Source organism: Phoxinus phoxinus (genome assembly GCF_949152265.1).
Source record: "Phoxinus phoxinus genome assembly, chromosome: 1".
Taxonomy (NCBI): domain Eukaryota; kingdom Metazoa; phylum Chordata; class Actinopteri; order Cypriniformes; family Leuciscidae; genus Phoxinus; species Phoxinus phoxinus.
This window is the reverse complement of record NC_136876.1, coordinates 22,555,253-22,627,341: the sequence shown is the minus strand read 5'-3', so window position 1 is coordinate 22,627,341 and position 72,089 is coordinate 22,555,253. Positions and strand designations below refer to the sequence as shown.

The 72,089-nt window shown below is 39.8% G+C and overlaps 1 protein-coding gene across 1 annotated transcript; it reads left to right on the top strand.

Moving 5' to 3' along the window:
- The first annotated feature begins 16,614 nt into the window (after positions 1-16,614).
- On the top strand, positions 16,615-43,323 carry LOC306994102 (neurexophilin-1). Its single transcript, XM_079604423.1, has 2 exons — positions 16,615-17,008; positions 40,443-43,323. Exons 1-2 carry the CDS (start codon positions 16,955-16,957, stop codon positions 41,238-41,240), a joined length of 852 nt encoding a protein of 283 aa, XP_079460549.1. The 5' UTR covers positions 16,615-16,954; the 3' UTR covers positions 41,241-43,323.
- The last annotated feature ends 28,766 nt before the right edge of the window (positions 43,324-72,089 follow it).

Below are 72,089 nucleotides of genomic sequence, written 5' to 3'. Positions count from 1 at the left end.
AACTTCCACATGCTCACATTCTATAGATCAGCACGACCACCCACATGCTTCAATACTTAAATATAGAAACCCTCAGGTTATTTTTTTTTCTAAGAGTGTATGGAAGCAGCATTTTAAAGGTGCCGGTGATTCTCTGCTGAAATTTTTTTTGTAATGCTGGTTGAAAGTATCATATCCTGATAGCAATCACTCTGTTAATGGTCTAAATGTATTTTTATAAATACATGTCATCTGTTGAAGGCGTAGGACCCATATAATGTTCAACCGTTGCGTTCGGTCCGAACGGTCCTACTGTATAGCATGTGTTCCCTGTCGGTCAATGTTAGTTTGCATACCACTGCGCAGGCTGTTCACGCAGACATAATAAGTCATCAGTGCGTTCACGTGCAGACAGAGCGAGAATGGCAGGCAAGCAGCAACAACAAACAGACATCAACTATTCTACATCGTAGAACTTCTAACAAGTTTTGCTACCTAAACAAAACCGAAAACTTGAATTTGTTTATGTTTGGTATTGTACTGTTACTAACTGTACTAAAGTTTTCTCACCGGTGAATGACACATGATGTAGGCCTATTGCATAAGCGTGTTCAGGAGAATTTGCAGGGTGGGACGTACACTTTTAGTGCTATCAGGCTAAAGTTAGCATTTTTCCAGGTGTCCTACTGCACCTTTAAGTAAAGATGTTCCAAAAGACACCTGCTAAAATACTTAATTTTAGCCAAATTATTAAAAAAAGGGCAAACCCAGAATATTGTATTTTTCTATTGTATTTTATTCTATTGAATTTTCTATCACAACTTCAGACTCGTTTACTACTTCTTTCCCACAGTCTCTCTTTAACCACTGTTTCATTGTCCTCAGTGTATTTTACATTAAGTTCAAACAGTTTGAGCTGTCAAAACTGTATCACATCCACATAAATAAATAGCTCCACTGGAACCAAAACAAAGTAATTACACCGATCCTAAGAGCCTAACCTCCTCTTCCTGAACATGAGGACCCCCTAAGGACCCCAATGCCATGGGAGTTAGGTGTTCCACTCAGTGCCTAGAGAAGAAGACCAAAGTGCAAAGCTGGTTTTGTTTTTGGTTTGACATCTTCCCTTTCTCTTCACGTCTGCATGTGGAAGGTTAACCGTTTTGACATCTAGAGCGCAGCCAGTCATCAGTCAATTCAGTTTTCATAAAAATTTGATCTGGTTGTGGATCACTAAACCCCTGAGTTGTCAGCAGACGGGCCTGAAGGGGTCTTTGTCCATGATTTCAGCCCTAACCGAGTCAGAGTCTTACCATGTCCCCCTAAACTCTACATCAACCCTTCTCCCTTACAGCATGTGGCGCTGGAGCATGCTGGGCTTACTGAGGTGCTCAAGATGTGCTTTGCATGTTATGGAAACGTTGTGTAGCCCCTGGGAGAACGTTTGGGGTGCTGTAAGTGCTAGTAAAATACTGCAAAATATGGCCTGAGATTGCAGGTTGTCCCCAATGTGGTACCTCTGACCTGGGTCCCTGAAAAAAAAACGTTATTTTCATTTTACAGTAGAATGTGCGCAACTGTGTGTGTTTGTACGTGCATCATGCTCATCTGGAAGAAATGAAAAGTCATTTTGAATGTTTTGACAGCTTGAATGAATTAGAGTGTCTGTTAATCATAACCACACTTGGTTATAATATTCACTTGATACTTCTTGAATAAACAAGCATACGCACACATATACACATATGTATAACAGGCCATGTAAGATCTCAAATGATGCATGGTGGATATATTTAGTCACAGCTATAGCTACATCAAGATAAGAATACAAATAATTAGGGTGTACATCTACACGATTCTATTTTACCATTGCAAAGTTTGGGGTCCGTAAGATTTTGTTATGATGGTTTTGAAAATTACTTACACTCATCAGGGCTGTATTTATCTGATAAAAAAAATACAGTAAAAACAACAACATTGTGAAATATTAAATAAAATAACTGGTTTCTATTTTAATATGTATTAAACTGTCATTCAAGTGATGGTAAATCTGAATTTTCAGCATCATTAATCCAGTCTTCAGTGTCACATAATCCTACAGAAATGATTATAATATGCTGATTTGGTGCTCAAGAAAAATGTATTATTATTATTATTATTATTATCAATGTTGTGCTGTTTAATATATATATATATATATTTGTAAATATAAAAGTCTTTACTGTCACTTTTGATCAACTTAATGCATTCTTGTAATGAAAATGTAATTGTGAAACAATGGAAGGAAGAAAAAAACAGATATTCCAGCACGGAATGTAATAAGAAAACATAAAACTCCCACAACAGTCTACAGGTGAGAGCAGACAAAGAGGACAGGCCAAGCAAAGGTGCTCCTGACATTAGTGAGATGAGGAAGCCTAGATTTCTTTGGATTGACAGAACATTTATTCTATGTGTGTAAAAAACTTAAAGGTTGTACAGTATCAGCGATTGTGGGTGACGTCACTTCTGTTTGTGTTTGAAGCGAGATCCCAAACAAACCAAGTTAGCTCGCCCCTCCCTCCCGTTTCGTGCATCATGAAAAAAACGATCATGCACGCGCATTTCTTAGCTAGAGCTACCGAAGTTTAGTCGAGCTTCGCTCATATTATTTCAAGAAGGATATTTTCACACACAGTTCACATCCAAACAAGTCAGCACTAGCAGCCTACCTGTCCAGAAGAAACAGTGCAACCTCGGCGTCCGATTTAATTTAATTTAATTAAAACAATTTTTTAATTTTTTTTTACTTTAATTTCTTTGCACCGTTCAAAAGCCTTCCCAATAACTATACGTGTCTTGGAATAAACACAATGGTATTCCCTCGCCCTAATCCTCCTCCTCTTGGGGATTGACTCAGCCATGTTTAATTTCTCTTGTTGATAGACGCTGGCTTCTTCTTCAGCTCTGACTTCGCGTGCAGCCGTCACCGTGCACGAGCGCAAAAACTCACAACACCCAACCCCTGTCGGTGATTGGTTGGAACACTGTTTGTTTTGGTTTTGAGTTGTTGGTGAAACCAATTGTTTTTGTGTGCAAATCTCAGAGCCTAGGCTGCCTACAGAGATGCATTTTTTTGACAGCTTGCTTATGGGGCGGGCAGCTAGCGGATAGTTAGGAAAGATTAGATGAATGTGATAATTTATGTTTGGGCCTGAAATCGCTTATACAACCTTTAATGGTTGGAGCACATACAAGGTTAAGGTGTCATAGATCTTGAGCCAAAGTCACAATTCTGAAGGAATTTATTCACACTGTTTACTTGTAAGCCTATGGGCACTGAAAATCAGTTACCTTGACATAATGTAAGTTGGCGTCTCACTAGTCTACTCAAAACAACATCTGACTGTTTTTGCTGAAATCTTGCTCTCTTCTGTCAGAGGTCTGTCACACTCACCAATTAAGAATAGAAGAACAGAAGAGGGATGACAGATTAAACGACTGCCTCTGACATTTCTCTCCAACAATCATCATGTAGAGCCCCATTTTGACATGCAAATTCATGGAATAACATTACTCTGTCAATGTGTTTGTCCCTTGAGGAATTGTCATAAGGTGCAGCTTTGTTGGGAAAAGATTTATACATTGAATATACACAGCCTATACCCTTGTATTCATATTTATAAGCGATTAAACAATGAGAACCCCAGTAAAACGCCTGCGTACACAATCACAATGGTCAGCAAAAGCAAAAGTAATTTTAGGGCAAGTCAGTTCACTCAGCAGCTTTATTGGAAACCACAACCTTTGGTGCAAAGGGAGAGCACATTAAAAACTTTTTTTTTCCTGTTGTTAATCAGTTCTATTAGACCAAAAAATAGCAATAGACCAATTTTAGTCTATACAAATGTAATCAATTTAGTTAATTTGATGTATTTTTTTATTTCATGGGTTCTCAACTCTGGCTCAACTAGAGTTTAGATCCAACCATGATCAAACTCACCTGCCTTTAACTTTCTACATGAAGACCTAGAGTGCGTCTCAATCAGCTCCCTTGCTTCCTAGGTTATGAATCAGTATTGTGTAGAATTTGGGCACTGGTAAAGACATTAGGGACCCTTGGACACTATTTCAGGCGACATGACAACATCATCATTGAGCATTGTTTACTTATTGAGTACATTATTGTGTACTCTACTGGTTTCATAAACAACAGCAGAACTGATATCTTTCTGACATTATTTGTTAATGTTATTTAAAGTACATATACAGTAGGGGCGTACCTTTCAGGGTTCTGCCCTGGCAGCCTTGTCTGTGTTGTCTTTGTTTTGTGTTTCTTTGATTGTCTTGTGTTTGAGTGCATGGCTCAGTCTCCGTTTGTGTTTGCCATGTGCTACTCGTGTATCAGCTGAAATGGACGCCTAACAAGATTGACTGAACCCTAAACAGGTTTTGTCACAAAAGCCGGTATTGTCCACTGTCAAGGCATTGCGAGTTCATGTTTTACAGCAGAAACCAACAAGCAGCACCCTTGTTGTTTGTGAAGAAAACCCGAAAAGTCTGTGTTCGCGAATCAGCATGCAGTATTCAGGTCAGGTGACAAGACTGTTAGTCACTTTAAAAAGACACGCTAGCTGAGAGGAGTTTCGTCAAACAAGTAATCGAGGATGGATCATTTCAACGAACTTGATGAACCCGGGAAAACTTACTAAGGCAGCCAATAGTGAGGGAAAAGCTCCCTGCATTGCGTGTAATCACAACAACAAAGTTTGTCAGGTGTCTATGTCAGTAAAGGAGATTAATGTTACAAAGATTAACCGAGTGTTTTATTATATATCATAGCAATTACTTACTGGTTTTGTTTAGTCTCGCGTAGCCACACCTTCAGAGTGACGGCAGAAGGTCTGGACTCTATCACAACTTTTCTTTGCCAAGGACCGACCAAGAGGACGTTTGACTGACATGTAACGCAACCAATCTCAGTTCGTTTTGTTCTACGTCATGTTTAGGGGCGTGGCAATATAATGTCGATGTCCCTACAATAACAGACTGCAGCCATGGCGTGCATCTAATCAATTATTCATTTAAGGACGTTGTGCAAGTTTACTGCAACAATGGACATACTTTTGAAAATAAGCGTTTAGTTGATCCTGGTAAGCGTTCATTGTCACAGTTGTAAACAACACACCAGCTTTCTTCTTCCACCAGGGGTTTTGGCGTCACGGCATTTGTTTCCAGGCGAACCGATAAAGAACATGATATAGCCTATAATAATGAGTTATATAAAAAGAGTTTAAAAAATAAGTTGTTTGTTAAAAATGGGACAAATAATTACATAAAGTAGTCCTAATTTAAGTAAATTAATTAAAAATTATACATTTATCCAATCCAGATAAAAGCTCCAGAACTGTCTAAGAGTGATTACTGGTTCCAGACAGAATATTCTGTAGGAGTTCTTAGAAATAAATAAAATAATCAAATGAAAAATATTGTGTTCTATGGCAAGTTCACATTGTTCTCATGATTTACTGTTGAGCTATCAAGTTTACATGTGTTGAAATAATCCGTTTTTATTCTTTATTTGTGTCTTTGAAGTCTGCCAGTGTCTTTTTCTGTTTTGGGGGTGAATGGATGAAAATTAAATATTGAAGTATTGACAGCACTAAAACATAAATTATTTAGGATTACAAAATGGTAAACAAGACATCATCTTAAAATGAATTACATTTCTATAATCGTTTAACTATTATTTATCATGTAACATTTTTTTTTACCGTGGAACGCAAAATAAAGTTTTCTCAGTATAGTTCTATGCTGTGACAATAGAAACATAAAATACACTAATAACGCAATAAATTCACAAAAGTAACCAATTTTATTTGTGTACTATAATCCTAATCTTTAGTAATCCAAAACAAGTGGCTAGAAGGACTGCATTGCACACCACTGCTGAAATCTACCCGCATTTGGCGGGTGTTATGTCAAGCCCTGCTTATATCCAATGCCCGGACGAGTGAGCGAGTGAGTGAGTGAGTGAGTGAGTGAGTGAGTGAGTGAGTGAGTGAGTGAGTGAGTGAGTGAGTGAGTGAGTGAGCGAGTGAGCGAGTGAGCGAGTGAGCGAGTGAGCGAGTGTGCGTGTGAAACAGCTTTGCCCTGATCATTCAACCTCAGTGGTCCTTCTTGCACTAAAAGCTTTTTTAATTATGAATTCCATTAGTCTTTCTATCTCTCTCTCTTTCCCCACGCATAGACCTAAACCCAGCTGTGCATGTGACCAATCTAAAAAAAACCCACACAAGTATACAAATATACAAAAAAGTAAAAAAAAATGTTTTTACTATAACAAACTAACAAAACAAAAATGCTTCTTAATAATTGAGCAGCCATATGTCAATGAAGATTCTCCTTTCCAAAGTATTCATCTTTAAATAAAAAAACAAACTGCATCATTAGAGATAACATCAGAACAGGCTCCATAGCCCTTAACGGCATGAGTCACATCAGATGGAGATAAGTAGCCGGGATTATTGATTTTTATATGAAGTGTATTCACTCGCCTTTAACCAAAGTCTCTTAAAGCCATTTATCCTCATCGACAGACATTAAACATGCATCACTGCTGTATTAATGAGGACTACTGTGTCTGGTTCCATATCTTTGACAGTATAACAGAGTCAGAAAACGAAGAACAGACATGACCTTCATTTTTAAATGATCTTTGTAAAATTTCCAGAGAAAATTACTGGGGTCTGGACCTTTGGATGTGTTTGAACATAGATATCACCAAACTAGCAAACCAAACCATGGTTTTTGCTTTCTCAGACATATGATAACACTAATTAAATTAGCATCAGCATTTTAGGTCGCGTCTAACCCTTTTTAGAAGGTCATGGCTGCTTCCTGTTTTGACCTGATCATGGCAAAAGGGTGATGCGGGAGCAATACACACAAACACACATACACAGAGATCTCTCAAATTACACTTCCACAGAGGCCCGCAATGTATGTGTGTATGTCTGTGGCAGGGTCAGAGCTATTTCAATAGGCTCCCCATTCACCTTTATCAAAGGATTCTCATCATCTTTCAACAGAGAAAATCATATCTAAAGACTACTCTGCATGTGTGCATCTCTGTCAGCATAGTAAAAGACCTGGTCTGCCTCTCTCCCATGAGATCCTATTACTTTTGTTAAAAATGCTAATAGGACAAAATGCCAGCAGAATAGTTTCAACTTCAAGGTATGATGCCCCTAAAACTGAAAAGTCTCATAAAAAATAAGTTACTCACCCTCATGTTGTTCCAACCCCATATTACTTATTTTCTTCTGTAAAACACAAAAGGAGAACATTAGCATTCAATTACAATAAATGGGGACTGAAGCTCTTAGGCATCAAACAAAACATAAAAGGATGGTAAAGGCCATAAAAGTGCTCCATACTATCCATCTTTTTTAATGTTGAAGGGAGGATAACATTATATAAAAGGCCCACCAGCCCTCTCCTCATCAAGACCAAAGCTCATTTGAGAAAGGAAGAGGAGGACAGATGACAGACATCACTGTTCGAGAACTCAAAGGCTTTCAAACTAGATCATAATTAAGTGGACAAAATTCATTTAAACAGACAGGTGAAGCTCCAGGCTCCAAATAAGATGGTATAATCCTTAATAAGCCTGCATGTATTATTATATTTCATTATGAACTGTGCAATAAACAAAACAGCAAGAGAATGACAGAGACAGGCTGTTATACGAACCCCTCTTTAAAATTGTCTGAAAAGGGTTGCATAACATAAAGAAGGACACGTGAAACCTAAATACGCTGCTTAAACATTTATTGAAATCACAAAACTAAGGAAACGCGTATCATAACGAAAAGAAAACAAAGATATTTCTAAGATAATTACCAAACTACGATAATAACAAACAAACAGCAATGAGACACTTCAAAGTATAAAGGCAACACCTATTAACAAAATAACAATAAAGAAATAAACCAAACAGAAAGAAAAGCTTGTTTGCTGGTGAATCTCCTCTCTCTTGCCATGCTCCGCTTCAGCGTCCTTAATATAGTTGATACGACGACACGCAGGTGCGGACCTAGCAATCAAACTCCGACAGAGAGAAAAGAAAAACTGAGTCATGACGTTGTAGGTAAGGAGAATAAACGCACTCAAGGCACAGGCCGTAACACAGGCAGAAACAGAAAGACAGACACAAATGAAATAACTGGCGACATTGCAGTTTTATCTCCATGTTTTTATGTCTTCTGTGGGCATCTGTGCTTATATTTAGCATGCTGATGCAATTTAATGAAGTCCATTTGAGTCTCAGATCAATAGAGGCCATAGAGGACAGACCTGCCTGCCCTCTCTATCCAATCATCTAACCCACAGTTGGATTCAGACTCAACCAACAGAATACATGCTTGAGGCTAAGCTCATTGTCATATTGATTGAGTTTGGTGCTCTCCACCAGAGAAGCTAATAGAAGGTTTTTGAAGAAGAAACAGCAAGAGAACGATAAGGAGAAAAAAAAAATGATGTGGTGGAAGTGAAAGAGTGAGGACTGAGTTGTGGGCTTGGCCTTGACAAAGTCTGGAAACAATTTCTTTAAAACGATAGAAAAGGGCAAAATACACACCTATTTCGTGCTGGTCCCTTAGCCTTCACTGGTTAAACTGGTCACGGTTCAGATATTCTGTATAATCGCACACCTCAGCTTTGTTATATTAAAACAAGGACATATTCGGTGTTTATTATGTTAACACTAACACATCTGTGGGCCACTAAAAAGCTATCTAATGATGTCAGACAAGATGATTTACTGCTAAAGAAACGTTTATTTATTATTATTTTCATTATCAATGTTGAAGATATCTTTTTAATGCACCGTTGCTGAGTAAAAGTGTTGTTATTATTATTTGAAAAAATATATATACGTATATATCTTAATGACCTCAAACTTTTGAACGGTAATGTGTGTCAAAAGATCAGAAAGTATATAGTGTAAATGTATAGCCAGACAGGGCAGATTATTCCTACAGTTGTTACCATCTGACATTCATCCCTCTCACACCTACACCTGTAATGAGTCTGTAAAAGCCAAACTCAGAAGAACTATTTGCAAAGATGGGAAAAACTGTAAGCTAACACTTCTTTTCATTCTGTGCCATCACTCAGAAAAGGGGCAGCAGATAGAAACAAAAGAAAAAAAGGATGAATAAGGTACTGATGACGCCTGATCCTCCAGAACTCAAAGAGAAGTGAACTCGACCTATGCAGGGCAGCTCTCTAGCACCTTCTTCCCTGAGACTGCAGCTCTTTCATCCTTCATTTGCACATTTCTCACGTCTTTCATGCGGGCTTTTCTTTGCTGAGGGTTTGCTTATGTTTCTTGTTTGTCCCATCTGTCCCCTGCTTGATGTTATCTTCTTCATCCCACATTCCTCTGAAGTCTTAAGTGTTATTTTGTCATTTTACAAAAGCTGAGTAAATGCTGGCCTTATGTACAGTTGGGGGTTGGGGGATTGTATCGTATGTTTCGGCACAATTTGTCACAGCTCAAAACAAACACCAATCATATGCATTTTTTTTCTCTCACTGATTATGTTTACATTTGTGATCTACATTTTTTCCTCTCCTCATCTTCCATTGTTTACATTCATAATGAGTGTGTATCACTGTAGATTTAGTGATGTTAAATTGAACTCGCCTAAACATTAAGGAGCAGCTGTGATTATGTTTTTGGCACTGATGATAATTCGGCCACCCCGATTCTTTCAATCTCATTTATATCCTGTTTCTCTGTGCTTTAGTCCCTTGTTATTTTGCTCTCTCAATCTCTACCCGTGGGAAAAAAAAACATAGCCATGGGGGACACATCAGTGGGAGTGAAATCATATCATTCATAATTCTCTGGTGAGGATCATTTAAGCTGGAATAACAGAGGGCTTAAAAAAGCCCATGCTGTGTCAACTGCTGAGAATAGAATTAAAGAAAACTATCAAGTCACTTACACAGCACACACATACTTTGCACATATGGAGAACGTGTTGGTATATTTTCCTTGAAGCAAGGGTGCCCTCTTCAGTTGCTATGGGTAAAACACACCTTCAGATCCAAAGAGGTGGATTTCTGTTTCTCTGCTGAAATCCAACCAGGACAGGATGAATGCATGTTATGTAAAATAAATAGATACAAAATAAATCTTATCAATTTACTTAAATTAAAACCTGACAAAGAAAAACTATATGGATGAAGGAAGATGATGTTCACATAACATCCTGTCTATGAAGATAGACAGAAGATGAGTGATGTTTTTTTTTTCATTTGATTAACATCAATGACATAGACAACAGGATGAATATTAGGCTACTGTCACTTTAAGGCAGAATGCACGGCGCAAATATATTACTGACACATATCCGGTTTGTTTCTCAACAGTTTACTTATGAAATAAATCAGAGAATACTTGCAGAGACGGGTATTTTTACATAATTATGTTTGTATGTGTCCGTTCAATCGCAAGTAAATGATAAAGAGGAATCTTTTCAGTGTTCGAGCGCTGTCTGAAACGTGCCTCTCTCTCTGCGTGCGCAAGCTTCGGGTGTGTGAGGCTGTGTGCACAAATAACAGCGTGCGAGTCCTGATTTTTTGCCTTTTCTTCCACGTTTGAATGTGTAAATTGGCAAGACAAAACACATCCAAATGATAAACTTTCACTCTATAGCCGCGTTTCCACCGCGGGAACTTTCCCCAGGAACTAGGAACTTTGGGGTGGTACTCGGTGTGTTTACACCGCAGGAACCAGGGTCTAAATGAAGTTCCGGGTAAATATTTCCCCCTCCGAAAGTCCCTGCTGGCGAGGTAGTACTTTTTTAAAGTTCAGGAACTTTCGGGGGTGGGACTTGTGCGCTGAACATGCTGATTGGTTGTGTTCACGCCGCATTTTGATTGGATGACTCCACGCAGCATTTTATTTTTTTTAACCGGCATTCTTAGGAATCTATTACGGTTCGTGGCTTCATGCAGTAAGAATTGTCTGTCTGCAAATATGGAATTTTTCTGGAAAACTGCTGGACCGACCGCGAGGTTCAGGCTTTATTAAGCGTATTTGTGTAACAGGAAATTTTCTGCACGTTCGTCCCAGCCATCTCACGGTCAATGTCCGCATCGTCTAATTTTATAGCATTACGAGCTTTCTGAACACGCTTTAGTATCAGTGCTCGTCTCTTTTCTGCCGTTTTGTTAATTACCTCGTTAGTAAAGCAATACATCACAAACAACTGCAGCACAGTTTGAATCTCCTCCATACATACTTATTATAAATGTGGCGCTCAAAACTGATTACTGTCCATCGCAGACTGGGAGGAGCAGTTGCGAACTTGCGCGCAGTTTATAATCTTCCCGGTACTTTAGACCGCGGTGTAAACGCAGAAAGCAACCGATCTGGGGCAAAAAAAGTTCCTGGGAAAGAAGTTCCAAATTGTTCCGGGTAATTTCGGTGGAAACGCGGCTTATGATGGTTAAATTTAGTTAATCCGCGAATAACATGTGTGCCGAACCACGGGGCCTGGTCTGTGGATCACGGATCAACTGCGATCTGTTGCTCCCCTAATAATTAATGAACACACTGCAGGGAACTTGTCAGTGTTCCCAAAAATGCTGGTACTCAAAAGCGCTTCCCTCCACGTTTTCTGCTGCGCATCGTTTACTTTTACCACGCATGTGCACCAGTTATGTGCATCCCTGACAATAAATATATATGCAAAACATTCATGAAATATTAATTAGTCTCACCTCTAAAGCTCACTTAAATTGACATTAAACGTGACATTATGGACATACCTGTAATTCACGAGTTCAAACATAATTTGAGGGGGTAAAGTTCAATGCGTATTTGGCGTGCTGTCCGGGGGGAGGGCTCCGAGCTCGGAGTTTGGCCCGAACCCAGAATACTCCCCTCCTATGTAAGTGTTTAGGACTAGAAGCGTGGAGAAGGGGTGGTGGAGGGATGCTGCAAAACTGTCAATGGATTGAGGTGAGACTGCTGAGTGTATATATACCTCTCACAATTGATGGCTGAGTGCTCTCCACTTGCGTTAGTTTATCTGAACGTGCTCCTCCCGAACTTTGTTACAGTAATAAAACATCATTTGGAAGGCAGTTTTAAGGTTAGTTCACCCAAAAAATGAAAATTAATTTAGTTTCTGTCCCTCCCATGCAGCTACATAATTGCAACTTTCGAGGCCCAGAAAGGTAGTAAAGACATTTACATTTAGTCATTTAGCAGACGCTTTTATCCAAAGCGACTTAGAACTGAGGACTACAGCAAGCGAGTCATCGTGAAGAGCCAAAAATAACGCAAGAAGTGCTCAAAATACAAAGTTCTGGCATTGCTCAGAGTAGCATAAGCTAAAGAGAGGATTAAAGAGAAGGGTTTTTTCAATTTTTTTTTAATTTTTTTATTAATATTATTTTTTATGTCAAAGACATGATTAAAACAGTCCATGTGACTACAGTGGTTCAACCTTAATGTTATGAAGCGACGAGAATACTGTGCTCATAAACAAAACAAAAATAATGACTTTATTTAATTTCTTTTCATCTGTGTTAGAATCGTGAGCCGGCGTTCTGACGTAGCACCCGGAAGCGCTGCACTGTGTTTACACTACGTGAACACTACGACACAGATAAAATCGTTATTTTTGTTTTGTTTTGGCGCAAAAAAAAAAATTATCGTCGCTTCATAAAATTAAGGTTGAACCACTGTAGTCACATGGACTGTTGTAATCATGTCTTTACTACTGTACCTTTATGGGCCTTGAAAGGAGGGCCTATGGGAGGAACAGAAAGCTCTCGGATTTCATCAAAAATATCTTAATTTGTGTTCCGAAGATAAACAAAGGTCTTAACAACATGACGGTGAGTAATAAAGCCACACTGTGTAATTTTTTGCCACTAGAGGTCACTTATTCAAAACAAAGGCGTAGCTTGATGACGCTTCGATTTTAGCGGAATCATGGCAGTTGTTGTCTTCACCTCTACAGCCGGTGGAGAATAAGATGGGACTCAGGCAGAAATCAAATTCATATATGGATGACTGGTAATGTATTAACAATTTATTAACACTAGAACTACCGGAATTCCATAACTACTAGAACGACCATAGAGGTCATTCTGACCGTTCATACTTTGACGTTCATGGCCGTACTGAACGTAATTTTCGCCCTGCAGTCGCGTGATGAAGTCCCTCCCGAAACTTGCTCATTTGTGCACTTCTTGTACAATATAATATATTGAGCAATATAATGCAACAGGGACACTCATTACCAATGGTGGGAAATGTAGCGGACTTATATCTATAATGTGTGCGGTCAAAATGACCTGTTTTGTGGTTTTAATAAAATAACTGTGTCAGAATAAAGTATACACATATTTAGGAAAAGTCAGAGTCCTACAGCCACATTTATTTTATTTTAACAAAGTTATTACTGTAAAATTTAAAAAACGGTCAAAATGACCGCCTTGGGAGTTCTGGTGTTAACGTTATGAAAGCCGTTGGAGCGGAATGAGCCCGCTGGAGCGATTGCTACTGAGAGACAAGCCTGACACACAGCTCGAGAACAGCGGAGCTTTTAGACCTCAGACCGCTTCCGCTTCTTTAGGTCATACGTATGGGTAACGCAACGCTGTTTTATCATTTTAGATACATTTGAGCGTTTTGAAAGTTGCTATAATGCTAATATGTGCGTTTGCTCGGCGGCTACTATATGAGAAATTTTTTTGCACACGGCAGTGAGCTAGATCCATATTAGGCATGGTAAATATGGTAGGCTACTCAGTCGCAGTAAATCTAACTGACTAACTGTTGACTAACTGTGTTGAGCTGTATATGATTCGTTTTCTGTCTATGAATGTATCCAAACAGTTGATCACCGGTCTAATAAATCACATAATATATTAAAGTGTCTTTTCATGGTTTCTACAAAATAAAACCGGATATCGAGGGTAACGCGGGTATGATGTCATTGATAGGCTACACACATACGCCGTCTGTTACCTGGTTAAAATTGCTTATTTCTCTGGATCTAAACATTCTTAGAAACATTTGGGATAATGTAAGTACACAAATCAACAAAATATATGACATGACATTGTTCTAGTGTTTTTTAGATATTTTAATAAAATAAAATTACATAGGGTGCTTTTAATTATTTTTTTTAATTTTGGGGTTTTGGGTTAGGGTTAGTTGAAATAACCCTTTAACAGTGCATAGTTGTTATTCATTTCAAGCAGCCATTGACAATCAATTGGACAATTTTCTTCAGAATGGCTACAGTAAAAAAAATAATCACAAGATGGAGCTAAAGACCTTTTTATTGTATATAACTAGCAGGCAGTCTCTCCTCATTGGATTACGCACTGTCTCCAACACAGCACACTCAAATGACATTAGTGCTGTGAAACAAGATAAAGCCCCTAACGCCCCCAGCCCTGATCCCTACACTAATGCAGGCTCACAGACATACACAAACAGAGACACTATCGCTTTCAATCACAGATACACGCGTGTAACATCATCCTTATGGTGCAGGATAATTTCTTCTGAATACTGCAGAAGAAATTTAATTGGATGAATTTTATAAAAACATGTCTAGCTCACATTTCCCTCCCAAAATCTATGTATATAGATGTATAATCTATGTGTATACTGCATAACATAAATTAAGCCTGTTTTATGACCAATAAGATTGATTGAAAATTAGGCATTTCATATAGTGATACGATTTTTCTAGTAAAACAGAGATCAAAAACTGACGCATAAGTGTGAGACCATTTCAATTATGTAGTTTGTCAAGTTAATTACATTATTTTACATTAAAACTAGCAACTTTGAACTAATGACATTTTTTTATTATTTAAATCAACATGAAGCAACAAACAAAAAATCAACAAAAATGCAAATACAACAATGTAAATAATTAAACAATTTATTTAGTTTTTATTTTATTTTAGGGTGAAATATAACCTGGAATGTTCTTGACAGGTTTCATGAGAGTCACCCAAAAGTATTTTGATCACTCTCTCTATTAAAAGTTATGTTTGTGGAAACAGCTGATTTAGAGAATAAATCGCTTAATCAGTCTGTTGCTTTGATCTTCTGTGTTTTTTTCTCTCTAGTTCATTGCTCTTCGATTTTTACATTTTGTGTCTCAATCTCCAGGGTTTCAATCAGAGAATTTGACCCTTTGCCCTCTCGCCATTCCATTACCCAGCCAACAGACTTGCACTTAATCATACAATATTAATCATACAATACCCAATATTAATATTTGACAGGGGATGTAGAGTGACCTTAGAGGGTCAAAGGTCACTTTTCTAAGTTTGTGCACTATGCACAAAGAGGGAGGGAAAAGTAATAACATTTAAAAATAGGCAAATTATCACCCCTGAGTACCAAAAAGAAATAGATAAGAAAATAAATTATGGCTCATAACATAAGTGTGGCAATCAAGTGAGTTGGTTCTACAGTGCAAGCGATCTGATTTCATATTAGACTCGCATAGAAAGGCAGAGGATAGCGGGCTGTTTCAAATCAATAAGGCTACACAAATCACATCCCAATACACACAGTAGGGCTCTCCATGGGCCAATTACCAGTTAGGTGGAGGGGTGAGTATATTGGATGACAAAAAAAGAGCCAAATAACCCAAAACAGATAACAGAGGTACATTGATGCAGACAAACCAATAAGAATAGCCTGTACCTTATTGCAAGGTACCGCTGGCATCAAAGTTAATAATCTGTGACTGCCGTCAGCACAATGTGAGAAGGACATGTTCCTAGACAAACGTGCATATTAGTCACTTATCAATAGGTTATCTAAAAACATTCAAAATAACATTGTACTCACCTTAATGTTGTTCCAAAACCATACCCGTTTTCTTTTTCTGAGGAAAACAAAATATATTAGGCAGAATGAAAGCACCAGCCACCATTGAGTTACATTGCATGGTAAAAAGAAAGAAGAAAAAAGATGCAATGACAGCAAACGTGACTGAGGTTGAAATAAAGATTGAAATGATGTGAGGGTACCTAAACGGCACAATTTTTATTTTTTGGTGAACTATCCTTTTGACCCTAAAGTTAATGGGAAATGATTGGTTAACATGCATGTTGTTCCAGGAAGAACAAAGAATTCATATATGCAGGGATATGCAGTGATAATTTTACCAAGCAATCCATCATTGTGCATTTTTGTTATATAAACGACTGAAGTTAATTATAATGATTTAGGTTCAGGAAAGAAAAGGTATGAAGGGGGTTGACAGGATGAAGGAAGGAAGGAAGGAAGGAAGGAAGGAAGGAAGGAAGGAAGGAAGGAAGGAAGGAAGGAAGGAAGGAAGGAAGGAAAGAGAGAGAGAGAGAGAAGAGAGAGAGAGAGAGAGAGAGAGAGAGAGAGAGAGAGAGAGAGAGAGAGAGAGAGAGAGAGAGAGAGAGAATGTAGGGGAAGAAGATGAAGAGAAAGAGTGAAAAGGGATGATTGGGGCTATGACGAGGGAGAGAGAAAGAGAGAGGGGGGTTTAAAACGTCAGCATAGGAGCCCTGCTGCCAGTCTGCATGTACTGATATGCACGACGCTCGAGGAGTTTGCGCTCCGGTCAGGCTCGCGCACTGGGATCCTAACCGTCACCAGCACATAAAAGCGCGGATAACAGAGATGATTCTCTTCACACAGCAACACGAAACGGAACAAAGTGTACGCAGGTGGAAGCGATGAAGTGTCCTGTCAGTTTCCACACACCTTTGGATGTGACGAGCTCCAAGTAGCGGGAGTTTACCGTGACAGACAGCAGGTGGGATTCCACTCAGAGGAGAGCTCGCGCTTGACTTTTTGTTGGACATGGGACCGGGTCTCGCCTGTTTTGGATACGGTACCGGAGGAACCGCGTCTTCTTGAACGAAGAGCTGTCGACAGCTGGACAACGACGAGATGCGCTCCGACCACGGCTTCATCCTGCTGCTCCTCAACGGGACAGCGTGCTTGGTGAGGTTTAAATATTATTGTGATATAATAAGTTTGTGTTATATTAAGTTTCAGTCTTGTTTATTGAACCGAAATGGGTCTCAACGGTTGAGTGGTGCGCTTCACGTGGCCCTCACCTGTGCGTCAAGGGGTGACAGTTATCGTCTTCCCGCCGAGCGCACGCGCTTCACACTTAGCTAAGGGCGGGAGTTTGAGGCACGAGCTCTGGATGGACCTGCTCGAGCGGGTATCGACTCTTCGAAGTCATGGTTCGCTTCGCGCGCAAGGGGTCCCATGCCTATTCGGTGTATTTTGTGTTAGTGTGTGAAGGAATAAGAGAGGGAAAGATACAGTGAGGAATTTCAGGGGCGTCCTGGTCCTAAATTGTCGAGGGGGCACAAGTGACAGTATTCAGTGACAGTATAGCCTGGCTATAACCTATACATAAACGAAGAAGAAGAAGAAGAAGAGAGAGAGAGAGAGAGAGAGAGAGAGAGGGGGGGGGGGGGGGGGGGGGGGGTAAAACAATGTAGCCTACCAATGCAGGCAACAAACTTTTTGTAGAACATATTTAAGCAATAGGCTATCACACGACCAAATGTGCCAAACCATTTTTACAGCACAATTGTGTGAGTATGATATTGCAGTTTTATAAGTAATTCGTTTTAAGTTAAGTAAGTTTCAGACCATGCCATGGCAGTTCTTGTCAGCAAAAATATTTCCAGAAGTCACCATGCATCAAAATGGACAGTTCTTGTTTTTTATGGACTATTGCATTATTTAGCAGCTTCATTAGCCTATTATTATTATTTTTTTCTAAATTCGCGTGTTCTGTAATATTTAATCAAAATAACTTCCCCTCCCACTTGCAGACATCTCTTCTCTACTCTGATTACGTGTTTGCTGGCGCAAGGGCGGGACAACTGTCCCTCACATGAGATCGCTGGATCTCAACAATAGCAAACGACAACCAGAGTGGCCAAATCCGCTTATAACACGGGCTTCTTCTTTTTATTTTATTTTTGTAAGTCGCGTGGGTCACGGCCCGGGTCAAGGTTTTTTGGGCTTATTTAAAAAAAAAAGAAAAGTGGTTGCTCGTTAGGAAAATCTGATAAGCAACTTCGTTTCTTTATATTTATGGTCACTGTTTTTTTCCCAATACATTGTTTGACGCTGTCTACTCACAGTTAATAGCCAACCAGTGCAATACTAAAAGTGCTGTAGCGTAATTCGTCATCTCACATCCCACCCCCTTCTCCCCTTCATTGGAGAAAAATCACATTTTACGAGCAGGCATGTGACGCTGCAATCAAAGCGATGATAGTAGACCCAAATAGAGATTTATGTACATTTTCAAAAACAATGCCACAATTAGAGGAAACATGGGAGATGATGGATGGTGCAGGGGAGGAAAGGGACATCATTAATTAAAATATATATTTCTTTGAATGCATTAAGCATTACAGGCTATAACAAAAAACATTAACAAGTATACTTACTAAAACTAACAGTAGATATATGGTTCAAATTTATGTTATTACAAATATGTGGCTATATATTACAACTCCCCCTCAGTGCTCTTGTCTTTTTCTCATTTTCCATCTCCAAACCTATTCTGCTCAGAGGTTATCGAAGGATAGTGCTTGCCCTCCCGCTTTGTTGCAATTTGATGATTTTTGTAAAATAACTTTGAACTTTGAAGCTTTTCAAAATTCTGAGTGATTTCAGCTTAATATGCTCAATTATCATTTATTGATAATAAATAATATTGATGATAATAAATAATATAATAATATTGGCTTGCTCCGGGCTTGTTTTGTAGCTGCAGTTGCTTATTTGCGGTTGACGACAACGATCTAACAATCCAATCAATATCTGATGTCCCTACATTTTTTTCTTGTCAAGAAGGTGTATCATTCGAATAAACATCACAAGAGGGTAGTTTCTATCACTAAGCAAAGCACAACACAAAAGCCATTCTGGAACACTCTGGGTTTTCCATTTGGAGCAAGAGAAAACAACAACTTTCTAATTCTATAAACTTCACTATGCACCACTCACATACTCTAGTCTGCAACACCATGAACACAGACAAGTATGTGCTGCAAACTGATACAAACTGAATGTTAAAAAAGAGGAAAAGCATAGTGCGTAGAGGCCAATGTTCAAATCCCAGAACTATGTATTTTATATATTTTAAATACATTTTAAATACACAAAGTACAATTAGACATTTGCTAAAATTTAGTTTCCATTACAAAAAAAAAGTTTTGCGTTACATGAGGGTTAATAATGATTTATTATTTATTAATGAAAGGTGTGACTCTATTGAACTAAAATGGATATCTGTGGCAGCATTTTTAGAAAATTTTCCCCGCCATGATTTGTGAAACTACTACTACTAATAGTAATAAAAAAAATAATTATTGCTGTTATTATTATTTATCAGCTGTCAAAATCCACTTTGCTCAATCTGAGGGGGCATGTGCTTCCTTTGAATATAGCCATGACACTTCTGAGAATAAGACAGATGTTACTTTACCAATCCTACAGACCAAGTTTCAATAATTTCACATAACTCCACAGCTAACATTTTAACGCAAGATTCCCGTAGGGGTTGGGACTTTTTTTTCCACAGTGATCAGAGTCAATTGTCATCTTGGCACACTCTACAGAGTCTTACCCATATCAATGAGTAAAATATCCATAGTTTATCTTTAGAGCAAAGGTTGTGTACGGCTGCCTGTTTTCCATGCACCTGCTGCGAGGGTGTTATAGCTTAACACCCGCAGTCTAAATTTAATCCCCCTCTAGCAGTCCCTGTGTTACAATTATCTGCTGTGTAGCTGGAATAATTCATGACTTCTTCTTTGACACGTTTTAATCCTCTTGTATTCAGCAGGGATACAAAATGATATAATTAAAGGGGGGGGGGGGGGAAAGAAGCATATCAGAATTAGGAATCTAAACAACAAACAAGCAGTGCTTTATTTGTAGGGTTTAATTATGCCACATAGAGGGTCTTTTGGTAGGATGTTGCATTAGTACAAATCCAGCTTCCTGCTGTAAAGCCTCCCATTTGGCTACTTACATTTGTCTATTCGGAAGGGGGCGGACAACTAATAACCATGACAAATCTTCCCTAGAATAATTACAAAACACCTACGTGTAATTAACTGAGAGGGGCTGCCAGTGAGAGGAAATTTAATAAGGTCACATCCCCTTAAATCTGTAACCCAAGTTTGGATTTGATGAGGGTCAGTCCTGAGAGAAATGTACAGCATACATACCACGGCATCACCAATTTTAATAAAGAAAAAACACAGTCTTATAGTCTTACTTTGTGATATGAATATATATATATATATATATATATATTGGCAAGAAAAGAAATGCTGAAAATAGCAGACTCATAAAATGACAGGTGAAGGTTATAAGGAATTTAATTAAAATACCATACACGGTTTTCCTCGTGTTGCCTGCAGAATGTTGTCAGTGAATACCTTCAGATATATAGCCATACTTTACGTCAGGAAGACACTAATAATGTAATTATCCAATTTAGCTTACGGCGTTAGGTCATTTATCTGCCACATTACTTAAAACCTGAGGGAGAGTCAGACGCAAGAAAATGGCTTATGTGTTCGCACACCTAAATTGGGCATCATGGATAATTCATTTGCCGTGTGACAGTGATAAATTATAGAGCAATCCGTGAATTATCCCTTATTAAACGCTATTATGCCGTTATTATTAATAGACATGTAGAGCACATTAATAATCAACCTTAATTTTCAGCGGCTTTATTGAAACTAAAGGGCCTGCTTTAATAAAGCCTTCAAGCGTTTGCCTAGTTAAACTCAGGAGCTTTCATTAAATCTGTGCCCTTTGCCACGAGCTGATTGAATTTACCAACTAAGAAAATCAACTGATCAGCTGATGCTTATGAGGTTAGAAACATCTAAAACCTACCACATACATTACAAGTTATGGGTGTGAATCCACTAAATTAGCATTTTGTGTGTGTACTGAATGAATGCAGAAGTCACACTTTCGAAATCGTATCAGCTGACATACTGTAGAAAATCATAGCAATGTTTTGACATTTTGACATGTTTGGTGTTCTCTATACTTTTTAATTACAGTAGTTGTTCCGTTTGGATATGTACACACTACATAGACTTAAAGTCAGCATTAAATAGAAATTAACCCAATATTTTTTTTTTATTAAAACTCGATCTTGCGGTGAAACGGCATACTTCTCAATGGCAACATATGCCAGACTTCTCCAATCATTGTTGTTTATACATTACCAAGATCTGTCCGAATACTTGATTCTGATTGGCTGCAAGGTGTGCAATAAAACCGTTTAAGTCAGTTTAATCACCGTTCTATATTAATCCGCTGTTTTCATTGATGCACACACCAGGCATGCATACGTCACTCGCACACAGAGCGGAGATTGCGCTGCGGACACAGAACCATTCAGAAACACAGAAACGTATCAACGCTGCCCAGTGACAGTGATAAAATACTAGCTTCTCTGAATCGATACATTATATTTCTCAGCAACAAGGGGGTTACATGATTTCTACTTTTAAGTAATTCATCTCACAGCTTTGTTGTTTAGAGAGAGACACAACAGGCGCAGCTATGAATCTCTTTCGATAATTAATGATATAACAAATTATATATTCATTCTGATCAATATAATCTTACACACTACTTTATATCTGTGTCTGATTTAAAGCGGGCAGAATGCTAGATCTAACTGACGAAAATAACCGTCAATTTTACCCTTCCGGTCAAATATTGTGCTGCAAACATCAATAACAGCTTTAAATTGTCAATGCTGGCAAATGACCAAGGTAAAAGCGGGATAATCCACGGCCAGCTGTGGACCGATTTTAAATGTACTTCGCGGAGGCAACCACCGTCCGCTTTGCGTTGGCCGGTTCTTTGCCTCCACGTCGTGCATTAAAATAGTTTAATGCACAGCTAGCTGTGCATTATTTAAACCCTGCCTTTTTTCTTACACAAGACTGCACGCTCGCATTCAGATCTGTCTCTATCCAATCAACATCCTTTGAATAGAATTAAAGAGATAATTCACCGATAAGCATTAAGCTTTTTATCAGTAGAAAACCTGTAGTATTTTTTAATTTTCATGTTCACCATGAACATTCAGATTCAACAATCGGAATAAATTCATTCCGATTCAAACAAAAGGCGTGCATGTAAACATAATGAATGGCGACCACAGAAACCAAAAGCCGAATCCCGGACATCCCGAAATCCGGTGTGCGAATCCGACACTCGTGGCCACCCTCACGAGCCGCAACACAGCGAGTAACAGCCGCTGACGATGGAGGAACAAGAGGCGGCCGGAGCAGCCGCTGCAGCAGAGGAGCGAGACCCGCCTGGCGGTCAGGAGGAAGAGACTTGTCACGGAGATTTACGATAAAACGGCATCTTTTTAGTTTCGAGTCAACTAGTAACCTATTTGTATCAATTATTCCGATACTGGCCTCTGTAAACGGTAGACGTGGCCTCGTAGGGCAGCGAAGCAAGTGCATTCTGGGAGTTGTTGTCTTTCATCCACATGAGCCACAAATACATTTTCTGGCTTTTCTCAGTCTAGAAGGGACCAACTTCTAGTACATAAATTTCTACATTTCTACTACATAAATGATCCAATTTAAATACACAAAAAGTATCCCTTTAAGTCTCCACCCTACACTTTTTTATTTTTCATAAATCGAATTCACGATTACTTTGTATACTTCACAATGTGTAGAAGATCTGCATCATATACTTCCATCACATTGTTACTTTAATTCAAATGTGCTGTCACTTTAAACCTGAAATTTTCAGGAGTGAATTCAGTTGTAGAATGAGGTTGTCACCAAACCGATTTAAGCACTCAGTTTGGAAGTCAAGTCACAACAATATGTTGCTGCAGTGTGAACGCTAAACAGATCAATACTGCAAACATCTCACCCAAAATATATCCAGACAGCAACATAGTGCACCAGCCCAGATCCGGGCCACATCTGGTACATGTGGATTCAACGCGTAACAGATGTGGTCCGGATCTGGACCGACACTATGTTGCTTTCTGGATATAAACAACAAAAACATTATAAAATAATAATACACAACAATATAAAATGATACAATAAAAATTATATAATAATATAAAATAAAAAAGGCCATACTTGCACATAAGGTAGACAACTCCTTTCTGTTCTTTAAATATTCACAGAATCAACAGTTATCCTTTTAACCCTCTTTCACTCCTGATTGTGATGATTTAAGTGATTTCTCCACAGAACAATGTCATGCAGTCAAGAGCTTTTTGCAGGCAATTACCGTGTTAAACGTGTTTATGCTGATGATATTGGCCTAGCATCATTCTCATTATGAGCACATTAAATTAATACAGTTACAAGATATAATTTTTCAGAGCCGGCAGTCCACTTTCAACATAGTCATCAGGGAAAATAAACTAAACACTGACATTAAAATCAGACAACTCAGTCCATCTGTCTGGATGTGCGCGATAAGCTTTGGTTTTTGGCGAACAGAGAAAAGATAAAAAAGACTGTTTGTTAAAGTGTATGCATATGTCTCTGTGTGTGTGTGTGTGTGTCCAAAAAATATCAATTCACTCATTGTTTGTAAAATGCATGTGATCAATATGAGTGAAAGCTGTTTGTGTTTTCAGACCAGTTTCTATTTAGAGGGACATTTCTTATTGGACCAACATTCTTCTAAAACTAAATCCAGAATACAATAGACCCGAAGCCATTCAGGAGAGAGTGTTTCTGACTGTCTTCAAATCTGGTGTTTCTTAGACAGTATCGCTTGATTTTAAGCTCTTAAAAAAATCTGTTTGCATGCCATAAACTGTCAGATATTCTGTGACTCACCTGTTCAACAAGGCCTTTCTTGTCCCTCACAGTCTGCTGCCTTGTCTGGCCAGATTTACTGTACAAGAAAATTCAGAGACTGTCCCCTAGATCGACCCACCGTTCATCTTGAGACAGTAAGAGGGCAAGTTAGTCACTCATAGACAAACAAGAAAGACAAAGCACAGTACCAATGCTGTAAGATACACACTGTTTCATTAAACACTGCTGTATACCTGTGTGATGTGTGTTAAGCACTGTTGATGTTTTTTATGCATTAGCACAGACTGACTAACCCCCCATCCACCTCATTCCCTGAGATGGGCATCGTTGGCATGGCTCTCCCTATGAAGATAAGCTAGAGAGATGCACAGTACAGCTAAGACGGCACATATTTTATTATGTATAGATTATTAAGCACTCCTGTCAACATCCAATTATATCTCAGTTACATGTCATTGTATAAATATTGAGCCACTGCTTAATTGAAACTAACACTGTGGTAGTCACCATGCTTACATTACACTGAGCATGTGGACTTTGTAGTGGTCTCATGTCATTGTGATTAGGGCCATTTTCTTAAGACCAAAAACACAAAATATGCAAAGACAGACAATGCATTGCAAGGGCATGTGCTCTAGGGTTACTGTGGTGGTGGTAAAAAAAAAAAACCCTCAGCACTCAAGGGGGCGACAGAGTTACCTTTGTCATGTCATGCCTGTGACATTAAACCAGATGTGTTGTTTAGGCAAACAGTTAGGCTATATCATGACAGTAGCTGACATGACATACCAAACTGACTGTAGAATCAGACCAGTTACAGTCAAAGGGCAGAAGGCAAAGTAAAAGGTCGGTCAAACTAGCATGTGAAATTTCTTTGGACACTGCAATGTCGTGATGTGACGTCACACTCTGAAGCGTCTTTAAAAAAAAAAAAAACCTGCAAAAAATTCAACAGAAATTCACATTCAACATAAACAAATAAAAATAAATCCAAAATGTAAAAAATATACAATCTACTCCACTTTCCTGCAATGCTGCTAACCTGCATCCTCACCTGTTTGTGTTCGTTTAATTCAGCGGAGAGGTAGCGCCTTAATGATTTGTCTTGCTATACAGTTTCACAGGCCAGGGTTCACCAAGTTTGAACTTTGGAATGAAACAAAACGTGAAACTTCTTCACATACGTAAGCTTGAGTTTCCGGTCCCCTGTTTAAACTAACAATGCACAACTTTTATAGCATTTATGAATTTGGTTTAATGTAAAATTATATATTAAATACATTTATACAAAATATTAATGTATTCCCTTTTGTTCAAAGTTAATGTTAGTTCAAAATGTGTAAACTTTAATGTTAATGTATACAATTAAAAATTGCATTTGTACATGTACATTAACCAAGAATAAAAGAAATGCTGTAAAAGTATTGTTCATTTACATGACCTTAAAACAATTTATACTTATGTGTCTGTTTTTGCATTTACATACATTAAGGAAGTACTTTTGAGTCTTTTAACGTTATTGCTATTCAAAAACACGTTCAAGTTATGCTTTAAAGGGGTGGTTGAGTATATTTCAGTTATACTAAAAAAAAAAAACTTTAGTGTGTAATGTTTCTGTTTGAGCATAAACAACATCTACAAAGTTACAACACTCAAATTTCAAAGCAAAGGAAGATATTTGCTTTTAAAGGACTACAACAAACGGCTGGTAGGGACTACACGACATTCCTCCTGGGTTAGTGACATCACCAACCCTAAAATGTACATAAACCCCGCCCCCGGGAACACACAGTCCATGTTGAGAAGAGGAAAAGTTGTTGTATAAGAGTACATTTGTGAGTCAGCTCAAACTTTAGCATCCATCTTTTCACATGCAATAGAAAGTCATTCTGTGTGCATCTCACAACAGTTCCTATACGAGCGATTTATAGATTATCATGACAGAATATCCTAATTGAAGATAGTTAATGCCACATCAGCAACATCAATTCATCAACTAACCATTCAGAGACGTCCTGTTGCATATACGTGTTGTCACTTCTTCTTGAGTCTCTCCATCTTTGTCTGACTCCGTTTTAACATTAAAGGCAGAACATTATGTCATTTTAGTGTGTTTGCGTGAGGTAATCGCAGCTGAGCTCTTGAAACCCCGCCCTCTGCAGCAGCTCATTTGCATTTAAAGGGCCAGGCACAAAACGGTGCGTTTTTGCAAACCCTCAAAAAGTGACAACTTTAACATGCTATATAAAAATATCTGTGGGGTATTTTGTGCTAAAACTTCACACACACACTCTGGGCACATCAGAGATTTATTTTACATCTTGTGAAAATGCCATTTTACCACCCCTTTAAGGTTTTCCTCCATTGTGGATTTTAATCAATACATAGAACAATCCATTTTTACAAAAAGCAAATTAACTGCTGGATTAATTATGACTTGGAAAGCAGTACATATTTGTTTATGTCTGAGGAGGTTTTGGACTTCAAATAGACTTCAGAGAGGGGCAAATATGAGTTTCTTCATGGACACAGTGTTACATCCAGTTTATTTGAAGCATGGACATCTGTCACCATCTGTGAAAGTAGACAGATGGTTATTGTACTACCAGAGCATTGCAGTGACCTCATCAGGGTGTGACAAAGGCATCTGCTGACATCATTAGTGTGTGACATAGGCATCTGTTGGCAAAACCTTCAAGGCTGGATGAAAACAGAGTTATATTGCTTTTCTTACTCCTGCCCTATTGGTGTCCCCTTCATTTTTAATTCTTAAAAATGTCTAAATCCTTAGTTACTCAGCGAGTTGTCAGTTCAAGGATTTCCTCCGAGCCAACAAACTGTTTGAAAACATTAAGTTTATGTGTTTTTTAACAGCTGATGTGTAAAGAGCAGTGTTTACTGATGGCTGAAATAATGGCAATATGTAAATCACACACAAAAATGTATATTCAAATATACACAAAATTGCTAAATCCATTGTCAAAGCTGTCAGTCCTATAGGATTTCAAACTGACGTGTGTGTGTGTGTGTGGGGGGGGGGGGGGGGTTGATTTTTGCTGTCAGATGTGGAGAACATGGATGGAGTGGTTAGTGATCTTCAGGCTTTCTTGAACAATGGGAAACATTGAGTAACAGCACTAAAAGAATCATGTTCATGATACTTTCCCTTTGAAATGTTATCACACCAAGAGTCATCCCTTAATACCAGACATGACTTTTCTTACTAGAGAATTTATCAAAGGACTGGAGTCCACAATTTCATTCCCCACCCTTCTTTTTCTCCTGCTCTCTGCATCCCTCTCTTATTCTCAGTGCGTTCCATGAATGATCCTAACAAGTGCAAATGGGGTCAAATAGATGAGATCTAAACTGGCTGTTAGAGCCTGTCCTATAGTGCTATGGAGAATCCCATTACCCTGCACATCAGCTGTGCTCTCGGCCGTGGAGGAAGGGAGAGAGAACAGATGTAGTTTAGGATGGTGTTTGTGTCGATGACATAGAATCAAACCTCTTCCATTAGACTGTCTTGCACCGCTGCCACACATAGCCTTGTCGGATCTTACTGTGTCACCCTTTATCACCCAGCCTCACCCTACATGACTCACAGATCCATCACTAAAATTCACAGGGCCCAGAACAACATGTTTATGGGTACAATGAACAGTGGTTCTCAACTGGCTTTGTTTCAGGAATCAGACGGAATAGGGCCAACAATGTGCAAAGTTAACACAACAGACTGAAATTTAACAATTTCCTTTTTAGATTTACCTTTTTTTTTTTTACAGTTTTGATAGTTTTCAAGCTCTCTGCAGGAAATAATTAATAAAATATAATGTGGTCTGTTTTTCCGCATGGTAAGGGAATTCATATTTAATTTACATTATATTTTCTTTCTTGTTTAGTTTTATTAATGGTTTTCTTAAGATATCACGCAACATGTTTGAGTTTAATTGGATGCACAGCCTTTGGCATTAAGAACAAAAGATGTGGAAAGCGTTTTCCCCTTCCTTTAAAAGTTCATTTTAAAGGGAGGAGAGTTCAAACTTTTGAAGTACTGCTCAAAAGTTTGGGGTCTGTAATAAGTTCCTTGTGCTCACCATGCCTGCATTTACTTGATTAAAAATACAGTAAAAACAATCATATTTTGAAATGTTTGCACAATTTAAAAAAACTTTTTCTATTTGAATATATTTTAAAATTCAATTTATTCCTGTGATGGCAAAGCTGACTTTTCAGCATCATTACTCCAGTCTTCAGTGTCACATGATCCTTCAGAAATCATTATTATATGATGATTTACTGCTCTCTGTTGTTTTTTATGCTTGCTATTTTTGTGGAAACTGTCACACATTTTTTTTACAGGATAATTATAAATTGATAATTTAAAATATATTTTTTGATCAATTGTATGCATACTTGCTAAAAAGTATTAATAAAAAATAAACTTTGAATCGTTTGGATTCCTTGTTGATCCTGGAATAACATTCTAATCAACCAATCAGATTTGAGGGATAGGTTTACAGATAATGTCAAGTTAAGGCTTACAACAAGGGTCACAAAATTCTTATTCACCGATCATTATGTTATGGGTAGGATTAGGTTTAGAGGTAGGGATAGATTTAGGAATATGTTTTTGTTCATGGATCAACAAAAGATGTCTTACTTGACAAAATCACGGCAGCGAAACAGACAGACAGACAGACACACACACACACACACACACACACACACACAGTCTCTCTCTCTCTCTCTCTCTCTCTCTCTCTCTCTCTATATATATATATATATATATATATATCCAGCCCACCTCACTCTTCCCAGCCTGTCTATGCCTCACCTTTCACAGACCAGATTGTGCTGATTTGCACACAAATTCACGTTCTCTCTGTCAATATGTCATTAAGCAAAAATGTATCAGCCAATTCAGGCACCTCCATGTTGCAGTAAATACTGAATTATCCCTGGGTCCAGCGAGCATCACTGAACTGAACCCATCCAAATCATTTTAGATGGTCAGTTCAAGTGAGACGGGCCATGTGAAAAGGGGCACAGAGACAGAGGTGAGGAGGAGGAAGGAAGAGACTGATGTTTGTCGAGGAGCCAGGGCTGAGGTGGGTGTAAGGATCTGCTTATTGGCTCTTGTGACCCCCTTGAAGCCGGCATAAATTATTCATTAAGAGTCAAACGGCTTGTTTCTTGTGAAATTACCTTTCTCTCCCCTTTGTGTTCTTTCTCTCCCTTGCGCCTCTTGTCTTGGTGTGGAATAATTAGTTCTAAGGGCAGAGCCGTTTGCAGATTTTAATCATGTAACAGAAGGAGAAATCTCCCAGCGTGAGCGGATGAGGTCTGTTGCAAAGAGTGAGAGAAATAAATGTGTCGGCGAACACTCAGGAATCTGAGTGGGATCTGGGGCCTTTAATTAAAAATTGATGTCATATTAGAGATGGAGATTTCAATCCAACAGCCTGAGGAAACACAGGAGCACACGGCTCATATTGAGAGACAGAGAGACGGAGATTGAGAGCGAGAGAGAGAGGTAGTTTTCATTGCACCCTTTCTGCTTCCCACCCCCTCCCTTAATTATATGGAGTTATTTAGAAAATGAAAATCTCATCTCATCTCATACACATTGTTTTCTGCATAATATTCAAACTTAATTTGACACTCAGGTTAACAGCACAGTGTCTTTCTGCAGGGACATAATACAGTGTGTGCTTGTCGGTGTGCAGTACCTGTACTCAGAGGCTCAGAGGAGGTTATCATCTGAATCATACCACCAAATTAAAAACATATTGTCAGACTTATTGACATACACTTTACCTTGATAATAAATCCATTACCTTGATTCATTTTCTTCCTTCCTCTTTGGAGATTTGTAAAGATCATGAGTCTGGCTTGTCAATATATTTCTTTCATGGATTCATATGCAGTGGCTGATGTTACTACTCTTTCTGGCTGACTGTAGTCCTTAACTTCCAAAGCTCGGCCCATAGTGGTGGAAATGCACTGGACTAGGGACCTTTATTTTTTTTAAACGCACAGTAAATAGTTTTGTTTGAAAGAAGCCGTCTAGGAAAAAACAAATCACGGTTTTCCCCCACAAATTGAAAGTTTTAATATTTCACAATACTATTATTACTGTACTTTTGATGCAGCCTTGGTAAGCCTAAGAGTCTTTGGTGACACTTTATTTCGATAGTCCACTTTAGACATTCTATTAACTATAAGTAACTTTGCAACTACATGTCAACTAGAATGTCAAATAGAAGTCATTAGAATATACTTCTTAATATCTGCTATTATTTTAATGGCCCTAACAGACATTCTACTGACTATACGCTACTTTTCAAGTATGTCGACTTCCATTAACACTAACCCTAACAGTCTACTGATACTCTAACAAGAGTTAGTTGACATACAGTATTCGCAAATTTACTTATAGTTAGTATCAGAGGTGTAAAGTCCAGGGGTCAGAAAGTAAAAGTCCTGCCATATGTTTATTCCACCCACGAACTCAGCCAGCTGATTTCACTAATTAGTTCTATCTCCTGCTGAAAACGGTGCTAATTAGCAAATCCAGGTGATTGGACATTTAAATTTTTTACTGAGGAGGACTTTTACTTTCTGAACCTGGACTTGACACAATGTTTAAGGTGGACTATCAAAATAAAGTGTAACTGAGACTTCTTTCAAAATTATTTCAAAAATCTGGATTTATTTTGATAGTCCACTTTAGACATTCTACTACCTATAAGTAACTTTGCAACTACGTGTCAAAAAAAAAAAAAAAAAGTGTAACCAAAAATCTTACTGGTCCTAAACATTTTAATTATAATTTCTTTTGTATTTGTTTTGTGATAATGAGGTTACTGATTTTTCATGTATAAAAACACTCAATTATAACAAATAAAAATTAAGTATTTTCATTCACAAGTAAATCTTTCGGGGAAAACCACTAGGTTGGCCTTATGACAGACAATATAAAATGAAAATGACAACCAATTTAACTTCTATAATGTGATGCAATTTTTTTATTAAATAGATTCAGGGGAAAATAGTGTAGGCAACACTATCTGGCAATAGTGTGTTTTGTTTTTTAATTTAGGTGTCTGGAAATAGCTATACTTATTGGTCAATATTATCCTCCATCAGCATTGGCTACATTAGTAGAAAAGAAAGGTTTTAGAGAGAGAACGTTATTACATTTTGATTTAAATATTGTGAAAAAATATATTTTTTTTCTCTTTAGAATAACATGCTCTGATATACTGTGGACTAAGATTTCTACAGTCAATTTTCATTCATGTTGCTGTTCAAGTCTGAAAAAATGTATAGAACAAAAATTGCAAAGCTACTTTTTTATAGGACATCGGAACAAACTGCCATATTCTTTGTTTCAGAAAGAAATTGGAGTTGGTGGACCCGCTAGCGGCTCTTCCCTTCAGGAAGGTTTACATTAATTGCAGAGCCTGTTTCTTTAAACGACTAGGCAAAAACATGTACCTCTTTCTCCAGTGCTATCAGTCTGAAACTCTGTAATAGTGTATCTGTCTGTTCTACGATTGCCAAGGGAGATGTGATTCAAAGGGCCAGAGCTAGCTACACACTCTCACACACTCGTTATGGAATATTTCAGCCCTCTGAGGCCATAAGGTTGCTGTTTTAAAAGGTTACCCACAGCAGCCTGCAATCCTACCTCTGATAGGAGCTTAATATAAATCCATATTGGAAAATTCACTTAAAAGACGGCAAGTTATTATATGCAAGGTGTTTTTTTTCCCCGTTGAACAAAGATTTTTTATAGCAATATGAAAATAAGCACACATATTTAATTAACAACTGCTTCAGTATTTCACAATTAAAACTGAAAATGCATGCAGTATTAAGAAAATTAGACCCTAAAGCATTATTATTATTGATATCGGGGGGAAAAGAAAAAGAGCTTGTATATATTTTGCCTAAAATTGAATAATTTTAAATATGGTGTTAACCAGAATCCCAAAGTTAGGAATGCTATTTTTCCTGCATGTTATGCATGATTTATTTTTTCATGGATGATTGGACTCTTTTCACCGACACCTTAGTCTGTGACAACATATGTAGCCTATTCAATTAGATAGCTACAATAAACCCCATTACTCAGTTGTAAAACGATTATGAAAGCTGTTATTTAACGTTTTCCGACAAGAGCCCTTGGAATACAGATCCTCATGGCAGATTCACAGATTCTCCATCGGATAAATCAGCAGTCAGAATCAGGGATATTCCCAGATGCAGTCGCCTGAGCTCTGCTGAGTAAAATGGTGCTGTCGTCTCTTTAATTGGCCTCGGTAGAGCACTGAAGTTGTCCCTTTAAGAGACTCAGGTAGAATGTTGTGCCAGTCTGTTTTTAATTGGCTGGGGTGAAACTGTGTACCTGTCTCTTTAAATGCCAGTTTATTGCCTCTGGAGCTGACAGGCCCACACCGGTCATCTCCCTATACTCTTCTCTAAACTGCCTGCATTGTTCTCGTTCTCCCAGCTCCCACTCTGTCTTCTACACTTATCTGTCTCACTCTGGCTTTGAATGTCGTCTGCCTGCTCTCCAGTTGCCTTCTTCATTATTGGAGAAGCTGTTCCTCCAGCTCATCCCACCTTCTCTCCACTTTTTCCTCTCCTTCTAGCTATGTTCGGAAAGCCACACTATACTGTTTGTGTACAGTATACACATTTTCTGATATGCAAACTGTGCAGTATAAAACTATAGAGTAAACTATTTGCAATACTTCAGTCCTCACTATATTATTATATATCTTATCGATTCAATTGTGTGTTTACAATTATTAATTTAACAGAAAACAAAGCGATTCATCTACTTTAATTAGGGGACACTGGTAGATGAAAGGTAGATTAGGGAGTAGGGAGAATGGATCTGAAAATGACTCGAGTAGGATATTTTAAATATATACTTTATATATATATATATATAGGCATATATATATATATATTATTATTATATATTTTTTTTTTTTTTTTTTTTTTACAAATGTAGGCCTATTCTTTTATTCAGCAATGATGCATTAAATTGACCAAAAGTGACAGAAGACTTTTACATTACAACAAATTTTCAAAAAAAACAAACACCTTTTTTGTTGTTTCCACAAAAACATTAATAGCACAACTGTTTTCAACATTGATCATAATAAATAAAAAAAGAATCAAATTATCATATTAGAATGTATTAACAGAACATTTTTAATCACATTAACGATCTGGTGAGCATAACAGACTTTCAAAACATTAAAATATATGATCGACCCCAAGCTTTTCAATGCTAGTGTGCATTTGAGTGCAGTACTAGTACACTATTCTCTCTGTCATCTCATCCATTTTTGCTGCTTAACCTCCTTGTATATAACCTCCTCAAACTCCTCGTTCATGAAAATCATCTTCTCTTTCTGTCGCCTGGAGAAACACCTAAGGCTTGTTGTCAATAACTAAATGAGTCACAATTACCACAATGACAAATTCCACACCCCCATTGCATTCTCACTGACTCACACGACACACACCAGACGGCAAAAACCCAGTTTCAGCCAAATGGCTCCATTATGTTGTTGTTGTTTTTTGTGTGTGTGTGTGTGTGTGTGTGTGTGTGTGTGTGTGTGTGTGTGTGTGTGTGTGCGTGTGTGTGTGTGTGTGTGTGTGTGTGTGTGTGTGTGTGTGTGTGTGTGTGTGTGTGTTAAAGGTCCAGTAAAATTGCTCAATTAGCGTTTTTATTTCCTAGTGTATTTTCTATTGAAAGTTGGGGTGGGACAAATCACTTATTCATTTACAGTACTTTATTGGCTAGATACTTTTCTAAACTTTTAGGTTTACACTAGAACATAGATGGCAGATCACAGTTAAAGGGATAGTTCACCTAGAATTTTTTTTTTTTCTTAATTTATCATCATATTGTTCCAAACCTCTATAAGTTTCTTTCTTCTACTGAACACCAAAGAAGATATTTCAAAGAATGTTGGTAATTCATAAGATGAATAAGATGTTACCTGTCCTGATCTGGCTCTGTACTTGTCAACATCAGAGCAGATCTTTTAAAATCGCAAAGCCCGCATGGGCTCACCTCCAAAGAAGCTTTCGCATTCACTCGCTACTTCTCTTTCCCTCTCGCCCATGCTTCTTTATGCAACCTTTAGCTCTGTGACTCAGTTGCTCAGCTTTTTTTTTTTTTTCTTCACTTTCTTCTGCTCAGCTATTTACCATCTGCTGCCTAAAGCAGTGCTCTTGTCCTTTTTTGTTTTATCACCCTGCTAATCATCCATTAGGTCTATTTAAACACACCAACCGGCCAGACGCTTACATTGCTAACGGCACAAAAAAAAAAGAAAACACTCCATGGTGTAGTTACAGAATGTACCAGCGGGGGCTAACTGGACCATGCCAAACCCTGACCCGCTGATATAAACACACACACACACACACACACACACACACACACACACACACACACACACTTGCTCTTAGTGGGTTTCATTCAAATCATTCATCTTACGCGCTGCAATTTATACAGTATTTTTTCACTTTCCTTTTTGCAATGTTTAAAAAAATTATACTCTTTGTTAAACAACATATTTGACTGAAAATAGGTAGCAATTGTGAGCAATTTTCAAAAGTTATGGCCAGTTGCGCAGCCCACTAATAGCATTAGGGCATCCAACTGTAAGAAAGCACACCACGACCAACAATACAGCCATTCGGTGACCTGCCGCAATAATTTCGAGGTGAATGCCCCATTACGCAGTCTATAACAGCCTTCTCATTCTGATTGCTGTCTCTAATGCTTATTCACTGTCAAAACTATTCAAACCATTTATGTTTTTGTCTCTGAGTATGTGGCAAGTTCTATTTCTGTTGGTACAGTAATTATTTCACAATAATACTAGAGAAAAACAGGAAATAATAGGAAGGACATGATATGAGGACTCGCATGAGCACCCAAGCTAAATGTGATAAAACACACAAAAAGTTTAAAATCCCTCCAACAAATCTAATTCTGCCATAATTTCCTCACCATCATGTCATTTCAATCTCGTATGCCTTTCTTTCCACGCACAAAAATGATTTTGAATAATGTTACAGCTGTTTTAGTCCACATACACATATTGTAAAGGTAGAATAAAGCTTTGAATTTGTTTGATAAACAGATGTGCACTAACCACACAGCTCAAGCTATTATGTTTTAAATCCTGACTATTCCTGGCATCAGGGCTCATTATACTGTATGTTAACATTACTTTTGGTGTTTAAATGTTTTTGCTTTTTTTTTTTTTTGTCCTTGTGTGTAACAATGGAGGTTTTGAGTTCTTAGAAAACAAGTTTTGCAACTCAAAGCAAGTATCATCGCCATATACTCATTAAAGTCCAAATTTATTTGGGATCCCATAAACAAGTCACTGGTGCGTAAAGACCTCATACAAATTAAAACTCACTGAATAAATGGGATTTACTGCGTTTAACCCACTGTCCTTTTACCACACATTGTTATATTAAAGACAATCTCTCTCCTCTAATTGAGTGTGCACCGCAGAGCTATTTTTCATTCTTATTGTCTTGTCTTTCCCCTCCTCTGTTTATCACATCTAGACTTTTCTTTCTTTCTCAGCCCACCGTAATCCACATGAAAGCTGAGAGTAGGATTAGAGAGCTGGTCAGTCTAGACAGCCGTTACACTTCCTGTACCAATGCCTCCAGCCGCGTTCCTCCCCTCCCAAGAGTGTTTCATCTGGCAAAAAAAAAACACATTGTGTTATTCCACCCGCAGTGTTTAGCATGCTGCGCTGTCTTGCACCGCTCACTTTAAGTGGTAGAAGGAAGCGAATAAAGTCAATACCACATCAAGTCTGTAGGGCGATGAAGTGGTTGATTTAGTTACAGATCTTATTAATAAAAGGCGGAGGAACATCCCTGTCAAGAGGTGCCGAAAATTACAGTGATATTGGATGAATCATGTCCTTAATTTGTCATGGAGGGCAAAGAAGTTATAAAATCCAATTCATCTCATTCAGAGATGCTTTCATTTTGTCACTTGGTTCGTAGTGTGGATTATAATATCCTGTCAATTCCCAACCGTCCCCTCCTTGTTTTTGTTTTTTTATTGGACATTTCTGAACCGAATCCTTAGAATGAAGTTTCCTTTACCAAAAATGAACAAGGATATCTCCGTTTTAGGACCCTGATGTGCTTTTAATGTCTCTTCTGGAGATTTACATCAACAATCAATGACACGTTCGGTGACTGTGAGCTGCATTACACGCTGGACTGAAATGGTGACTACAAAGAAATCTACAATGTTAATTTTGGTCATGACTTGTCTTGAAAAACGGAGACAATTTGATGGTCATTGTAGAGAAGTCGCTCCGCAGGACTGTGAATGAAAACTGACACTGCTAGAATTTTGTCGGATCACAACGGTCATGAATCGGAGAAAACTGGCCACAGATCAATGTGCGAAGTCAACTTTTTCCCAACATATTGGCAGTAAAGAGAGAGAGAGAGAGAGAGAGAGAGAGAGAGAGAGAGAGAGTGTGTGAGAGAGAGAGAGAGAGAGAGAGAGAGAGAGAGAGAGAGAGAGAGAGAGAGAATTGAGACTGAAATTGAGATCAGGTTATAGGAACAGGGGCCAATGGTGCGGTTGGTCCTCCTCACCCCTCCTCCCTCAAACCCGGTTCACATTCATCCTCTCTTCTGTGAGAAAAAAGAAAGGAAGAAAATGAGAGCGAAGCCTGAATAGATTAAAATCAATATGTCTACCTGCTTTTTATTTTTGTTCATTATTAATCTGGGGCTGAGATGCTTCTCCAGGGAGATATGGGAGAAATGGGATTTACTTGCAGGGCCTCCTGTGCGCCATTTCTAAAGGTGGTTTGAGCAGCACAAATGAAATAAGCACTGAGAAAAAAGGGGAAAAAAAGAATCGTGTAACATTCCAAGATCTCAACTTTTCTTAAAAAAAAAGGACATGATTGATTGACTAATTAATCATACAGGACATTCCAGAATAACTTCTGCCTTGTGGAAGAAAGTGACATCACTCAAATCAGAATAGTGTATCCAGACTGGAATGTTTACTCCTCTGAGAAGGAAGGGATGAGGAACAAAGCTTTTATTTGGTGAAAACAATATTGCATCATACAGCAAAGGGACACAGCAAAAAGTGTGTGTGTGTGTGTGTGTGTGTGTGTGTGTGTGTGTGTGTGTGTGTGTGTGTGTGTAGCACTTATAAACAGTAGCATTTGTCATTTGTTTTTAACCCGATATAGAATTAGAAAATAAAAATAAATTAGTGTTTTAAGCAAGTCTTACGAACTGATCCGAGATAGGGGGCTGTAAAACAGACTGTAATATTAATCATTGTCACACTGCAGTCAATTATGGAAATGCAATCCACAATCATTGCAAAAAAAATCCCTTCGCCAGAGTGACAACATGGGATATTGTACAGTACAGTCAGCTGGACATCATCACAAAATAAACCCTGACAGTGCGATTAGGACGTGCTGAAATAAAATAAAGATGTAGGAAATCAGTTTCCTGGGACCACAGTGATTTATACAGTTTAGTGGTCATTGTACAAAAATATTTGTACAATATATAATATGTCTGATAACACTTTCATAAGGTTTAGGCAAAACTTTCAGCGCATATCGCAGTCATCAATATGTCGAATACAAAGGCTCGTCAAGACAGGTGTTTCTATGCAGAATAATGCAATTTGATATTTATACTTCCAATTAGCCAGCATGACATTGATGCAAGACCTGCTCTGCATAGCTGCTGAGCAGATTAGTAGATCTGCAACGGAGCTAATGTAGAATTATTCAGTCTGTAGAGGCGTTACACGCTCGTCAAGGCCAGTTATTAATCCACACGTTCTTTTATAGAGACCTCTTTTATAGAGCACAATGAAGTCCTCACAAGATCCAAGCAAAGTGACTGAGAGCCTAAAGAAAAACGGGCACGACTACAGAAGACTGAATTAGCCAGTGCGTGTTGCGCTAATCCGTACTGTATAAAATGGAGTCTGTCTTATCAAGATTGGAGATAGGCACTTAGAGTAAAGTAAAATGAGTATCAGGCATGAGTAAGCCTGATTAAGCCGGAATAAGCCTGCATAAGACGAGACGAGATGGGCGTAAAGCATCAGAGTGGGCTGAAGGATCAGGGTTGAGACAGGGCAGCATGCATTATGGAAGAGAGAGATCCTTAAGCTCAGTGGATCAGGTCTGCCCTGACAGTGAGAACAGACTCATATACACACACACACACACACACACACACTGAATATATGCTTAAATAGTCTGGCAGTGGGATCTCTCTCTCACACACAAAGATAGGCAGAATCCTCAAACACTGACTATGACTGCATACATTTACTGAGAGGGTGGACTGGCATATGTTCTGGTTGGAATATACTAAGAAAAAAAGGTGGGTTTGAAATAAGGTCTAAAGGCACCTCATTCTGTTCTTTCTTTTCTTCCTTCCTTGTTTTTCCTTTTTACACTCGGCATACGAAACCATCATCATATACATACTGATAAGAAAATGCACATATCTCTTTAATATCTCAATTGTTGTATTGTAAACAACTGAGAGCATAAAGGTAATATGATTTTTGTCCATATTCCTTCATATGACATGTTGGAGCAAAACTGCACTTTAAACAATCTATGTAATTAATTCAAAGACATAAATGCTAACATCTAACTAGTGTTTATTTCACTACAAAAAAAGCATGTAAAACAAGTGATGGCTGTTAAATCGATCAACCATTTGTTATCAAGCAGTAAACTTAAATTCCTCGTCCAAATAAATTTGATTTGCTAAAATTAATCAAACTTGGCAACGCTACAAAAACCGGTTCATCTTGTCGAATCATCATCAGCAACAACACAAGGCATAACTAAAACGGTGTCCACTGTTTGAACCTACCTCAGGTTCAGAGACACTTGGCACTCCAGAGACAAGTCTCAGTTATATTTTTATGCCCTGGAACAGATGGAGGTGAAGACAAGATGTCACATGACTATTGGTAGTGTGAGATGGCATCAGTTCACTTGGACACCATTGGAAGTGGGAATTAATTTTCTTGGTTGCGGTCCATGTCGCCCCAACTCGCAAGGTCTCTGCAACCCATAAACGTGGAAGTGATTTCTGTCTCTGGTGAAGTCAGAGAGCTTCTGTACGGCATGAGACTGTTTCCTAGAAATGAATGTGTCTTTTGGGGGAGTTTTCGCTTTGAACCTGACCATGCGGCTACAATGCAGCTCAGGCCCATGGCTCAGAGACACAGACCAAACAGAATTTAGAGCTCATCAGATAATAAACAATACATCAAAGTATCATTGTTTTCTGACACTCTGCAACACACACACACACACACACAAACTTGTGAAGTGTCACATCCAACTGTTCGATCCAAGGTATGAGAGCTCTTGTAGGATTATCTGTGTATGAGGTGTTTCAAATAGATCATTACCATCCCGTAATTACCAGTTACGCCCACTCTGGGGCTCTTCACCCATCCATGAGCCCACATAAAGAGGCATCTCTTCCACCTCCACAACTCTCTATACAGTATGATACATACACACACACACACACACACACACAATTTTATCTAACAACATCCTTCTCTCCTCTTGGACTACTTTCATCCAGCCCGAGACCACTTCCTCTCTCTGCTGATTTTTTTTTTCTCTGCATGGCTTTTCTCAATAAATAAGATGTTAAAAATAATTATTTTGAAATGAATGTTAATTTTAATAAAAATGTTGGTTTGCCCTCTTCCTCTCTCTCTCTCTGAGTCATATTAGCTCTGGGAGTCCTAGAGATCTCCTGTAAAAACAGATTATCTAACCCTAACAGCCATAAAGGGATCAAATAATTCACACAAAATATATAAAGCAATATAGTGAAGAGGACAGGTCAGATCGCAGAGATTGATTCCTGTTGACGTGAGTCTAATGTGACCTGGACATTTGTGTGAGGTGTCAATGACGCTTTGCCGTGGGTGAATATTGACTCAAGTGCTAACTGCTAATGATGTTTCCCTTTTAGCAGTTCTTTTTTTTCTCCTTTCAATTCAGTCATTCAAATCATGCTATATTGCAAGGCAAGCACTGCATTAAAATTCCTGTACTGCTATTTCTCAAACATTCTATTATTATTCATCTTCTCGACAGTTTTAAACCAAATCGACATACATTCAATAATTTTGCTCCATTCAAACTTTGTTTTGCAGATTTCAGCCTTAAGTGCATTTTGGCTTTTTATAGAAAAAAAAGGAAATTTTTGCGAAAACAAAATCTAAACCCTAAGCATAAGTAAACTTCAACACTGTTCTTTTGCTTCCGTGCAAATGCCGCTATTTCCTTTGGGAAATGCAAATCTAGTTTCTATTCAAATTCCTGCCTATGTAACCTCTTCTCTCTTTAAATGTCATCATCTCTATTATACTTCCACTAACTGGCTCACTCTTGCTCCCGTTTTCTTTCCTCCAGCTGGCTCTAGGACAGGAAGATACCCACTCGTCATCTTCTTCCTTCCCCTCATCTACGTCAAAGTCCTCCTCCCCAGCAGACTCCTCCAAAACTCTTGGGGTTCTGGGATCTCAGGGTTCGATTTCACCCCTGAGCCGCTGGGTGATGCACAGCCGTGGCCGAGCCGCCAACACTTCCACAATGGAGCTCCCCTATCGTTCTCCGGTGCCCTTTTCCAAACAGGAATTTTGGGAAATGCTGGGTAGCGACCTCCTCAAACCGGACACGGACGAGTCGGGGAACTCCCGTGTGAAGCGCCGCCCCCCGATCGTCAAAACAGGCAAATTTAAGAAGATGTTCGGCTGGGGCGACTTCTACTCTAACATCAAGACAGTGCGCCTCAACCTGCTCATCACGGGTAAGATCGTGGATCACGGCAATGGCACCTTCAGCGTCTATTTCCGTCACAATTCCACCGGCCAGGGGAACATCTCAGTCAGCCTGGTACCTCCGGTAAAGGCTGTGGAGTTCGACTTGGAGCGGCAGAGCGTGGTCTACCCTAAAGACTCAAAGATCTTCAACTGCCGCATAGACTATGAGAAGGTGGACCGCAGCAAACGCACCTCACTCTGCAACTACGACCCCTCCAAGACCTGCTTCCAGGAGCAGACACAAAGCCATGTGTCCTGGATCTGCTCCAAACCCTTTAAGGTCATTTGTATCTACATTTCATTCTACAGCACAGACTACCGACTGGTGCAGAAGGTCTGTCCAGACTATAACTATCACAATGAGATGCCCTACCTACCCTCAGGGTAGAGCTGTGGGGAGCAGTTGACTAGAGGAACGAGGAAGGCTGGATGGGGGAAGGCTTTAGCATATGAGGGATCGGTTCTATTACGGATACAAAGATGAATGCGAAATGCTAATTTGGGACAGGGGTTTTAAAGGACACAGGTCTTCAGCTAGAGACTCTTCAGAAACTTATAATTGAGCTGTTATGGACAACCCTCTCATGACCTGAACATTACAGGTGGTTCAATAGGTGAATGTACAGTATTTAATGAGCTGCAGTTGATGTCCTGAAGAGCCTCTAAAGCAACCTGGCAAATGTGACCGGCAAAAACACATATATGCAAAACCAAATGGTCAGGCCCAGATGCTCAGTGTGAGAGGGTCCGCTGCATAAGTCCGAGTTCCTGATTGGCTGCGCTAATCAGTGTCCCAGTGTTAAGGTCTTCTAATTATAACCCAGGAACAAGAAATCATACTGGCCACCACAGGCTGCTATGCAGAGGTGGAAGAGTTTGCTGATTTGGTGTATGCTCTTAAAAATGAAGGTTCTTTTTTCTTTCTTTTTTTTGCAACTATGTTTCTTTAACATCCATGGACTCATTGCACAAAAGGTAGTTTAAAACGGAAAGATGTTCTTCACACTAAGAAAAAAATATATATTTGAAGAACTGTTCATTGAATGGTTCTTTAGGGAACCAACAATTGTGACATTTTTGTAAAACCCCACTTAGAATCTTAGTTTTTTAAGAGTGTAGGTTATTTTTCAAAAAAGCTCACTCAAGACATTAACACACAACATTCATCAATGACACCTCAATTTTTCCACCTCTGCATATACAAAATCGTAAAGAATGACACCGAAATAAAACTAAAATGTAGGTGCATAATGCAGTGTAGCAAGTGTAAGAGCAAAATGACCAGATTTAACAAAATGATAAAAACCTCCAACTTTATATCAATGAAAAGAACAAAACCAGGACAGAAAGCACTTTAATTAAAAACACAGCACTGAAAAAGAGATGTTGAGTCTGCATTGAGCCCAATCTCTCTATTGTTCTGACTGTTACGGAAGAGCAGAAAAGAGGTTTTGTTTGGTCAGGATTCCTGACTTTGTGCTGTGATAACTGTTCTGCTGAACGCACGATTGCTTCGTCCTTGTCTGAACATTGCCTCACACTCAGCTGGTTTATCGTTGAGAAAAAGAAAAAAAACAAGTTAATTTTGCATAATTTAATTACTCCGCTAAATGGGAGAGCTTGCAGTACATTTTGAGATTTACCTGACCAATGTCTTCTCTGGATGAAAAATGTCCACATTACATGAAGAGAATTCAAGCTGACCTTCAATGCTTATTGACAAATGATTGTGAAGGAAAATCATTGATATAAAATTCAAGTGGATTTAGACCAAATAATGGCAGACCGGCCAAAATCAAGACAGGTGAACTGAAATCATCAGGGGGAGAAATGAGGGAAGAGGAAAGACAGAGGGGAAGGATGGAAGGTAAAAACAGCAGTGGGTGTTGTGACGTCTGCAGTGACGAGCAGGTGTACATGACAGAGTGAAGAGGAGAAAAAGAGGATATGAAAGGTGACTCACAACATGAGCAAACTAACAGGAGATAGACCTGCAAAAACAAATGAGGAAGGGACAGAATGAATATAGAGGAGGGGAAGAGGAGAGAATCATGAAAAAAGACTGAAAAACAAACTCAGGATGCTAAATAGAGTAACATAAAAGCACAATATGGAACATCAAAGTGTCGTCTCACCGAGAGAGTTGGGGGGAAGAAGCTTTTTATGAGCCCACGAAGGAAAAAAAAAAACTCTTTGCCTGAAGTTAAATTCAGTATGGTGAATATATCCCTGTGGGTTTCCACGCAATTTAGAGAGTTACAAAGACGGAAATATCCTGCTGGATAGATCAGTTTAACTATGTTCTTAAAAGACATACTATTTATCTCCCTCTATTCTGAAATGTATTGTTTTACAAAGAAATTTTAGAGGTCCGAAATTAAAACTGGTAAAACTATACATTAAAAAAACACGCATGAAGTTGAACAAAAACTTACGACATCAAAGATAAGCTTATGATGCTCGTTATAATACATTACCATAAATAACTATAAGACTACTATAAGATTGCTAAAGCAGGTAGAAGAGGAGTCACCTGTGGTGTGGTGAGGTCTGTGTCTGAACTGTGTAATTGAGAATTTGATTCAGACTGTGAGGCTTTGATCTGTCTCTGTTGCTTTCTAAATATGCAACCATGTCGAAATGTTTGGCCAGTCTGGTCATATGAAATTTGCCTAATTCTCAGAACAGACACATGTGAAAATAAAACACCTCTGTGCCCAGTGCAGCATGTCTCGCCTGCCCTGCTGGTGAACTGAGCGCTGGGGCTCTCGCTTCTCCCTCAGGCGCTGGTCTGGACTGAGCTTCCTAATCTCCTGCAGCTTAACTACACTACCGCCTGCACAGAAGTGCATGCACACACACACAGAGAGAGAGAGAGAGAGAGAGATAGAGAGAGAGATGCTCACGTAATGGTGTAATCGCTCACTTGCAGGAATGTTTCATTCTCTTTTTTCCCATTAGTTCTTTTGTTGCTTCTTTTTCAATCGTTCAACTTAATTGTTTGTTTTGTTCAATTTTGTTGCTTTCAGTCTTACCCTTTCGTGCGTTCTTTCTGGTTTCTTTTTCATTCGTTCTTTTTGGTCTCTTTCAGTCATTCAACTTCATTTAGTTTGTTTCATTCATTGTTTCTCACTCATTAGTTCATCCTTTTCAGTTATCCTTTTCCTTTTGTTTGCTCTTTGATAATTTCCACAATCATTTGTTCTTTCATTCAATCTATTGTTAGAGTACTTTTCTTTGTTCGCTAACTTTCATTTTGTTTTCATCCTTCCATCCTTTTTTCTCCCTTTCTTTTCTATATTCCTTCTTTCTTTTGTTCTTTTTGATGTTTGTTCCCTTTTTCATCCCTTCTTTCTTTTGTTCCTCTCTCTCTCTCTCTCTCTCTCTCTCTCTCTCTCTTCAGCAAACCCCTAGTGGTTCCTTCACTTTTCTCATGGTCACAGGATACTTTAGATCCCTACTTATACCGACACTCACAGTTAACAACAGAACATTAAGTGTTCCCCTGGTGCTCTCATACGAGAGTTCGCTGACTATTGTGTGTCTATATTAAACCGCTGAACATGAGCACAACAGTGCTGCACAAAAACCTACCGTTTAGAAATCAATTTTAATTTGCTTCAGCTTGCTTTCAGGTAATAGTCCCACTTTGAATGCTACTTGCCCACAAAGCTGTCTGCAAATCTGTTTATACCCATACATAACGCAGCCCACTACATGAATAGATACCATTATATCCAAGGAAATGCCGCCAAAACAACTCAGAATCTCCCTCTGACTGCAGAAGAGGGATAAGAAGACTACACTGTCACGCACTGCTGGGCGTTGCCAAGGCAAGGATAAAAGTTGAAGTGGAGGAACTCTTCAGTTGTCATAGCGACGGGCTCCTTGGCTGGCCTGTCGGGCTTGGACGGAGCATCGGACACCTGGTCAATCCGTAGAACCAGAACTGAGCTAGCAGCCTCTGTAAGCAAGGAATTGTATAATGAAATGTGGTACAAAATGTACTGAACAGACATATACTGCATATATATAGAGAAATAAATGAATATTTATAAATATATATATATATGAGAATTATATATGAATTCAGATATATACAATAACCCAACTCCCGGGGACTGGATGAAACTGTATTACATGTCAGACATACAGTGGACTTTTCTCTGGTTCATTTGAGGTTTGCTGTTTATTTCTCTATTTTTACATTGTTTATTTTACGTGTGTGTCATATAGTGTATGGATGACAATGGTGGCATTTATTGTGGTTTTCTGACATCTGACAAAAAAAAAACTGAATAAATTAGAAGGAAAGCATTGAGTTCAGAGGGCTAAAGTGACTGTCGTCTCAGGTCTCATCTTGTTCTGACTGCTGATTGACAGAGGGGATGACATGAGTATGACATGAAAGTCTATGTTATCACTCTATTTGCATACTTGTTTTCAGTGCCCATGGCAAGAAGCGGGGGAAACAGGAGGCAATATTCCACAGGGACACAGAGAAAGAGATGGAATGAGAGAAAGAGGTGACAGAATTACTGAACTGTGTAACTATACAATAAAGTGCACTTAAATAGTGTCACCGTGAACTCAAAATGTCTTCTTCTCACTTTCGTTCATTCCTTTCTCTCAGAAAATGTGGACATAATTGGCATTAAATCTGTCCAGAATCACAATTAAACCTGACATTCCATAACAGGCAAATGAGCTTGAATTATGTCGTCATTAAGCAGATTGATTACAATGTCGTATCTGACAGAAACTTCCATTCCGTTTTGTTCTCTTTGTCTTTATACATGTTATTTCACGTCCCTAACCACCCTCCGCTCTCTTCACTTTTTCTCTCTTTCCTCTCATCTCCCAATCCGGCCTCTTGCACAGCCTGCCTGAGGATAACCTTGGAGAGAGTGATGAAACCGCTCTAATTTGGGCTGTGAGCTCCCGCTCAACCCAACGTTAATAACATAATTCAAAACAAACCAGCGGTGGCGCCCCACAGCACATCAGACAGCAAGGGAGAACATAACAGAGAGAAAAGCATAAGAAAATGACAAAAAGAGTGAAAGATAAGAGGGCATATAAACACGTTAAAGTGGGCTGGAGTACAAGGGCAATAAAATTAAGGCGGGGGAGAGAGCTATAACATAGTTTAAATATTTCAGAAAATTTACGCAATGAAAAAAAAATTACAGAATATCAGACTTTGGTTATTGCCTTTTGCATAAGCCTATAGGATCATTTTATGGCCTACGGTCACTTAAATGTTGGCCTGTAGTATTAAATGAATATGTATCTGATGATGAGAGCAAATGTATGCATTATTATTTGTTTCTGTCTTCTTATTGTTATTTTGTGACCTCCACATAAGTTGTTTTCTCCAGATCTCACCGAAAATGTTCTTGTGAATTCGACCCAAAGTTGTTATTCTTCACGATCTTGTAGTAACTTGTTCTGGAGGTCACAAAAGGCATTCTTAGTGCAATTGCAATATAAAAGCTGCTCCATGTCTGTCAGTGATAAACCAGTTCAAATTTGGTGTCTTGAGAAGGATACTTTATTATCATAAACACTATAGTGAATATGTGGTCAGTTTTACTGCCAGTCAACTCAAGACTCTGTCAACTCAAACCAGATAAGTTTTATAGTAAAAAAAAAAAAAAAACACTGGAGTAATATACAGGCCTTATGTGATTTTGAGGTTCATCTGGAAACATTAAAAATTTTGATATTTACATAAATAAAACCACAAAATATAAATTCTGTCCATGCAGCATGAAGCCAAACTTAATTAGTACAGGTTATGATGCACACATTTGCTGGCTGGGACTGTGGGTTGAGAACGCCATACAGAGGATGATCATGGACGGTGTGTCCACTGCCTAAAGGAATCTTCCAGGTCAAAAGCTCTATTGGCAGCATTTGTGGCACAATTCAGTATTCAACAGAAAAAGTATTGGTTATTTATGAAATAAATAAATATGTTTAATATGATAGAAAGTAAACTGCATAATGAATAAATTAGAAATAAATCAGTTGCAAAACAACAAAAAACACCTAATTAAACAGTTAAGTATAACAACTCAATTAAAAAGGTGACTAGAAATTGCAAAAAAGTCACTTGGATGTAATACACAGTTTGAAAAGTATAATCACAAGATTAATATTATGCATGTTGGCATGAGACGCTTTCTGACCTTGAATGTGTGGAGCTTCATTTTGCTTTTGGTAACAAATAACCAAAAAATGTCATCCACCAAAGATAATTGAAAAGTGCTGCCAAATGAAAAAGTTTGACTTAAATAATTAAATAATAAATACAAATAATAAAAAGCTTTTAATGAATAATTTATTGATGCTCTTTGTGCAAATATACATCTGCTTTCAAATCTTACGGTTTGGATGGATGCGTCAAGAATCTGGGAGATTATTTCCTGTGGTAATACACATTATTCCACAAATGCCATCTTGTTTATGAACACTGATATGATGGAATAGATTGACAAATCTGGGAATACCAGGGGGCCATGAGAACGCAGAATCCAGCAGTGTTCGGCTGAGTGCTATTTTTCCTTTGCCATGAGCTGTTGGCCTGATTTTCATAACGAATCATCAATATTGATGTGCTCTCTCTAGTTAAAGATCCAACCTGAAGAATCCACAAAAAGCTTCTCGAATACTCAACGAAAAAAAGGCATCAAACGAAAAGCAGTCCAATGCAGGAGAAACGAAAGACGGAGAGAGTGAGCCAGAAAGAGGATGAGTAGGACGACGAAGACCTCCATGTCTATGAAAACCAATTAGGAGAGCAGTTACCTGGAAACCAAAAGAGTCCAGAGGCTAGTCATTAGCATAGCTCTGCTCATCAAATTCAAATATGTGTGAATATATTTTTTCTGTCTTGTTCTTTCGGTAACAATATTTTGCCTCAGAACTGTCAGCAGACACAGAAATCTTGCACACAAACACATTGGAAGTGTTTCCATGTATAGGCATTTTAATAGCATTTCCAGACCGCCACAACGCTCAACAAAAGAGAATTAGCACAGCAGGGGCTCACAAAGATAAAGTCACTAGCACACAATCCAACAGCTACTCAAAACCCTTCTTCAATACTCAATATTTACTCAAACACATACTGAGAGAGAGAGAGAGAGAGAGAGAGAGAGGGAGAGAGAGAGATAGAGAGAGAGAGAGAGGGAGGGAGGAACAAAAGAAAGAAGGGATACCAAAGGCTAGGTTTTGGAACCAAATGGAAGGAGAGGAAAACCAAATACCTGACGAAAAAACAGAGAGCGTGAGACAGAGATGTGGAGGGGGAAAAAAATAAAAAATTAAAGAGCATCTGTGAGGCTGATAGGAGTAAAAGAAGAAAAACAGCCCCAGGGGCCAGAATAAGATGACATGAATAAACTAATCATTCTAATTTAATTAGAATAATCTCCCACAGACCTTGCAAATTAAATTAATGGCCGGATTATACAGTGTGAGTACAATATACCATTGCTCTGAAAACTCAATCTCACAATGGTTGTAATAAGATGAATCAAATTGTAATGATGAAGATTTTAATTTTGTTGTCAAAAGATGTGTAACCATTTTCTTTTTACAGTTTGAAACGCCAGCAACATCTTTTAATGAAATAAAATTAGTTTCTTCCAACAGCTTAATAATAATTTCTGGTTTCAAATATTTTTTAGAGAATTTTGAGGAAATAATGAATAATAATCTCATTAGACTGTCTTATGTATTTATTATCATTATATTGTCCATAAGACCTAGGGTTTCCAGATATTGCATTAGACTTTTTATTTTTTATTTTTTTACGCTTGACTATCAGACTCGTCGAAGGTTTCATTCTCTTTTTTTCTTACAACGAATGTGTGTTTGTCTCCAGTGTTACACTACCTTTCACCTTGAATCAATGACTTTGATTTTAAATCAGACTTTGGTCTGATTTTAAAGATCTGGCTTGACAAAGCCTCCTCCAGAGACTACAGAGGAAGCCAACCAAACACATAACAAAGCCTTGAACAATTGACCGTTCGCAAAGACCCGCCCCCCCCTTAGTTACTGTCGCTATGTCCGACAAGCTACAGTACGTTGCTCTCACACACACACCATGTTCTCACGCAGTGAAAAATACATCGCGGAGCAGAGAGGACACTGACAACACACTGACAGACAGGACAAACCAGGTTACTTTTCAGTTACTTTTGATATTAAACATTAAACAAAGTCTCACCTTTCAAATTTGGTCATTTTTAAAAAGAAATTTAAACAATAAATACCGTTTTGTGGCTCTTTAATGTGTCGTGACAGATCGCTGTAGAGCCTCAGTTAAAGCTGCTCGTGAACCAATCATCTCTTCCTTCTAGTTAATTTATAGCATCAAATTAACATGAATGAACATAAGAAGGAATGTTGTTTTAACCGCGGAAAGGCGTCAGTACACTCCGTTTTTCAAGTTCAAATCCTCCCATGTAAAATCTACTAACTCGCCTGACTTCTTTGTCAGACAAAACGGCAGAGTATGATTGGTCAGATCACCTGTCAATCAAGCTCCCTGTGAAGGGTCAATTCCTGTATCTAAATCAGAAACTTTAATAATAATTTGTTACATTTACATAGCGCTTTTCTGGGTACTCAAAGCACTTTACATGGAAGGGGGAATCTCATCAACCAATAAAATAATTAAGGGCTTGTTTTGGTCTACATGCAGATGCTGAAAAGACAAATGTAAACTGATACTTAAAAAAACAAAACAATGAGCAATGAGAGGCTTTCTCAGTGATTGTGCAACAGGTAATGGGTGTTTCTTGGGCATGATTCACATTGGAGTGCCTAAAACCCCCTTACTGTGCATTCACACCGCCGCCGAAGGGCGGCACAGCGTGTCTTGGACGGCGAGAGCGGCGAGGAGAGTTGAAGTCAGGTCAACTTTATGGTAATGAGCTATGGCGCGGTTCGGCGGCAACCAATCGGAATGTAGAAGTGCTCCGTTTGAAAGGATTCCAGGGAACGCAGTGTAAACTTTGGTTCCGACCACATTAGTTCCCAAGCATAGAAGAGAGGTTGATCATTTGAATTTGATAAGAAGGCACTCAACACTATTTATAGGCAAGATTTTCACGCTAGAACGCTAGTTTTTCAGCGGGAATGCAAATTAGAATAGCACTTAACCATGAACACAAAAGCCACACCACACAAATGGCTTTTAATTGGTTTATTTCGTTCGCAAACATGTCATTATAATTGTTAAGTTCTTTCCATCTATCAATTTTCTGCGAAAATAACGATCGACATGCTTGTTTGCTTTGCGGCCCCTTTAAATAAAATGTAAAAAAAGACCAAACATTCGATCTACGTCAGAGCATCAGAGCGTCCACGAATCTTTACACGGCGTCGTTGGCAGGGCGGCGAGAACAAATTTTGCCGCTCTCTCCGGCAGCGGTGTGAACGCACTGTTAGTGATACCTTACAAAATCTTATGGCATATTTATTATAGAACTCCAGCAATACATTTTCCCCACTAAGTAATATAGTTCATTATCATAACTGTATAGGCTCTTTAAGGCTCACAAGCAAAGTAACGACTTGCCAATTTAATTTGGAATGTGTGATCACAGGTAATGTTAATTTAGTTTATCCGATTACAATTTAGGTTTGGAATGATCCACTTTGAAAGGTGTTTCCTGGTGCAGAATTCCCTATTTTAAAGCAATCCACCTTTATACGCACCTAGCTTTACTTTCTTTTAGACAGAATCTTATACCACACACCTACATGCCTCCAGACATACAAAGCTAAAAGAGGCATCGTGAGTCGATCATTGTGACAGCAGTAGAGATCTCTCCCTCTCTCTCTCTCTCTCTCTCTCTCTCTCTCTCTCTCTCTCTCTCTCTCTCTGGGGCAGCTGTAAAGGACATCTCCACTTCAGAGTGAGGTGCCGTGAATCAGAGGAAGTGATTTAAATTCACTGACGGGACTTTAAATACCAGCCAGGGATCATAGCGGTGCCCTTTGGCAAAGTAATTATTCACTAGACTAAAAGAAGCCTAGGTGTGTGTGTGTGTGTGTGTGTGTGTGTGTGTGTGTGTGTGTGTGTGTGTGTAGATATACAAGGAATTAGGTATCTGAGTGAAAGGATTTCTATTGAGGATGTGTTTATTTATAGGTATGGTTTGTATGAATGGGTATATACAATCAATGAATGTTTGTAAGTAGTGAATCACTCTGTAGTGTGTGGAGCCTCTGTATGTTGTACAGGCTTCCCTAGACCGAAGAATGGCAGGAAGAGAAAAACTGCACTATAGTTCCAAAGTTTGGGGTTGGTAAGACTTTTATAATGTTTTTGAAAGAAGTCTCATATGGTCACTAATGGCGCTTTTCCATTACCAGTACCAGCTCAACTCAACTCGACTCGACTCGGCTCGCGTTTCGCTCCGTTTTCCATTGCAGACAGTACCTCCACAATAGTACCTGGTCGTCATAGTGACGCGACACACACCCGCTACCCACACACACAGAACAATGGAGGAAATCGAGTGTATGCTGTTTTACATAATATTAGTAATGGGTATATCACGCAATCTCTGGCAAAACTATTTAAAAATATCGGGTTATTCAGGATACTCCATCTGGCGTGTGCAATGATGACGCAGTGAATAGTGACGATTCTCTCTGACCAATCAGCAGTCTGCCGTGTGTCACGTGACATTTTAGTATCGCCTCAGCTCGCTCAGAACCTCGCTGAAGGTGATACGAAAAAAAGTACCTGGAAGCAGGTACCGGTACAACTTTTACACAGTGGAAAACCAAACAAAGTCGAGTCGAGTCGAGTCGAGTCGAGGCGAGCTGGTACTGTGTAGTGGAGGGGGGGGGGGGGGGGGGGGGGGTGAAGGAATGAAGTCAAAAACAGGAAAGACAAGTCATTTATAAATTTGAAAAAGAAGGAAATAATTACTAAGAGGAAAGAGGCAGAAAACAGAGAGAGTCAGACAATGTCTGCCTCCTCATCCCTCTATCTATATACTTTATATGATCATCTTTTTATCATCAATCCATCCATCTCTCTCTCTAGTAAGCTCAGTGTCTCTTTGAATAAACATCTGTAGAAAGACTACACATTCACAGTGACACTTCTTTCTTTCTCTCATCCTCTTCTATCTGTCAGCCACATTCTGTTTCTTTTGTGTTATTTTCCCCCACCCTCCTCAGGACACCCTATTTTTATTTACCTCTTTTTTGTCTCTCTCTCTCTCTCTCTCTCTCTCTGAACAATTTAGAATTCAGTAAGTATTTGCGTGTCTGTTTGTGTGTGTAAGCGCATCACTGATTTGTCGTCGACTCTCTCCTTTTGTGACAAGCATCAATGTATCTTATATGATACAATCTCTTTTTTCACCTTATAGATGTTGAAATTGTGTTTTTTGTTATTTGAGGAAGTTAGGATAAAGTATTTAACATTTTGTATAAAAAGTCCCTCTAATGTCCTCATAGTTGGGACAGCTGGTCAGGAAGTGTTGCTGGTCAGTGCGGGCAGATGCGTCTCTCTCTCTGGGCAGCCAGTTCTGTCTGTGTCTGCCCGTCTCTACAGTCAGAGTGTGATTTTCAGTCTGTACCTCGTCATCATTCTTCTTAATTACAGTCTTTAACTGTACTCAGGTATTCTGTGGTTGTGTAGTCTCTATTTAGGGCCAGATAACATTCAAGTTTACTTAGTTTTTCTGTTGATTCAGTCCAATAGGTCACGTAATTCTCTTGTTGTGCTTTTATAATGTGTTTGGGTCGGATTGTGTGGATGAGGGTGTCTGTACTGAGGCTGATTATTGTCAGTCGTGTTAGTCTGTTTGTGGAGCCTCATGACCAACTGAAGGAGGGGGCCCTTCTCAGTGTTCATTTCATGGTTTTTAAGCGCTTTAAAATTATAAGAGTTGGGGTCACTCATTTTTAGATGTTTCCTAAATTTGATGGCTCGTTTCTCCACGTGTATTAAAGGTAGGGTAGGTCAGAATTGTCTAAAAAAAACTTTTATTCAAATTTGTTTAAACTGTCTTTATATACCAATGCATAATTAAAATGCAAGTACTCTGAAATAGAGAGTATAAAAAACCGAGTGGCTCTAGTGTATTTAATCTTCAATAAACACAGCTCATTAATTCCATTCACTCCCACCTAAAAACGGGTGCGCGACTGCGCGCACGTGGGCAGAGCCAGTAATAGCGGCGGTAGTCATGGCGACCGAGAGTGACAGTCGCGCAAGCCAATCCTGTGATTCGTCCCGAATGGAAATAATGAGCTGTGTTTAATGAAGATTAAACTGTCTAGAGTCACTCGATTTTTATACTCTTTTTATCAGAGTACTTACATTTTAATTATGCATTGATATATATAGAAAGTTTAATCAAATTTGGTAAAAAGTTTTTATATAAATCCTACCTACCCTACCTTTAATAGAGGGTATTGGCCTAATTATGCCCTGCATGCGTTGTTCGGTGTGTTCCTCTGTACTCTCAAGATACTCTTACTCGGCATGCAGGGTTTCAAACGGATTGTTGTCTCATTTGGCAAATTCGTGATTTAGGAGAGGACCCCAAACTTCACTGCCATATAATGCAATTGGTTCTATGCCTGATTGGAATATTTTGAGCCAGATTCTGATTGGTATTTCAATTTGGATAGATTTTTTTGATGACATAGAAGGCCCTTCTTGCTTTCTCTTTCAGTTCATTCACGGCCAAATTTAGGTTTCCGGTTGCACTTATTTTCAGCCCGAGGTATATGTAGCTTTTGGTATGATCAATTTTGGTCATACCGAGGGTGAAATTGTGACTCTTTCCCTGACATCTGGGTATTTTCTGAAACGTTAATACTTTTGTTTATTTGGGTTAATGTTCAGGGCCCAGGTCTGACAGAACTGATGCAGGGTGTTCAAGTTCTGCTGTAGACCCTCTTTTGTTTGGAATCTCTCTCTCTCTCTCTCTCTCTCTCATATGAAATAAAGCGGCATAATTTGGGTAATAGTCAGAAACAGTGACAGCCCCACTGCCTGATGGGAAGTGACATTTATTGGGAAGCTGTCCTTCAGAGAGACATGTGACAGTTCCTCAGGCCACCACTTCCTCCATTCATGTCTCTCTCACTCCACGCTGTCTTTCTCTGTGTGTGTACTGATGGACTGCTACTGATAAGAACACACTGACTGTGTATGTACAATACAGTCAGAGATAAGATACCTACATATACATAGTATACACTTTCATTCAAAAGTTCAAAAACCACAACTAATTCCTTGTGTTTGCGCACACTTAGCGAATAAAGCTAATTCTGATTATTACTCCAATAAGTAACAGAGTATGAATATGTGCAACAGGACTGTAAAATAAAGTGGTACCAATATATAAATAATTCACAATCATGGTTACATTTCAAAAGATGTCAATGCTGACTTAGCAAACTAATGAGTGGACAGACAGGCACTGTTCCAAAAGTCAGTAAGCTGCCTTGCTGCCTACACAGGCGGCACCCTAACCTCATAAGTGCCTGATTTGAAACACACTGCATACACAGCAACTCAGCACAGACAGCAAGCCACACACCGGAGACTCGACTCATAATTGATTTTAAGAGAGTTTGACATTAGCATGTTGCTAAGCTATCGGCAAAATACTCTAATAAACATAAAATATATCACACACATATTTGGTAAAATAATCAATTTTTAATTACACTGAACTGTTTGTTCTTCAATAGTTTTAAGTATTGAATGAAATGCAAGTTAATTTATAATCGACATTTCTCTTGCCTCATCTGTCATTTTGGACTTATTTTTTCACTGAGCTTTTCACAGTGCATAGCCTAATGGGATTTCTTTCTCTACAAAGGATGCATGCAATGCTGACGTAGAGTTTGGCTAAAATGAAGTGTCTCAGAAAGCAGGATAATTACGTTGCGTACTGTGTTGCCGTCGCATCTGGATCATGCCCATGATAAATGCGGTCTCTCTACAGTAATTTAGGAACAGAACAAAAATGTCAGGACAAACAAAAGACAATAGAAAGGAATGGATAAAGAAATGAAAAAGTGTATTTTTGTGCTTTTTATGACTTAAGCAAACATTCCAAGTTTATTTTATTACTTACGCACACAGTAGGGCCCTCAATTATTTCCCTCATAGCTGCTTCAAAATGCAGACTCAGCGTCCGCTCTGTCTTTCTCTACCCTCCTCCTCCTCATCCTTCTACATCCCTCAATCAATCTTCATTTTCTCTCACTCTGCACATTCCGTCCTCCCTCACCATTTTTCCTACTCTTTAATGGGCGACGATCAAAATCCCTCAAGTAAAACACTCCTCGTCTTATCTCTCCAGTCTTTCCCCATTAATTCCCTCTGTTGGTCCTCCTTCCTAATAAACAAGATTTTATATGATACCGTGGAATGCAGGGCCAGCTCCATCTTAATAAACACAATGCTGTGCAAGAATGATACAAAAGAATGATATGACGGTGCATACAAAAATATGTAAAGTTATGACAAGCACCTTTGTAGCGTCTAATAAGGCCGTTAGAAACCAACATGTTTGACCGCACAAATTTTGGTCGACCACCTGTGAAAGGCACAGAAAACTGCAGCAACATGCTGAGCTGTGTGATATCAGCGTGTGTCAGGTTGTCTTGACAATCTCTCAAAGTGACATGACTCATTTTGAGAATAAGGTGAGTTGTCATATAGGCTTCATGTGAAGGTGTGAAATCACATGGATTAAGAAAGATGCGTGTGAATGAGAGAAACAGAGAACATTTAGGACAGAGAGACAGAGGGAAAGAATCAAACGGCACATTAAAGGTGTTTTCACACCCTCTTCCTTTCAGGGGTCTGAGAGCACTTTGCAAGAAATGGGGTTTAAAGTGTTAATGCTTCAAATTAAGTCAGGTGACGTTGATACACCGTTGAAACAGAAGACAATATACTTATTGGAGTTTAAGGTAGATTATATATATATAAACAAGCAATAGAAACTTTGGTCTAATGAAAAATGAAAAGGCTATTAATACATTAATAATTACTTTTTCACCCTTCGTTATCTCTAGTTTTGGTGACTTAACCATAGAATTTAGTGAGAATAATGATAAAACATGTTAAAATGTCACATATGTTGATGTATTTTTACTTTAAAGTCAAATAAGGAACCAGAAAGGTATAGAATGGTCATAAAATACACATAATATGAGCCTTTTTTGTAACTTACTAAATCAAAACTGCTTCATCCCTCCATTCCTCCACCCTCAACGTACACAATCCCATGACTCACAGCTCTTATCAACTTCAGCTTTTTAGCATACAGCCATTATTAGAGTATTATGTGTGAAGTGTCGCATCCGACATGGAGGATCAAGTAAAATAGATCCACAGAGAAATTAAAACAGTAGTGGAAAACCTAGACTTGCCACTTGATCCAATAAGATTTAAAGCTAACACTTTATGTAGTGAACAGCACATACCAGGGCCCAGATTATGGCCGGCCCCCTCTCAAAAGCGGACAAAAGTTTGCTACATATTGATTGGATCCTGGTGAACTAACACAAACAAACTGTCCAATGCCATCAAATAAAGATGCTAGGACAACAGTCAGACACTTCTTAGAGGGTAAGAAAAAGACCTCTGGTACCAAGCTCGGAAAGGACTTATCATTGGTCCACATGCCTTCACCCATCTAGAGACTCATCCCTAAGGTCTTGGTCTGTGACTGCCATAAAAATTTCTCAGGACCTCTGAATGCAGCAGTAGTGGGTGAAGCCAAGAGAGATCTTCTCCGGTTACTTAACTGTAACCTTGTTCCCTGAGAAAGCGGAACGAGATGCTGCGCTGCTTAGCGCATTGGGAACGTCTTTAATCGTGACCTGCTGTGAATATAGTGTGTAAACACGTCGATGAAATCGACCGGAAGTAATATAGCCTCGGTCGGTGACGTCAACGGCGCGCACCCGCAACGCGAGGCTATAATTAGATGAGCCGCAGGTGCATCGTCAGGATATTTTGTCTGAAGAGCAGTCCTGGGACATCATCAGCACGGCAAAGTAGCGCAGCATCTCGTTCCGCTTTCTCAGGGAACAAGGTTACAGTTAAGTAACCGGAGAAGTTCCCTTTCGAAAGCTACAATCGATGCTGCGCTGCTTAGCGCATTGGGAACGAGAATACCCACGCCGCCGTGCTTGAAGGTGTCTGGACTCCCTACGGCTGTGTAGGTGTGCTCACAAGAAACGTAGGAAAGCCCTAGACATTAGCTTGCGATGTCGACTCAAGGACGTGAGAGCCCGGAGTGGTATGAACATCCAAACTATAAAATCTTATGAATGTGTGCGGAGAGGACCAGCCTGCCGCATCACAAACAAACTGCAAGGGGGCACCTCTTGCCAAGGCAGCAGAGGAGGCGACCCCTCTGGTGGAGTGAGCCCTTAGACCCGTTGGCGAAGCTTGGCCGCGCGCCTCATAGGCAAGAGCAATAGCATCCCTGACCCAATGTGACATGGTCTGTTTAGTGGCGGCAGCACCTCTGTTGCTGCCCCCATAACAAACGAATAGTTGCTCTGACTTACGCCACTGGCTAGTGCGGTGGACGTAGGCCTGAAGGGCACGGACTGGACACAGTCTGTGAGATCTCTCCCGCTCCAGCGTTGTGAACGGTGGAAGGCAGAAGGCCTCTAGAGTGACCGGATGTACAGCCGAGAATGGTACCTTAGGCAGGTAATCAGGATGAGGATGCAAAATCACTTTCACCATTCCTGGGGCAAAGTCTAAGCAGGGTGGCGATATTGACAGAGCCTGCATGTGCCCGATTCTTTTTAGAGAGGTTATAGCCATAAGAAAAAAACATCTTTATGGTCAGAAGTTTATCAGACGCTGACTCTAGAGGTTAAAAAGGGGGTCTCAACCAGACCCTCTAGGACTATTGCTAAGTCCCACGAAGGGATCTTTGGTTCTTACGGGAGGCCTCAGTCATCTGGCCCCAATATTGAAGCGAGCGAGCAGAGGATGTCTCCCGAGTGGCACCCCGTCAACCAAGGCGTGGCAAGCCAAAGAGCGACCACATAAACCTTGAGAGTGGCGGGGCATGTACCTGTTGATAATTTTTCCTGCAGGAAATCCAGAACTGAAGCAATCTGGCAGTTGACCGGATCTGCATTATGTACAACACACCACCTTTCAAAGACACCCCATTTGTTGGCATAACTCTTTCTAGTGGAGGGAGTCCTAACACTTAGAATGGTCCCAATAACGGCAGGCGAAAGCCCAGTGTCCCTCAGTTGGTACCCATCAGGGGCCAAACATGAAGATTCCACAGGTTGGGCCTGGGATGGAATATCGTACCCTCCGCCTGAGAAGATCCCTCCTCTCCAGAATCGCCCATGGCGAGCCGTTGAGGAGAGAAATATCTCCAAGAACCATACTCTGTTCGGCCAACGCAGCGCTATCAGTAAGAGGCAAGACCCTTGCTGGTGAACTCTGGCTAGAACTCCTGGGAGCAGAGCCACTGGAGGAAACGCATACAGGCGCATTTTGGGCCATGTGTGCGCAATCGCATCCAGACCCAGGGGGCTGGGTGACTCAGAGAGAAGAGGAGACATTGCGCTGTCCGCTGGGCGGCGAAGAGGTCCACCTCCGCTTCATAAAATCTGATCCAGATCTGTTTTACTACATCTGGGTGGAATTTCCACTCCTCCATTGGTAATTTCTGTCCGGACAGTAAATTTGCTCCCACATTCAGATGCCCTGGAAATGTACACTGCCCTGAGTGACAGGAACTTTTCCTGGGCCCAGAGAAAATCTGCCTCACTATTCTGTACAGATTGCGTGAGTGTAGACCTCCCTGGTGATTTTAAGTAAGAGGCTGCTGCTCTAGCACTAGGACATGACAGCCTAGGACATGACAGCCTCTCAACTGAGGGAGAAAGTATTTCAGGGCCAGAAATACATATTTCATCAACTTGAGGCAATTGATTTGCTAGTCAAGATGATGCCTCCCCAAACCCTTGGGCTGGACGATCACTTAAGACCGCTACCCAGCCCGACAGGCAGGCGTCTGTCGTTAGCATTATGCGACGAGAAGACGCACCAAGAGTGGGACCCAAGGTGAGGAACCGGGGTCTGAACCACGTAGAAAGGGAACGAAGCTACAGCGCGTAACCCTTACCATAAACATGGATTTTAGAAAGTACACGAAGCGTTCAGCGCGTGACTTACCATAAACATGGATTTTTAGAAAGGACACAAAGCACCCAATGCGTGCTCTTGCCTCTATTTGCCCTTGGGGAATTTGAGCCACAAATGAAGTGGTCTCATGTGCAAAAGGCCCAGAGGGATCCCTGTGGACGCAGCTGCCATGAGACCTATCCTGACCTAGCCAGATGTTGCTTTAGGGTGTTAAAAAATGGTCTTGACAAGCGGGGGACAGTTGTGCCCCCGATGGTGACAGAGTCCCATTTAAACCCCAAGCACGTTGGAGAGTGAACGCTCTTCTTAGCGTTGCAACTCAACCCCATAGAGAGAAGCGTGGATCGATATTGATGTCGAAAGCGCAAGCTCCTGAGACTGTGCCAGTATCAGTCAATCGTCTATGTAACATGGCTAGGTCGAATGGAAGAACCCGATATTGGTAGGCTTCGCCCCCAAAAGCAAACCTCGGGAACTTCCTGTGTTGTGGCAATATTTCTATGTGAAAATATGCGTCTTTAAGATCGACCGTGAAGATCCAATCATGATGTTGAATTTGCAACACGATCTACTTGATAGTTAGCATCTTGAACTTGAGCGTTCTGACGGAACGGTTCAAGCCTCAAAGATCTAAAAACAGACGCAGTCCCCCATTTCTTTCTTGTGACAGCAGATGCGCCTACTTCTGTTTTATGGTAGTGGGAACACACCGTTAAAACGAGGAGGGCAACATATTCCTTTTACTGTCTTTAGGACACAAAAAGAGATACTCGGCAGTAGCTTTCACACTGCCAAAGTCTCTTAAAGGGTACCAAATTTAATACTTCGAATTGGGGGAATGTTAAATGTTCTGTGTCCTGGGCGATAACAGGAAACAACAGAACCTTCAACATTTCGCTGGACACCGCTACCCCCTGAATCACCAAAGGTGGCAGGGATGTAACAGTGGTTTCGTGAGGGTGTCAGGTAGGAGCTGATTGATGTATTTTACATGCCCTATCCCGGAGGGGCACACCCCCACAGACCTGGGACAAAAAACTCAGGGTTTCTGTCTCTGGTATATTATGAGGCTGCTGAGCGCGACAAACCGGTCCCCAGTCATTACGAGGGGGAACGCAACTCGCCACACTCTGCTTTTGAGCCCTCTTTTTTTAAATCAGATCAGCCTGGTACGTCTGCAACACTGCCATAGTGTGCAGAGCAGCACCAGTCTGACCCCCACCAGCGTGGATGACATTATACACGGCTTGGTGGGGAGTGCTGACTCCTTAAATGACGATGAGCCACAGAGAAGAGATAGCCAGCGAGCGTCTCTTCGGACTGGCGCATCATCGTATGCACATGCCCCCATGATAGTCTAATAAATTGACGTCAAGGGCACAAAGAATAAGGTTTTCCCCATGCACGAGTTAACGTCATGGAGATCCTCAAGGAGGACAGTCTAGCTGTAATCTGGCCACTGCACGAGTCACCAACTCGAGTAACCTCTCACACGCTTTATCATAACGAGAGAAGTGCTCGGAGTCGGTACTCTCAAAGTCCATCATAATATATATATTTTTTAGATGGCTTTTACAATATTTAATCCCTCAGAATTAAATGTGGCCAAAGAACAGCCAGACAATAAATTATTACAAGCATTTGATATATTGCATTGAATATCTGATTTCTCATCATCATTCAATTCATCAGCAATAAATACAGCCAAATATCAATCAGACACGGTCTGGATGACAGGCTGTATTTAAATCTTTCATAAGATCAGCCTGGTATGCCTGTAGTGTACAGCGCGGTACCAGCCTGACCCGCTGAAAATGCATGTGATAATACGATCCCAGGGGAGAGAAAGCTCGCGCGCGTCTCTCCAATCTGAGACAGCATCATATAATCGCGTGCCTTTGCACCTGCGATAGTCGAATTGGTCGACGTCGAGGGCACAAAGACACGTCATGTATAAATATATATTATATTTACATCTTTATTTATAATCTTTGAGTGTCTTTTTGTTGTGATCAGTGTAGTCTGGCCACTGCACGAACGATCGCCCCGAGCAGTTCTCCTTTTATTATCACGGGAGGAACGCTCGTAGGCGGCAAACTCACGAGATTAAATGTCCTCTGCCCGAGCCGAAGAAGCGCCGAGGCACGCTTCGGTAGTCAGGCAAAAGGACATCGCGATCTGGAGAGAGAGCGAGCGAAAAGGACGCACCCGTCTCTCGCTTCTCAGCCAGATCGACACGCGAGCCCCACAATCGCATTGTGGGTGCCACCCCTTTGAAATAAGCAAAGCGAACGCGAAGCACTTTAACTGTGAACATTCCACTGTGCTCGAATTCACCATGCTCAAACGCAAGGGCAGCATGCTCTTTTCCAAACAAACAAAGCAGTAAGCTTGTGTATCCAGTTCTGACATAGGACGAGAACATGGAGGGACACAGCGCTTACTCCGCCGACACATTTCTCTTTCTCCTTTTTAGATCGTAGAGAGATGAGAAAGAGAAAATCTGCACACTGTCAGTGATAAACTAAATAACTCCTAACAAAGATCTGTAGTAGATAGAGAGGAGATAAATGCTTGCACACCAAACACAGAGAGATCTCTGAAGACAAAAGACCTGACGATGCACCTGCGGCTCATCTAATTATAGCCTCGCGTCGCGGGTGCGCGCCGTTGACGTCACCGACCGAGGCTATATTACTTCCGGTCGATTTCATCGACGTGTTTACACACTATATTCACAGCAGGTCACGATTAAAGACGTTCCCAATGCGCTAAGCAGCGCAGCATCGATTGTAGCTTTCGAAAGGGAACACAATGATACATCCATATCCATTCATAACTATGTTTGGAAACCTTAAAACCGATGTAAACTACACACATCTATTTCATACTTATTCAGATAAATAAGTATTCTCGGTGACCGCTATTTGAAGTGCAACATCCAACACAAATTTAGCTGTTAATGTACAAATGAATGAATGCATGAAATCTTTTTCATCTTGTTTGGACTCTATCTGTTTAGAATATTGTCAAAGGTATTCTGGTGGTGGTTTGTAAAGTGAGAAATGCATCGGTAAAACCTTAAAGAAAGTTTAAAATCCGTGTGAACCGGAAGTTGCAAACGACTTTTCTCCAGTGTTGTGATGTATATCCAAGTGAAACGAAATATTGAACAGAGGACAGGGTTTTATTTTAGCGCTCCTCCTCTCCATCTCTGCTCATAGCAGACTAACGGTTTGAGGGGAGTGGTTAAGCGTTTTCAACCCATGCCGTCAAACTGACGTCATCAGAAAAGGAACGCCATTCCAGACTGGAAGGAACTTTTCAGATTTTGATTAAAGATTACCACGGCAAACTTTTTTTTCTTCTGTGTATTAACTTGCACAGATGAATTGTTCACCAGAAGACTAGTAATATGTGCTAACAAAGTAAATAGAGTCAATTTTGATTTCATGTCGACTTTAAGGACTTCTAACTCTGTGTTTTATGCAAATGAGTTCAACAGGGGAAAGAAGGGTGGATGCCAGCAGCCAATCACATCACTGGAATGGAGAAGCGCCAAATTGCAATCTCCTCGGAAAAATAGCAGTCACAATATAATTCACTTATGAACACCACAGTCCCCCAACAGACATCCCATTGACTGTAAGTAACTTTGCAAGTACATGTCAACTTCTACTAACCCTAGCCTAACAGTCTATCTGTCACAAAGTGGGAGGGAAGAGGGGAGTCAAGAATCTAAATGCAGCAAAAATATATTCAAAATACAAACAAAGACAATTCAAAACAGGGAGCAGGAATAAAATGGAAAACAAGGAATGGATATAAATGATCTGCATAATCAGATAGGGTACAAAAATGCGACTGTTGAACAAACATGCAAAGACAACGACCATCAACAGACTATAGTGAGACTGGGGTACACTATACACAAGATGACAAGGGCTAACAAGGGACAGGTGAGGGTAATTAATCACTATAGAGCATCACAGTCCCGCCCACAGCCGGTGCCGGAAGTAAGAATTCAATACAATTTCTCCATTGACAGTTGGGGTATAAGCCATAAAAACGTAACCATACATGGTAGACTTAAAACCAGCTACGGCTGTACTAAGCGATTGTATATGCTCATATAAACGGCAAAAGTTCATGGGGCACTAACCTTGTTTTAAGATAAATGCCTTTTATTCGCGATCCCACAGTGATGCATCTGATTGGTGGAAGTCGTGTAACACTTTGGTTAAACCCTGCGAAGGTCCGTGATAAACAGAGCGTTGCCATGGAAGCAGGATTCTAACCGTAGAGACGGAACGGACTGTTTTCTTTAGCGGAAGCCATATAAATAGTTTTTAAATCAATAAATTCATTTTTAAATTAATATTTTGCGTCAAATTATTGATTTATTTGGTAGGTAGCCATGTAATAAGCGGGATAATGTATAGCGAGTTGGTTGTTATAGCGAATACAACTCCCTTCAGAATGATTCAAGACCCCTCCGCTTCGCGTCGGGCTCACAATCGGCCTGTCGGGATTTGTATTCGCTATAACAACCGCCTCGCTTTACATTATCCCTTACTTATCGTTCACTTTAGCTAGGCTACTGTAGCCTTCATATTTGAGTCATATCAAGCATTTTATGATGCCATTGTCAAAACAATATTTAGTGCATACCTCTTCATGCATTTACTGAACAATTGTGTAATAATTCATGGCAAGTTAATAAACTGAATATGACGGTCCAAGAGCAGACCATGCACCGGTCCATGCATCAGACCGGTGGCGTTGTGCACTTTCTGGTTTGCTGACCATCACTTTTTAATTTTCACTTGTTGTGGATATTAAGAAAATACATTAAATGTTATTACAATTAAGGATGAACTATAACTTCATGAATAAAATGAGCATGGACCTCAACCTGTCCTGTCAGCAGAGTGTCCTGTGTCATAAAGGGCTTTGAAATAAACACACAAACTACACACTGACTGAACACCCGTGTTCTAGCGGTTATTTGCAGTCAGGTACAAAGCACTGCACCATGTTGCTAACGTTATCGTTAACCACTTTCACACACGCACACAATATAAAATACCTTCGCTCGGAAATGAAAATATGTACACAGTCTTGCACCTTTGACTTTTTTTTAGATTTTCTCTTCGTTTTTTCACTCGAAAAGATATGTTGTATGCTTATGAGTTCATCCGTAGCTGGTTATCCTCAGACATGCTCTAAAACACTTTAGATACGGATTTTTCCAAAATGTCAATGGGAGAAATGAATGGGAAATTTACTTCCGGCACCTAAGCTCTCTCGGACTGTGGGTGGGACTGTGATGCTCTATAGAAACAAACAAAAGAGCTAAGGAAACAAGGCAAACACAGGAAGTGAACCACATGGACAATGGGAACAGGAAATCTAAATAAGACAGGAACGTAACACTAGTGATACTCTAATGACAGTTAGTTGACGAAGCTGCAAATTATTCAGAGCTAGATGTAGTTGCAAAGTTACATTATAGAATGTCTAAAGCGGACTATCAAAGTAAAAGAGTAACCGATTTCAAAACAAAATGAACTGAATGTAACTAAAGATGTTAGAGAGAAATGCAACAAGGACAAAAGAACTGAGGAAGAAGATGGATAAGAGAAAGAGGTGAAAAAGGGTTGAGTGTAATTATATTCACAGTGTTATGAAGCATATACCCATTTAGACTCCACTCATACACACACATACACATACACACGCACACACAGCAGAGCTCATGCATTGTAAATCCTTTATACACTCACAGACTGGTGATCTGAAACGGAAACACTCCGGTTTGAAGGATTAATAGTGAGATCACTGATTCACATCAAATAATGCACTCCTCCGTATGCACATGCACACACACGTATACACACAGATTGTGACTACAGCACACAGCTTCCATATATTTTGCATTACTCTGTCACTTTCGCACACAAATTGTTACATTTCTTTGATATAAGTTTTGAAAGTTTAAAATCTGAGCTAAAAATAAACTAGTATGCTTTGATATAAATTCATATTATGTTTATAAATTTATATTACTAATTAATTAATATGTATAATAAACTTTATAAATATTTATATAGCATGTAAATGTATGTAATGTGTAATATTATTTAATTAAATATGTTTATTATTTTCTTCACTATGTTGATGTGTAACGGTTGATCTTGTAGAGAATGTGCACGACGAAGGAATGGAAATAAGAGTTGGCCTACAGTAGTCTTTAATAAAGCCTTTATTAAAGCTTTATTAAGCTATTTATTAATCTAACAGAACACTAAACTATAGAACAACCACTTCAATACAAACAATACTGGACAAAGAAACTGAGGAAACAAGGGGCTTAAATAGATGGGAAAGTGAACATAACTTAAAAAAGACATGCAAACTTAATGAATAACCATGGAAACAAACTAGCAAAGGTAACAGGCAAAACAGGATCAGAACAAGAAAACAAAAAACAGACGTGACACCAAGTAATTTACTGTCTCCATCTGCCCATCTTCAACAGTCTAGTCATCTAGTCGAAGTCAATATGTGTTCTTAAGCGATCTTGCGTCTGTGTTCTCGTACTACATCCTCATCAACCGTCAAAGCAAGTTTAGAGGACGCATGAAAATACCCAGATGTGTTCTTGATACCGAGGATGCATCAAGTGCAGACTTGAGAGAATTGAACTGTTAAAAATTCCAGAAGACGCTGACTTTGTCCGGAAGCCTGTAAGCTCTTTCTCACTTAAGATATTCTGCAACCTCGCAAAATGTGAAGGCTCCTGAAAGTAAACTTTTGTCGTTTTGCCTAATTTTAATAAAGTGATAAAGACCTGGAGAAAGCCTGTGGCTTTTATAATTTATATTATATTTATATTAAATATAAAAATTTATATTTTTATATTAAAAATAATCTTAACGGTTCACAAAGGTTAAAAAACAATGGAGGAAACAGGATATAAGTGCAGCAGCTATATTCAAAGACAAACTCAAAATTTCAACAAAACAGGCTCACGGGTACGGGTAAAGGCTGATTTATACTTCTGCGTCGGACCTACGCCGGAGCCTGTAGTGTACGCTATAGACTACGCATTGGTTTTCATTTATACTTCTGCGTCGTTGTTCGCGTTGATGCGCAAATACACATGCAGAGGGAGCATGTGAAACCCGAGGCAGGGGTTCTAGTAGACTTATCACAGCTCTTGTGTCCACGTAGAATTGATGCGTTGTTAAATTTTTGCAGAGGTGCACGTCAGGGTACGCCGAAGTTTACGCGTGCTACACGCGGTCTACGACTTGGATACGCGCGCTACACGTAGCCTACAACAAACTGACATTGTGACAAACAAAGCATAAGTAACATTACACACTAATTTTCAACGAAATAAAATACTATGAAAATAATGTTTATATTAACATGAAATAAATGTTTTTCTAGGTTGTGACATTTGTTTGTGATGTTATGTTGTATTTATTGTGCATTGGCCACTACTTATAAGCTGGGATTGTCAGTTGAGCAACAAGATTGCAGCACATCTCAATTCTCACAAGGATGCCTTCTGTGTCTTTGTTGAGTTCTGTGTCACAAGTCCATTCTTTGCGTTCTGGAATAGAGAAACAGCCTACATTTTTCAAGCATCTCTTCTGTTCATTACCTGTACTCACTCGGCCGTCACCCACACCTGTTTCCCATCAGCACTCCAAGCTGCACCCAGGATAAGAGTGCACACTTTACTGTTAGTCTTTATCTGATCTCAACTACGGATAAAATACTACTTACCCACTCTGTTTACCTACTGAATCTCCTTGTGATACTCCAGCGATCTCCCTGTGATACTCCAGCAATCTCCTGTTAGATACTCTTTGGAATATTATATGTACCTGTCTTCTGACCATAATCCTGTTTGTGCTCGTTTGTGAGAGCAAGTATGTGCTCTCTCTTCTATCGGGCTCCAGTCATTATTGCTCCGCTGTAACCCTGATAAGTTAAAAGAGACTCAGTGAGTTAATTTTATCTGCTCATCGTTATTCTGATTAATTCATCGCTGTAAATAAATAATTTGTTTGGGTTTGACCTAATCTCTGTCTCCGAGTCGTTTGACCTAATCTCTGTCTCTGAGTCTTTTCCCTGACAGAAGACCAGACTACACCATCATAAACCCAACAGCATATTCACCCGTTCACCCCGCTGACCTGCTCCTCACCCTCTCACAAGATGGTCGCCCTCCAGAAGACTTAGTGGAGGAGTTCCTGGAGATGTCTTAACTGGTGTACTGGAGCGATGACACCCTGAAGACCTTCTTCTAGAGTGGTTTGGATGATCATTTCTTCCAACAGTTACCAGTATATATAGAATATGTGCTGTGGCTGAGTGGTTCCTCTCTGACAGTAGGCAAAGTAAATGAAGACACCATCGCCCCTCAGTCGCCGCCTTCCAATCTTATTCCAGTCATCCCAGGTGCTGTCAGTTTTCCTCTCAGAGACATCACCCGCCTCAGAACTCCTCCCTAGTCCTTCTTCACCCTTCCTCACACCCACCACCGAGCCAGAGCTGCCACAGACACCGAGCCAAGACAAAACCTTACCCAACCCAGCACAGTCACAGAGCCAGGGCCTACGGCAGACCCAGAACCTGAGTCAGAGCCCACCATAAATCAAAAGTCAAAGCCAGTGCCCGGCAAGGACCTGACATGGATTGAGAAGTTAATCCTGGAGCCAGAGCCTGCAGCCCTACTCGTCCTGGACCCTGAGTCAGTCGTTGTGTCTGACCAGGTGAAAGAGCTGGCACCCATTGCCATCCCAGTGGGGATTTTAGTGGAATTTGATGGTGTGGAGATTAATTCCATCCATGCCCCCTTCACTGGTGTACAGTTGCTGCCTACGAGCACAGTCAATGTAATGGATGCTCTGGTTCCCTCCTATTCCCAAGCCAAATCTTCTTCACTGCTGTTTCCCCCCAGCTCCAAGTCTCCTTGACCTGGGGGGAATCCTCTGATGGTCCCACACAGCCTCCCTCTCCTGCCTCCTCTACTGAAGCCAGCCAGTAACTTGGCCCCACCTCGGCTGTCTCCTGTTAATCCCTCAGCTCCTCCTTTAGTGACACCACATAATGGTTTGGATCCACCTTGGGCCTCCCAGTCCCCAGCTCCACCTTGGTGTGATGATCCCCTATCTCCATCTCTGGCCTCAGAGCCCAGGACTCCACCTCGGCCCTCTGACCCAACGTATCCATCTTGGCTCCATGCTCCCTCATCTCCACTGTGGACCGTTATCCCACTGGCTCCGCCGGGCTCCCTCGCCCCTCTGCCCCTCTGACTTCGCCTTGGTCAGATGTGACACCCATGCATAGTTGGGTGTTTAACTGTGTGGTATTGGGCAGTTTGCTGTTTTCCTTTTGTCCCTGAAGGTATCAGCACTAAGGTAAGCCAGATTGGGAGCACCTGCGCTAGAGCCAGATTGGGAACACCTGCACCAGACGCTGTGGGAGGATAAATAGCCCGGCCCTTTTGATCTCTCGCTCTCTCTGCTCTGATTCCACTCCTGCCAGCAGCAGCACATCTTTGTTTTGTTATATTATGTTTTGTTACCACTCCTCAACACCAAAACTTTACACTAGTCAGTCATCCATATTTACACCACTGATGTTACTGATAACACACTCTACATTGTTAATTATTAGTTTAATTGTTTAAGATGTTATAATAAATAGGTTTACTTTTGTCAAATCCTCCATGCCCTATTCGCATTTGTCATTGCCTTTGAGACGGGTTATGACACAGACATCGCCCTGGTTTTGCCACGGGATTGCAGGCCTCTGGCTACGCGTCAACCCTCCACCCCATCGGCTCCACCGGGCTCCCCCCTTCCCTCTATACCTATGGCTTCACTGCGTTACACCTTCCCATCAGTGGTGTCAGCCTAGATTTTCATCTCTTCGGCTAAGCCTGGGTCTCCACCTCCCATGGCTCTACCTCTGTCAGTCAGATCTCTGGCTCCATCCTTGTTCCGCCCTCCATTGGTTCTGCCATGGGTCCTCATCCTGACTCGCTCTGTGGTGTTTTTCCTTCACCAACGCCTTCACTGCCCTCTCGCTCACTGCCTCAGAACCTCCCTCCCAGCCCTCAAGAACTACACCAAACTAAGTCATCAAGTACCATTGCATTTTTGTGGGCATCAGGAACCGCCCATAGGGGGAGGGGGGTAATGTCACAAACCCTGTATGCTCTCCATCTGCCCATCTTCAACAGTCCAGTCATGTAGTCAAAGACAACATTTCCAAGCATCCCTCCTGTCCAACGTCTGCACTCATTCGGCCATCACCCACATCTGTTTCCGATCAGCACTCCAATCTGCACCAGGATAAGAGCGCACACTTAACAGTTACTCTTTATCTGGTCTCAACTACGGATAACAGATTACATACCTGCACTACTAACCTATTGGATCTCCTTGTGATACTCCGAGGGTCTCCTAGTGAATCACTAGCGATCTCCCTGTGCTACTCCAGCAATCTTTTGTAAGCTACTCTTTGGAAAATTATACTTACCTGTCTACTCACCATACTCCTGTTAAGAGGTGTGTGCTCTCTCTACTATCACGCTCCAGTCATCATTGCTTCGCTGTCACCCTGATAAAGGAAAATGACTCCGTTAGTTCATATTCATCGGCTCATCATCATTCGGACTGTCCCATTACTCACATGCTTTCTGTTTAATTCATCACTGTCAATACCCTGTTTGGGTTTAACCTAATCTCGGTCTCAGAGTCTGGTGTTCACTGACATTGTGACACTGATCATAAGAAATAGTCAGATGTTCTTGCATACATTAAATTTCAAGATGCTCATGATTCACAAGTCATGCTGTTCATCAGGTTTTACACCTGAAATTGAAATTCATGCTTCAATTCAACTTTTCACTCAGATTGTTGTGCTGATTATATAATTTGTAAACACAAAATACATTTATGGTAAATTCAAATTTACACTAAATTCAAAACACAAGCATGTTCACTAGTAACATGTTCTCAGACTGTATTTCATACACACAATGACAATCGATATCATCTGCACTACACATTCACACCCAAAAGTCAGGGTGAAAAAAGGGACAGGCAAACAAGAGACAAGGAGAAGCAGAAACAGGCGAGGAGAAATTGAGAAAACAAGTTATGGTGGGACGCAATGAGCGGGTTAAAGGATAGGAGAGCATTGGGGGAGGCCGAGCACGTTTTATGAGGCCCTTAACATTTAGCTGCCCATGCCTGTCTATTACAGCCAGAATATCCTCCTACACACAGATCATCCATCAAATTATAAAGAGAGAGAGATGGGGAGGGGGATAACGATGACGGAGAGAGGGACAGAAGAGTCCTGCACAAAAAAAAAACCCTGAAGAAATAGACTATAACAAAAGGATGAGTGGGAATGAATAGTCCAAGTACAAGAGCGTTTGCAGACATTTTTTATATATAATTGCAGTCTGGCTGCGCATGCATCCCATGAAAATAAATGACCAAAAATCAGTCAAAACAGTTTCTAAACAAGGAGAAACTGAGACATTGCGTGCGATAGACAGACAATGGTTTAAAAAATTAGGCTGAAATGTCAAGGACAGATAACAGCAATCAACCTTCCAGAAGAGAAAAATGCAGATGGGCAGAGAAATGCTAGTGTGGAATATGAAAGGATGGAAATATTTCTGTTAATTGCTGTTGTGGGTTTCAAATAAGACATGCATAAGGTCCACAAGAGGAATAGTTATTAACACACAACATGAACTCTGCCTCAGTACTAATACATTTACCAAAATGACAGTTAAGACTTTAAAAATGTAAAAGATTTCAAATAAATGCTGTTCTTTTGAACTTTACATTCCTCAAAAAAACATGAACAAATATCCTCGAAAATAACTTGTAGTGCCAGTGCAGTCATTTTCAACACTGATAATAAGAAATGTCTCTTGAGCACCAAATAAGCATATTAGAATGATTTCTGAAGGATCATGTGACACTGAAGACTATAATGATGCTGACAAATCCACTTTGCCATTAATTACCTGGAATAAATTAAATATTTAAAGCTGCAGTCCGGCACTTTTTTGGGTTTAAAAATATCAAAAAAGACATTTTTGAAAAAACACGTAACCAGCCAGTGTTCAAAACAATCTGCTTGCCTTACCTCGATTCAAAACGGTAAGCTTGTAATAATGATTTTAATTCCAGTGGTACTGGTGGATTTCCGCGGGAATTTCGAGCATGTCTTTGCGTCATTACGTCACTTCTGTACACAGAGAGAAGGAGTCTCGGCTAGCGTGTGTGGATGATGGTGGAGATTTAGCTTAGCACTTGGTATGGCGGATCCCGAAAGTTTAAAGCGACAATCACCAGTGACAACTGGAGATTCACCAGTTGTAAAACCCAAAGACTTCGGACTTCAGAGTGGCTACAGAAAAAATATATTTTTCACGTTTTGACGTGATATAAGCAATCGTTAGATTTAATCAGCATGATATAGCTACTGCAATGCTTCCCCCCACCCCCCGAATTTGGTCAGAACAAAAGTGAATGTTACTTACTTGTTCAGATGACATTTACCAATGAAAATTCTAATGTTGACACTTTCAAAAAGATGAGATTGAGATTGCTGATGACAGTACAGTATCCACAGCGACGCGGCAGCCTCAATACATTGTGTTCATCCGCGCTGTTTCATGCCGATTTACTACCCACGCACAGTTAATAATTCTGCGAATAACTGCAATTGCAGATTTCTAACAGAGATGGCGACAAAGAGGAAAAACGACGGACTGCAGCTTTAAGCATATTAAAATAAAAAACAGGTATTTTGGTGAGCATAAGAGACTTCTTTCAAAAACATTAAAAAAATATTACCAACACCAAACTTTTTAATGGTAGTGACATAAGTCATCAAACTAAAAAACAAATGTGAATACTTTTTGCACTACTAGTGGCACCAAAAATAAATAATATACATTTTCAAACAATA

Coding starts and splice junctions, on each gene's coding strand:
- LOC306994102 (XM_079604423.1), top strand. CDS start 16,955: ATGCGCTCCGACCACGGCTTCATCCTGCTGCTCCTCAACGGGACAGCG. Junction 17,009..40,442: donor TCAACGGGACAGCGTGCTTG/GTGAGGTTTAAA, acceptor TCTTTCCTCCAG/CTGGCTCTAGGACAGGAAGA.